The sequence below is a fragment of the Poromitra crassiceps genome, assembly GCF_964638095.1.
Source record: "Poromitra crassiceps genome assembly, contig: HAP1_SCAFFOLD_870, whole genome shotgun sequence".
Classification (NCBI taxonomy): domain Eukaryota; kingdom Metazoa; phylum Chordata; class Actinopteri; order Beryciformes; family Melamphaidae; genus Poromitra; species Poromitra crassiceps.
In genome coordinates this window covers 1-58,602 of record NW_028151539.1, presented here as the reverse complement: position 1 = coordinate 58,602, position 58,602 = coordinate 1, and the positions used below count along the sequence as shown (strand labels likewise).

The following is a 58,602-nucleotide window of genomic DNA, read 5'->3' as shown; positions in this document are numbered from 1 at the left end:
GGTCCCTCATGTACTCCTGAAGCGCCTGCAGCCTGGCATCAATCTCCGACAGCTCGGCACCTGTGTCTATGGAGCTGTCTGGGATTGAGAAGATAAAATGGCAAGCAACTAATTATTAAATGTTGTATAGCGGCTAGATATTTTGGAAGGTCTTCTTGGAGTTGAGCAGACTTGCGATGGGTTACCTTTGTCTGCCTTCCTCCTGCGTGTGGGAGTACTGCATAGTGCTTTCCTGCTCTACAAATACAGATACAACACTCATTAAACACACATATGAGAGACCAAGCCAAGAGTTACAGTAAACCTGGCAGTGTTGTGCAAGTTCACACTTCACAAGAGCTAGCTCAAAGTTCAGTTCACACAGATTCAAATGAGCTACCCTAGTTCATCATTTGAAATGTTGAACGAAGTTCACAGTCACAAAAAATTAACTGTTGGCGTTCACTTCTTCAGTTTTTTCTTCAGTCGCTGGGCTGTGTGTGTGTCTGTGTGTGTGTAGCCCTTTTCAGACATGCAGTGAACTCTGTACGACATCCAAACATTACTCAGGCGGGGTGTATGTATGAACACAATTGTCCGTTGCGAGTGCGCAGCCACACAAACAGATTGTAACCACCCAAGCCCTTAGTACTATGTCTGTGTCGCTCGCAGAGCGGCTGATGTTGGAATAATACAGCATCATGTCCAGAGCGAGCGGGTTGATGACATTGGGATTACTACTGTTATATTCTTAAATGGCACTTTTACAAACCCTTAATGTTCCCGTGAACTCTCGGAGTTAACAATGCACACTGTCACGTTCATTAGTTCACTGTTCACCATCACCAAAATATGAGCTTGTTCAATGAATGGCGCTCTTTTACAGCGTTCATGCACAACACTAAAACCTGAGTAGTGTTAATACCTTGCCACTCACCGCACTAGGGCCATTATATGTCTGTTTTCTTCCTCTGAAAACACAATTCGGGATCAAAGATTAAAATAACCAGCCGAGGTAAAACAAAAATCATCTGCTTCCTCCATGATCACAATAACTTCATTGGAGCGCAGTATTTCACCTGCACAGGGTTTTGGCCATTTCATCCATGTCCACTAGTGAGCTTTCAGAGGACTGCCGGCTCCTCCGCTCCACGGATAAACTCCGCCCCCTGCTGCCAGACCTGACCGTCTGAGGATAGGCCTCTCTCGAGCGTGACCGCCCCCTCTCTGGGACGGGTGATGTCAGCATATCCCTCCGGACCCTCCTCTGTCTGACAGGGGAGACACCGTGTTCAAACTTCAACATCAAATACTGCTGTGCTATTTGGAAAAGGGTAAAAATAAAAGGGAACAAACTTTTTGAGATCTGCTTCTTTCAGTCTGCGCTGTCTGTCCTGGATGTAGGCGGTCGGGTCAAAGCGTGGCCCCCGTGATCCTGAAAAAGTGTGTGTGAGAATATTGAGGTCAAAATATACATTACTTAAGTGCATGACTCAGCTTTACCAACACACCCCATGCAATATGGTTGATAAGTGACAATTTCTGCAAAATAAATGTTCATCTGCAACACATTATTTAAGATTTGAAATGACTGAAAAAAGCAACATCATTATTTAATGGAAGTAAATAGGAAAAATTGGCAGGACTCTGGAAAACTGAAAATCAAAAAATGATGTGCTTCGCAACATCAGGAATAGGCAGCATCAAAGCAACATCAGGAATAGGCAGCATCAAAGCAACATCAGGAATAGGCAGCATCAAAGCAACATCAGGAATAGGCAGTATCAAAGCCAGCACCTGTGGGAGAGGGTGACGGCTGAGGGATGCGAGCGCGACGCCCCGAGGAGTCTGCTCTTCTTCCTCTTTCCTCCGACCTTTGCACTCTATCTTCTATCCTCTCTCTCGACCCGGAGCGAGCCCTGACCGTCCCGTGACCAGACCTCCTCTCGCGGGACAGCGAGCGATAGACCTCCCCGTCGCACCGAGATCCAATACGTCCAGACATAACCGGAGTCAGTCTGCTGCGGACACACAAACTGTGTGCTAAGTAGGCAAATGTTCAGAAAGTGGAGAGATTGAACATTTTGTAAATTAATGAAAGAGAGAGAAAGAAGTTAAAAGATATACATGCTTAGATTGTCTAACCCTCTCCGTAGTAATGCCAGTTCACTGGTGAGACTCTTGACACGAATCCGGAGAGCACACTCTGACGCCCTGAGCTCATCCAGCTAGGAATGAAAGATGGACAACAGAAAGACATCAGAAATCAATTTCAGTTTCACTTCACTGTGACTAACTGGACCAGGGGTGCCCAATACGTCGATCGCAAAGGTAGTGTGGTAGATCGCATGGCATTGAAGGGAGGGGGGATTTTTTTTTTTTTACATAGTGCCGTAGTGAGGATGGATGATAGGCTAATAGGCCCATTTGCCACTTGATTGACGTACAGGTAGCCAGTCAGATATCATCTATACTGCGCATGCAAAAGTTAGCAGCCTATCATCCATCCTCACTATGGCATTTGCCACTTGATTGACGTACAGGTGCGCCAGTCAGATCTCGCTGTGGCAGCCAAGTTTGTATATATACAGTATATAAATAAATATGTTTGGTAGATCACTTTGACTTGGTCATTTTAAAAGTAGCTCCCAAGCTGAAAAAGTGTGGGCACCCCTGAACTGGACTATGAAGCAGGGAGGCTCGACCTCCTCCAGTAGGTGGCGCTGCTCCTGGCCTCTCTTGCTTGCAGACCGTTGGCTTTTGGCCCTCTCCTTGGCAAGCTGCTCCTCCAGGGTCCTCACCACGTCCCTCGCCCTCCACTCCTCTCTTCCTGCTGTGGAACCACTTCCACCGATCTGCAGTTGCTCCAGAGCTTTGGCCATGGCCTCCTTCTCCTCTTTCACCAGAACCAGCCTTGAAAACAATAAGGGATATCAGCAAAGCCCCATATTTCCTCATAATTGCAAAGCTAAATGAACAACACAGCACATGGTGATAAAGATCAACGAAACCAACTCTGCTCTTAGCCGCTGTATCTCTACTTCTGCTGGTTTGTGACTTCCAGAGGTGACAGCGTTGAGCTCGGTCCTCAGGGCTCTGATTTCCCTCTGCAGAGCAGCTGGGTCAGGCTTCCCTTGGTAGGGCAGGGGCAAGGGGTAGTGTATCCTACAGATACAAAATATTGTCAGTAATTCAACCCAGTTACTCACGCACACACACACACACAAAATACAATGCCACAAACCACATGCATTATAATATACAGAAAAGCAATTTCTGTGGCTAAAAAAGGGCATCACCTAAGTCTGTTCCAAGTATGCTCAACATGTGATCCTATGCCAGCTGTGTAGCAGCTTGAGAAGGGACACAAACCTGTCAAACTCCACAGTGTAAATGAGTATGAGATATCTTTTGGCACTGAGAGCAGGCGACTGCTGCTGCCCACGAGGACGACTGACAAGCCCTGCTTTTCTGTTACGTAGGAGCTCCAGGTCAGCGTAGGTCAGGAGGTCAAGGGTAACAGAATCGCTCATCTGCAGAAAGAGCTCATGTCATATATACATCATCGGTATACTGTGGGCCAATTACATCAACAGGTTTCCCAATGTTTTTAGCAAGATTCCATCAGCAAATACCCGTTCTCTAAAGTCTAACTACAATTTCCAAGCAGCAAATCGATTTCAGGACAAACAAAAATCAGATAAACCACTAGTTATGCCCAAACTCTTATCATTTCTCAGAACCGCCGCCCAAGTTTTATTTTACATGCCTTTCTTTATGCCCGACCCAAAATAAAATCAAGTTTTCCATAACCCTTGAAAACCCTAAGATGCTGGCCTCCTGAATTTACTTTGTTCCATTCCCATCCCAACACACAAAGCATTCAAAATCAACATACATATTGAATATAGTGTTGTAACAATGTTGAGCCCCCATTATGGCAGAGAAAGACTGAGCAAATATATTGTGCATTGAACATTATGATGATTCAAGTGGTCTTAATTCTGGAGGCCATCATCTTAAACCACCTTTTAGTCCATTCAATTGAACTTTTCAGCATAGACTTACCTTTCTGGCAGCAGATTCCAACATGCTACAAAAAATGGGAAATTGCTTGAAGTTTCCAGTTTTGCGGGTGAGGTCCTCAATGTCTACAAAAGAAAGGAACAGTTTGAGTGGGTCTATTTGTGCCTGTGATGACAGTCTATGTTAATCATATGCCACTTACATGCCGGATCAAATTCTCCCCTCCACTGATCAGCTGTCATTGCGTCTGAGATCTCGACAATCAGCAAACATTTCTCCACTTCTATCTTCACAGTGAACTCCACACCTCGAAATACAATATCCTCCAGCACCACTGCGCCCACCTCCATCGCTCTGGGCCTATGTTGGGGTATCAAAGATTACTATAAATTACAAGCAATTCAAGTCAGTAACCCCCTCAATTGTTAAAGTAAAACAGTCAAGTAGTGCTCGTGGAAATGTACAACCTTTTGTCTTTTCTTTGACAGTGATCACTATTGGGTAGAAGATATGCTATGTGGAAAGTAACCCTCTCTGCTGGATTGCCATTTTAGTATTTAATAAAAACGTACTTTCCCCCCCAAGAGGGTATAGAAAATCATTTCCGCTATATCATCGGATTCCCTAAGCATTTTAACATGGCTCCCTGATGCATGATTACATTGTAGGTAGAGGTAGCATGTCCTCTCATTTCACAACCTTTGCTGTGGCACAACTATTTATTCTCTCTCTATATCATGGAGCCTCTAGTGGCCAGTGTCAAGTAAGTCACCAGTAAAACAGTTGTAGGCTAATCGCCATTTTAATAATTATATTAAAATAATCCGTGATACATGTCATTCTTGCTTTCTCTCTTTGCAAAAGAGAAAAGTCAAACTCTAATGATCAGTACAATTGGGTTTTCCTGCAATCTGTTCCCACCAAAATACGCCGTAGGGGGGCGGTAGTGAGCAGATCGAGACAATTTCAAAAGGTGTCATTCTATTGAAATAACTTGTGGTTGGTGGATCATATCTATGCCGAATTTACCAGTAGACCCTAACGATTCAGAAAATCATGTTTTACGAGGTATGTAACTACATTAAGTTCTGTCGCTAAACGAGGCACCATTGAACTGCTAGATTTGGCTTTTGACTTCGTCTCCCGTGCAAAAGCAGAGACAACGGCACAAATGCGTACTTCAACGTTAACTGTGCATGGCATGCACAGATGACATAGTTAATATATGCGCTCTGCTATTAATAAAACCACCTAGATAACGTTAGAGTTAACATGATCTGAGTTAGCTGGCGTTAGCGTTAAGTTATTTGTCAAACGTTAGTTAACGTTAGCATGCACACCAGATCGTTACTAGGTTAGCTAGTTAGCGTCACACTTGATAGCAGCTAGCTCTGTATGAACAACATAACGTTGACGCTATTCCATGTGAATAAACGCGTAAGCAAAAGCAGACACTTTACCCTTCGTTGCGGTGATGAGCTTGAATTGTTGCGACGCGTTAGCGAATATCTATGGCTCGACACGCATTCTTTAAAGTGGAATACAACGAGAAAAGCGCCTGATTTCTGGTCTGCCTTTTCTCGGTTCAAAACAGTTTGTAGCCACCGCCACTGGTGGCGAGCAGAGAGCGGTACGACAACCGGGAACGTTGTAACTCTTCTTCGTCTGTTTCTTCTTCTTCTTCTTCTAGTATTGTTTTATGGCGGTTGGCAAACAACTTTTTGTGCATTACCGCCACCTACTGGAGTTTGATGTCTTCTTTATAGTGGAATCTATTTACAGTGTTCATCATGTATCATCACCCATAGTGCTCCCATTCACGATATATATGTCCATTCTACGACTCAGTCGGCGGGAACTCATCCCTCAGCGCCTTCTCGATTTCTTCGTCTGTTTCTTTTTCTTCTTCTTTTTCTTCTTTTTCTTCTTCTTCTTCTTCTTCTTCTTCTTCTTCTTCTTCTTCTTCTTCTTCTTCTTATTTTATGAACATGAACTGGCACTTTACATTTGGTTGTCAATTGAATTTTATTGCTCTTATTGGTTTGATTGTTTTATGCTTTTTTATTTATATCTTGACTTTTGCACTTTTAACCTCTGTCCCTGTCGCTGTTTTAGACACCTGAATCTCCCCATGGGGATAAATAAAGGTTTCAATCAATCAATCAATTTATGGCGTATTGCTGCCCTCCACAGTACATGATGACGTGGGCTGAAACTTTCAGGGGTTGTAAAGAGCACCAGTGCGGGTGACCTGATGGAGGTGATTGCCCTGATGACGGTAATGATTCACTGATTCAGTGATTATGTGATGATGTCATCATCAGTGATCTCATCCTTCCTGGCTTAGGCTAGTGTCCTCTAGAGAGAGCGTGGCGTCAGCGGAGGACCAAGATGCGTGACTCATTAGCCAATGAACAGCCAGGAAGGGGTCTCGCACTACTTTTGAATGCAAAAATAAAGCTGATAATGTACAGTTTGATTCTAAAAAAAAAAATCAAAGTACAACACAATCCATTTTGCTGCAACTCGACAGTGCTGCTTAATCCAGGACCTTACTTCCTGGAACTTGAGAGTAAAAAACTGGTCCATTGGAGTGAATGGAGATGTCGCGACTCTTCTATATACACGGCTCTGGCTGAGGCTAATAAGTTCAGTGATGATGTCATCAGTGATGATGTCATGTTCCAGACCAGGGGGGGCCTTACTCACAGGGGGGTCCCCACGGGTCCTCTAGTACTAAGAATGAGAAGTGTCCGTGTGTGTGTGTGTGAGTGAGTGAGCAGAATCTTGGCCGGCCACGGCTATGCCTCTTTACGTACGATTGGGCTGAAACTTTCAGGGGGTGTAAAGAGCACCCGTGCGGGTGACCTGATCAAGCCCGGATTTTTTAATTAGGTGATTGTCCTAATTACCTAATGATGTGATGTCATCCTTCCTGGCTGAGGCTATAACATCAGTGATGATGTCATCAGTGATGATGTCATGTTCCAGACCAGGGGGACCTAACTCCCAGGGGGGTCCCCACGGGTCCACTAGTATAATAAGAATCTATACTAAGAATGAGAAGTGTCCGTGTGTGCGTGTGTGTGAGCAGAATCTTGGCCGGCCATGGCTATGCCGTTTTACATACGATCGGGCTGCATCCGTGATGATGTCATCAGTGATGTCATCCTTCCTGGGTGAGGCTATTACAGCAGCCTCGCTGCAGGGCGGGCGAGCCTAGGAATCAAGCGTGTAGCCCGCGAGATTGCTAGTAATAATAATAATATTACCAATACTAGAGAGTGGCTATCCATCTTATTCTGCATTCCAGACAACTCAGAGGTCAGAATTTCCCAGTTGGTATGCTGCCTTCAAATGGAACTCATGAACTCGTAGTTACACGTTTGGAAGTCGTGTAGCCTACACGTCACATCGTGAACTCAGAGCTTTCAGTAAACTTCACTTACCAAGTCGTGATCGCGAATACCACTTGAGGGGGGCGGGGCGTTCATATGGACTAATGTCGTAAACACGGCAAACACGACCCCATTTGAAGGCAGTACGTTCAGATTTTCGACCTCCAAGCGTAGCATTCCCCCCCCAAACGTTCCAGGTGCACAACAACACTGTTGTGATTTGGGTGACGTCAGACAACTGATTCTCTGTGAAGTCCAACTCTGAGTTTGAGTGGCGTTCCAGTGTAAAATTTCTAGTAGGACGTCAGAAAATCCCGACCTCCGAGTTGTCTGGAACGCAGCAGAATTAAATCTGCATTTGTGTCATATACTACTCTCCCCTTCAAGCACATACACCTGATATAAACCATACATGTTGCATTTATAGCCTACTGTAGTCCAAATCCATGGGCCTGATAAATAGCAGGATATATATACACCAATGTATGTATGTATGTATTTAATTTACTTGGTATGATATATCCTATATATGATATGATATGATATGATATATGATGATTAATTGAATTACCTTAGTATATTTTGTCATTTGCCACTGACTTTTTCTTTTCTTTTTCTTTACATCTTTCTACAGTATATTTTATATCACAATTTTTGCACATTTCTGTCTTGGCCCTTCAGTAAACATCTCCACATCTCAGTGTGCTCAACTTGTGATTGTGTGTTCATTGTGTGTGTGTGTGTGTGTGTGTGTGTGTGTTTATGTGTGTATAGCTCTGTACAAAACAGGCCTTGGCTGTAAATGTTTGATGAGTGTGTGCAGTGCACCTGTTGTGTAAGATCAGAGTTGAACCCCTCCTCTACATGTATTCGCTCAGTCCCGTGGTAAACGGCTGTTTCCATGGAGACGTTCCACCCATAAGGCAAAAGTTGTTGTTGAGTGACTGAGTCTGAAGTCTGAGGTCCTGTCTGTCTGTGTATGGAGACGCAGAAAAACACCACCAGCACAGGAATGCAACGCGGAGGCATGTATGCTGAAGAATGACTGAGCTCTAACATGCACCACTGCTGCTCTTCCCATGCAGAGCTCCACATGGAAGAAACACAGAAGCCTTGGGACTTCATCTCCCCTCTCCATGCCCCCCAAGAAACCACAGCAGTGGCTGCAAGTGGTCGGACATGCAGGTTTGTTCATCTAGCCTTTCTCACCTTGTGTTTGGCTTGTCAGCGGGTTCCTATCTGTATTTAAAAACTTCCTCACTAGAAACTAAGGGAAGTGTGGCAGCACAGTGGCTCAGTGGTTAGCACTGGCACCTCACAGCAAGAAGGTTGTGGGTTCCGGTCATTTCTGTGTAGAGTTTGCATGTTCTCCCCGTGTTTGCGTGGCGTTCCTCCAGGTGCTCCGGTTTCCTCCCACAGTGCAAAGACATGCTGTGTTTGTGTAGTATGCAGTGTTGGGGGTAACTCATTACAAAAGTAACATATTACATGTAATATATTACTTTTAGCAGTAACTCAGTAATATAACTTATTACTTATAGGTTTTCAGTAATATTATACCAGTTACTTTGTCAAGTAACCTAAGTTACAAATTGAGTTATTATTATTTTTTAAATCAAAGCACATATTTAAAAAGATACAATCATTTCCTAATCAAACTGTGTGTTTTTATGCAAATAACCACTATAGTCGACAATAACAAAGCAAAATAATATCATTTCGAATTTTGGATTGTTTACACTGACTTCAAAGCGGTTGAAATTATTTTTCAGGATGGTTCCGGGGCGGCGATGTCATTCTGCTGCTGCTGTTGTTTTGGTAAAAGTAATGCAAAAGTAGTGTAATAAGTAACGAGTTGCTCTACACAGACAGTAATATTGTAAAGTAACTTATTACTTTCAAATTAAAGTAACTAGTAATATGTAGTATATTACATTTTGAAAGTAACTTGCCCAACACTGGTAGTATGTATGTGTAGACCAGTAGCTTCTTTTTAGTTGGTCATTCATGTAAATCAGACTGAGAAGTTGCTTCTGTCTGCGTGCAATCCAAGATGGCTGCACGCACATCTTTTTGTCTGTCCTGTGAGATGTCGTTCTTTTGTTTGTAAAGTGAAAACGTACTATTGTTGCATGTATAGAGCCGAACTCTCTTGGATATAGAGCGGAACTCTATTTTAGTCTTTGTGTTGTATTATTTTTGCTTATCTGATTGTCTTGTTTGTAAATGTATGATGTTTAATGTTCTATGTGGACTCCAGTAAGAGTAGCTTATGCTTTGCATAAGCTAATGGGGATCCTAATAAATCAAATCAAATCAAATCAAGTATGATATGATGTATGTAACCTATGTTGTGTGTGTGATGTAGTACATGACTGTGATGATGCTATGTAAAGCCCTTTGAGACATGCTTGTGATAAGGGTCTATATATATATTTAGAACACGGCTCTCTTGAATACTCGATTCTGATTGGTCAATCAACAAGATTCACCGGTCATTATTTCTCGACAACCGACCGCTGCTCTGCCACACCTGGATTAATCAGTTGATAAGAGCATTTTGTCTGCAGACACTACTAATTAGGCCAACCAGTTGCAGCTGTGGTGTCTTGTGTGCCAATTACGAATGAAACCGCTTTGTCGTTGAAAACGCTATTAAAAAATCTATTTGAATAATTATTTTTGTCAGATTATTGAATGATTTAGTTGTAGGCCGTGTTCTAAGCGGGATAATGTATATTGAGGCGGTGATTACTGGGAAATAATGACCTTCAGGTGAATCATTAAGCCCTCCGCTGCGCGTCGGGCTCAATCATCACCTGTCGGTCATTATTTCCCCCGTAATCACCGCCTCAATATACATTATCCCTTACATATATATATATTTATATATATATATATATATATATATATATATATATATATATATATATATATATACATATATACATATACTGTATATATATATATACTGTATATATATATATATATATATATATATATATATATATATATATATATATATATATATATATATATATATATATATATATATACTGTATACTGTATATATATATACATAAAGACATGTCTGGACTTTACTCTGAACTCTTGAGGGGTTTTACAGGGAGCTTCCAGGTTGGGGAGTACGGCATGCTGCTGAAGAGGTTTTGTGACGGCGAGCAGCAGTGCTTCCAGAAGCTGATGGACGACACTTTGAAGCCCTTTGTGCCAGCTTACCATGGTGTGGTGCAGCGGGATGAGCATGACTACAATATGATGGACAACCTGCTGACCCATTTCAACACACCTGCCATCATGGACTGCAAAATGGGCAGCCGGTGAGCTTTGTTTTTGCATTTATTTCCATGCAAGTTTGAAAGAGTGAACATATAATGCAGCAGCAAATCCTCCAAAAGCCCTTAGTTTTTGACATGCATGCTTTTTAAACTCTAAGTCTCTCCTTTACAGAACGGGATGTTGAGAATAAAATATGTTTTACTTTACTGCAAGAGGGAAAATCTGTGGATAGGCTAAATGTACAAAACCAATGGTATCTCAGTTTGGGCTCAAATTTTGGAATTTGAGAGGATAGATTTGTAATTGCAATTTAGAGACATAACATTGCAAAAGTGGAGTTGCAGTAGGTGGAGATAGAAATATGTTCCTAGAGAATGTAACGTTAAGCTTTATTTCCGAATACATCATTTAAACTCATATTTACTCCCCCATATGAAAAGAGAGTGTCTATCTGTGACCCATATAAAAAGCTCCAAATACGATCTGAGTGACAGAGGCTCATAGGGCGCTGTCCCTTTGCAGGACGTACCTCGAGGAGGAGCTGCTGATGGAACGGCCACAGCCCCGGAAGGACATGTACGAGAAGATGGTGGCTGTGGACCCGGAGGCCCCAACGGCTCAGGAGCAAGCCCAGCAAGCGGTTCTCAAAACCAGATACATGCAGTGGAGGGAGACCCTGAGCTCCACAACAACAATGGGTTTCCGCATCGAGGGAGTCAGGGTGAGCTCCAACACTCTGGTCAAGATCAGACAAAGACGGTCTTGTCCAGTCATTGATTCATCTTGATATATAGGATGCATCTGCTAAGAGCGGAGTGCTCTGGAAATAATAAATAAATAAATGAATGCCATCAAATTTAGTATTCTAGTTCTGTATTCTCTCATTTCCTCTTCAGAAGGCAAATGGAGTTTGTCAAACAAACTTCAAACGGACCAAAAGCAGAGAGCAAGTAATGGAAGCTCTTCAAGACTTTGTTGATTCCAATGCACAAACTGTGGTGAGTCCAGCCTTCATTGTCTTTAATTCACCTCCAGAGCGGCCATTCCTGTCCTCTTCTAAATCCTCTGTGTCCCTTCAGAGAGCTTATCTGAGGCGGCTCAAACAGCTGCGGCTGGTGTTGGAGACATCAGACTTCTTCAGAACGCACGAGGTCAGATGTGTTTTACAATTTTCTTGAACCAGAACCGCCGTGTATCAGATGTATTAAATGTAATGTTAGAAAGTAAAAGGGAAAATCCAACCTAAAACAGTTCAACAGCTATCTCGTGATTTACCTTGCATTTCTGGGCTCATGTTCTTGTTTGGTGTTTTTCTTATTTCTGTGGATAACTGGCCAAACATAGCTGAGATGCTGTCACAGTATGTTGAGGTATTTCTGGCCAAACTAGCTGAGATGCTGTCACAGTATGTTGAGGTATTTCCAGTGCAGTTTTAAAACATCAACAGTAAAGTCAGGTTTTGTTGTCAGTGCCTCAATATCAAAGAGCGAGCTCTTCTTTCTATAGCCCCATTTTGCACCGACGTTCAACAATCCTACAGGGAGAAATCCATCGTAGAAGAGATAAGACACGACACAAGACCAATTTCTCCACTGAATAAACCAGCATGCAATGCAGATACAAAACATGTATTATTCCTCGACTTCTGCTTCATTATTGCTTTCTCTACGTACAGTAGAGTATATTTTTGAGCCAGTAATCTACTTTTTACTTCGCTACATTTGCCATTCATACCTTTGTTACAACTAGTCTGCTTTAATGCAGGGATTTAGTGTAGGGTAGCGCATGTGGAGCACCTCTACTGCAGATGCCAAGTTGCCAGCTGCCTGGAAGAACCTGTCCTTTGTTTGTTTGGCCACCTTGCTCTACTACTTAGTACACTTTTTGCACTGGTCCAGACACCCTAAAAATATAAAAATGGAAAGTAACTTGTACTTGAGTAATTTATTAACCAGGTACTTCAAGTTCAGGCACATTCACTATGGGTTGTTGAAAGGCATTCTGGGAAATGTATGAACTCACTAACTGAAGTACAGAAGTAGACAAGGCAGGTTTAGGGTGGAGGTTTCCTTTAACCCATTGATACCTGATGCAGCATTTGTGTGTGTATCCCTTTAAGACCGCGAACCGTGTTAACGCGGTTCGCGGTCTTAAAGGGATACGCACACAAATGAGGGATATACACGCAAATGCTGCATCAGGTATCAATGGGTTAAGACTGCCTGGTACTAACACACGTGTGTCTTTGCAGGTAGTGGGCAGCTCCTTACTGTTTGTGCATGATGGATCAGGCAAAACGGGGGTCTGGATGATTGATTTTGGGAAGACGGTGGCTCTACCTGCGCACCTCACCGTGGACCATCGCACTCCCTGGGTGGAGGGGAACCGGGAAGACGGCTACCTGTGGGGTCTGGACAACCTCATCGACGCCCTGACCGACCTCCTGCCTCTCACCTGACCACCACTCTGACACTGTGAAAATTCACTCTCTGACTTCAAAACCCTCAATCCCTCCTCATGAGTGAATGGCTGTGACTGCAGGTGGATTGGCTCCTGAAACAGTTATATGAAGTTGAAAGCTTGGAGGAGGTGAACTCTGTATGTGTATGTGGGTGTCAGTGGAAAAAATGAAAGGCCTGTTTGATTAAGAAAGGACAATAAGGACATGTTTAACTGATGAATACTTTTAGCAATATAAGCACTGAATCACAACACACCCTGATGGCTCATCAATTAATACTGTCATCCCTGACTTACCCCACGCTACACTGACACTGCAGCTATACCCTTACCCTTCAACATCGTGTCCAGCACAAGCCCAGCTCCATCAGTCTCTACAGCAACATGCTAAAGTCAATTCTGACCCTGCTGGCTTGAAATGGCAGAACAACTCACAGTGTACCAGCAATTATAAGCTAAGCAGATGCCCTGCTGGCTTGACATGATCAGCAGTTTCGAGATTACATTGTATCAGCGAAATGGTGCTAAGACTATGATGCAAATGCAAAAATAAACACTGGTTGCCTATATTGTTTTCTTTTTTTTTCCTTAAAAAAAAAAAAAAAAAAAATCACCATTCAGTAAGGTCTAGTAATCCATTGCATTTAAATTCATTATGCTTTGGATAAATATTTAGGTATTTTGAAGTGCTGTTATGGTATGAGAGCAATTCTCTACCATAATGGTTTGGTAATATGGCTAATCTATCAGAGTTAGAAATTAAATTGCACCTTTTACAAAACAGTTCATTGCAGTGTCCTCACCAGGCTGCCTGCAAACTTTCTAATGTATGCACTAATTGACTAGGGCATCACTCTCAAGTAATGTAGCACAACTGTGGAGTCGACAAAGTTGATGATTTTTTTAAAGATGATTTTTGGGTCATCTTGCCTTTATTTTATAGGTGAAAGTAGAGAGAGAGGGGAAGAAGGTAAGGGAGAAAGAGAGGGGAGGACTGGCAGCAATGGACCAGGAGCTGGATTCAAACCCAGGTTGCTGCGGGAAGGACTGAGCCTTATATAGTACGAGCCACTCGCCCTTGACTTCTCTACATATTTTAGTAGCTTTGTTGGACTGCTGATCTTGTTTTCACAATGAAATGTAGTCTCTGGGCTTTTGATTCCTGTAATACATGTATGATGATGATAAAAGTTGACATTGAAAAGTTAACATTAAATATAACACCCTGCGAAGTTGCCAGCGTGTAGCAGCCTTCTTCAAAACAATTTAAATCAATGGGGACCTGTCCAAAACAAAAACAGCCAACCAATTGCACTGTGAATAAAGACCTATATTACAACAACAACAACAACAACAACAACAACAACAACAACAACAACAAAATACTAGGTAGTAATAATAATAGGACAATAGGACTTACAGTATATAGCGCTTTCCTAAATACTCAAAGATGCTTATCCACACCATTGTTGCAAATCAATCAGATGTAGTTAGACTTGCACTAAATTAGGATTATGTCTTTTTGAGAACTCTAAAGAACAGGTCCCAATTGACTTAAATTGTTTTGGAGAAAGCGAGCTGTGCTGGTAACCTCCCTCCTGTGTTATATGGACAAAGTTCACGTGTGTTTCAACTGGCATGAGGGTGAGCAGATGATAACGGGTAAGAATTTAAATTTTTTAGTGAACTGTTTCTTTAAGCTTTGATTAGAGGCTGGATTGGGAAGGATGACACTGTTAAAATGAAGAGGTTACTGCACCAATCAAGGTGTGCTGTGCTGAGAGCCAGGGGAGGGCTGGATAGGCAGATTCAAGGTGTGCTGTGCTGAGAGCCAGAGAGGGCTGGATAGGCAGATTATGATGTCAACAAGATGAAGGAGCAAACATCAGATACAGCCTCTAACTTTGTACAGAAAAAGAAGACACAACATCTCGCTGGTCAAAATTGCTCAGCAGATTCATGGCACAAGCGCACCGGACCAGCAGCGGACACAACTGGACCAGGTTTTCTTTTATTGCTCTTTAATTTGCTTACATCTGATCTCTATGTTATAGTTCAGATAAGGCTATTGACTAAAATATCATAAAATTTGCAATGTTTATATATATATATATATATACCGTATATATATAATATATATATATATATATATATATATATATATATATATATATACATCCCAAGTAATATTCTTGTGGTGTTTAAAGTAATCATTTTGCATAATATGATAATATGAATAATTTGAATAGGAGTCACAACAAGATATCCTTCTAGTACTATCTAATGAAGACTGTTGCCTCTATTTTGTTTACAGGCTGTCTTCACTGTCATGATTTTGAGAGAGTCAAGTATTTAAACGTGCAGTTGTGTAGAACCACTGTTTGCTTATGTGTAAAACAGAATGCCTTTCATGTAGTGAAGTGTACCTGTATGTACCTTGTGCGGTGGATGATGCCGGGCGGTGTGTCTGTGCTGCTGCAGTCATGTCTAAGAGGAAGGGGGGCGGCTGCTGCTCCAGGTCGCCCGTGAACGAAGACAACGCCCGCTTCTGCCTGCTGGCTGGGCTCATCCTGCTCTACATGCTGTGCGGAGCAGCTATCTTCTCAGCCATGGAGCACCCATTTGAGCTCCGAGCCCGCCGCCTCTGGAAGCAGCAGCTGGACAACTTCACCAAGAAGCACAGGGTCAACTTGCGTGCCCTGCACACCCTGCTACGCCAGTATGAGAAGGCAAACGGAGCAGGGATCAGAGTGGATGTTCTGAGGCCCCGCTGGGACTTCTCTGGAGCATTCTGCTTTGTGGGCACAGTGGTCTCCACTATTGGTAAGCCTAAAAAAGTTCTCAAATGTCACTTATGGATACAAACTCCAGAGCATTGTTTTAAAATAGATGTCAGCTAGTGCAGTGGTTCTCAAACTTGTTTGGCTTCAGTATGCCCTTTCCCTGATTTCTGAATCCAAATACCCCCTTTAAATGTTGTAGTCGGGCTACAACATTTTGCTTAGAAAACGGCAAGAGAAAACTATAGCATATAACATATAGCAATGAATGAACGATAACCCATCTTTTGAAGAATATAAGATTACAAAATAAGAAATGGACTTAAAGAGTTGCAATTAGTGCCTCCTGAGCAGATTTATTTTAACTTAATTTAATTCTCTGTGAACCTGATGAAGCTGCACGCGAAACGCGTTGTTCACAAATAAACATCAGTAAGTCATTTTCAGTGTTGCGGTGGTTCCTTTAATTTTTCATTTCAGATTTATTTTAACGTTTTATTTATTTTCATGATTTATTCTTACATTTTTCCATTCCAATTTGGGAACCATTGCTCTAGATCAGTGGTTCTCAAACTTGTTTTCCTTGGATAAGAGACCACCTGGTGCTGGAAGTGATGTTGGAGGACCAGTAGGAGGTGATGTTCCCTGTGGTCTCATGAATAATATCCCCATCCCCAATACCCCAGAGCAGAGACAGGTAGGCCACTCTTTCCTGTGAGTGAGTACTGTCCTTCAGATGAGATGTTAAACGGAGGTCCTGACTCTGTGGTAAATAAATATCCCATTGACACTTATCACAAGAGTAGGGTGTAACCGCAGTGCCCTGGCCACCTAATCATCCCTTGTTACCTAATTGGCTATTTTCAGTTCTACTCTCAACCATGATCTGATGTGTGGTGAGCGTTCTAGCGCAAACTGGCTGCTGTGCATCACCCAGATGGGTGCTACACATGTGAAGTGCTTTGAGTTCTTAGAAAACTGCTATATAAATGTTATCAATTATTAATATTGTTATTATTACTCTTGAATCAGTGACTATACTAGAAATTACAGCTCAGGTGTGTGTCTCATACAGACCCTTCATTTTTGAACATCCAGACTTGACCTTCTATTTTGCACTTCTCTTCACCAGGCTTCGGCATGACAACCCCAGCCACCATCGCTGGAAAAATCTTCTTAATCTTCTATGGTCTCATTGGCTGCGCCGCCACCATCCTCTTCTTCAACCTCTTCCTGGAGAGGATCATCACCATGCTGGCTTACATCATGCGCTGGTGTCAGGCACGCCGGCTGAGGTGCGCCAGGCTGGGGGAGGCGTCGGTCCGGCAGGATCCCCGTGACGAGGGCGACAGCCTGGAAGGGTGGAAGCCCTCCGTCTATTACGTTATGCTGATCCTGGGAGTAGCGTCTGTGGTGATCGCATGCAGCGCCTCCACCCTCTACTGCTCCATGGAAGGCTGGAGCTACGTGGACTCGCTCTACTTCTGCTTCGTGGCCTTCAGCACCATCGGCTTCGGGGATCTGGTGAGCACCCAGAAACAGCAGTACGATGCTCAGGGCGCCTACCGTTTTGCCAATTCCCTCTTCATCCTCATGGGAGTATGCTGCATCTATTCACTGTTCAACGTCATCTCCATTATCATCAAGCAAACTCTCAACTGGATCCTGGGTAAGCTGGCCTGCCCTCACAGGCCCTGCTCCTGCTGTGCAACAGGCTGCTGGTGTCTGTGCTGCCCCTGCCTCCATCACAAACACCCCCACCGGAGGCTTCCGCCCACGCAGCTCGGCCGGCAGCACTTCAAATGCAACAAGGTGCAGCCACTCTCATCCCACTGCCCCGCCGGGAGACACCGCTACAGGGACCGGTCGGTGGAGACGGTGTGTGACAGCGAGACTGATGGGGTGTACATGGGCCGACGTCTGTCAGGAGAGATGATCTGTGTCAATGAATTCATGGTGTCCAATAAGGTATCTCTGGCTCTCCTGCAGAAGCAACTGTGTGAAACTGCTCATCAGCAGCAGAGCTACGGCCACCAAAATGGATTCTCTGGGGGTGTGGGCGCCTTGGGCATCATGAACAATCGCCTGCAGGAAACCAGTGTGGACAGGTAGCGCCACAGAGACTCATACAGCACACTGGTGAGACACTGATATTGTTCTGTACACTACTTTAGATTCTCTATATTGGAGCTCCAAAGCAACTTGTCCTCTGATTGCTGATATTATCAATCATTGGTCAGTCAATCATTTGTCTCCTAATTAGGCTATGACAAAATCAAATTACGAGAAAGGAATGACCTCCTTGCGAGTGCACTTTTGCTCAACGCCTCTTTCCTATAGCAATTACAGAGGAAGTCCATGCATATAGTACCAGACAACATGGATTCAACATGGACATTGAAATAATTGCTCATATTACCTCCGCCAAGGAGGTTATGTATTCGGTGCCATTTGTTCGTCAGCAAGATTACGGAAAAACCACAGGCCCAATTTTCATGAAACTTGGTAGCATGAAAGGGTCAAGGAAGAAGAACCCATGAACTTTTGGAGCAGATCTGGATCCGACTCACAAACATGCAATAATAGCACAATAATAGCACACTTGGCGGAGGTCTGTACTCTGTGTTCTTCTAGTTTGTTCTGTGGGGAGAGGGAGTGGAGGGACACATCTACCGTACTCTGTGTTCTTCTAGTTTGTTCTGTGGGGAGACGGAGTGGAGAGACACATATCATTTATAGAACATTGAACAAGAACATTGTGAAGAGGGTTTGATATCCTGAAGTGATTGGCACATATGTAGGCAATCAGATAGAGAAAGCAGTGAAGGACCACTTAGAGAGAATAGCTGATTTAAGAGTGTGGCAGATGTCCCCCAAGCCCCTCAATGATATGGCTGTATGTGAGTGGGGTGGTCGTCAGTGTTAGCGAACATACACACATAACATCTCATAGTCCTCTTAGACAACTCGCTGAATATGTATACTATTTGAACGGTATTTCATAATTGAACAGCGCTTCTTAGACACTATGAGGTCTGCGAACAAGACATCTTCATTTGTTGATTGCTTGCAAGGTGCACTATTCGTTTAATCAATGTTGAAATTCATAGTAATCATGAAATCATTGAGACAAAGGAGTTTGAATAGAGCCCATCTAATCATGCGGCCCATGGATGAGGTCCTTATGTTAATAAGTGCTGCAGAGATAGTCATACTCAGCAGTCTGGAGAACACCATGCAGGCTCTCATGTCAGTCCGGCTGTCTGGAGCAAATCTTATCCTATGCAAAGATAATCCTTTTTAATTAATTCAGTGTCATTCTGACCCTCTCTGTGTGTGCATCGAACTACCATCAATGTTTGGAGAGTCTATGCAGAATCAGCAGTTTTAATTGAGACTTCTTCTAGTGGGCATGCATGGATTTTTTTTGCTGTTGTGAGTTGTGAGTGCATAACTCCGCCAAACTTTCTACAAAGTTTTGTGGCGTTACGTGAATCCGTTTTGGAAGTTGGGTACCTTTTTGTGATTGGCCACCAGTGGACATGGAAAGTTAATCAGTTGTACAGTAAGTTGGCCCATACAACATGATGCTTTTACTAAGTTATGCGAGTACAGTATTCAAAAGGCGGCAGTTAGTCAAATAATCTTTAATTAGGCTGGAAACAATCATGACTCTTAACATGTAATGTCTATACACAGAATGTAAGGAAATTATTACTACAGTATGTTAAATCATACAGCAATGCATTAAGATGTGGATAAACTTTATGTCCCTTTCATTCCATTTTATTTCTTCTGGTCACACAACTTGTGCAATATACTTTGAAAAAGATAAGGCAGCACTGTACATACCTACCAACTCCTGTGGAAAAAAAACATTTCACATAGACTTCAGAATATGTTGAGATATGTTTCAAATATATGAAAACTGGCAACAAACGTGTATGTAGGTAACACGAAGGGCAGAACAAATTTAGGATATAACTTGTAACATTATATACATATATATATATATATATATATATATATATATATATATATATATATATATTATGTGTGTGTGTGTGTGTGTGTGTGTGTGTGTGTGTGTGTGTGTGTGTGTGTGTGTGTGTGTGTGTGTGTGTGTATATATATATATATATATATACACAGATCCTTTCCAAAAAATTTGAGTGTGAATATCATGGAAAATTAGTTATTTTTCCATAATTCCTTTCAAAAAGTGAAACTTTCATAGATTATAGATTAATTACACACAAAGTGAAATCTTTCTAGCCTTTATTTGTTTCATTTTTCATAATTTTGGCCTACAGCTCCAGAAAACCCCCAAAACAGTATTTCAAGAAATTAGAATAGTGTGAAGAAAATCAGCAGTTAACTCTCAGTTGTGACCAATGGTTGTGACTGACTCCAGCCTCAGTCCACTCCCTCTGAATCTCCGCCAAATTTTTTAATCGTCTTCAATCCGCTGAAGAAGCCCACGGTCATCCATGGTATTTCCATGATATTCTAATTTTTTGGAAAGGATCTGTATATATATATATATGGCGTAATCCAAGCCCTGAGATGCCAAGTTGACATGAAAATACTGAAATCTTCAATGTTGCAGTCAAAGGAAGATAGTTTAAGGTGGAAATGGTATCCTGTTTATTTATGTGTACTCACTGTACACTTATTTCAGTGTACTTGCCCGTGGAGTTGTGCTTTGTTAACAAACTCACATCAGCTAGGGAAGATGAAATGCATCATTTAGTTGAAAATGCAAGACACAGGTTTCAGACCCTAGCACCACCAAATAAGCCCAGCCCTGTTTTGCAAGTACCAAAACATTCCCTCAGAAGCCAACTTAACAAATAAAAAGGCACTTTGTTTCTGTATATATATATATATATATATATATATATACACACACATACATACATATGTACACACACACACACACACACACACACACACACACACACACACACACACACTGTATATATATATATATATACAGTATATACAGTATACTGTATATCATTCAGGTCCACTCCACTCTCCAAAATATATTTTCAATTAATGTCACCTACAAGTACATTTTAAACATATTTCTAAACATATTAAAGTATGTGTGAATAGTAGGCTATATATATACAGTATATCCTATAATAAGAATGAGAAGTGTCCGTGTGTGCGTGAGTGAGCAGAATCTTGGCCGGCCACAGCTATGCCGTTTTTTGTACGATTGGGCTGAAACTTTCAGGGGGTGCAAAGAGCACCCATGTGGCTGACCTGAGAGCCAGATTTTTTAATTCGGAGATTGCCCTAATTTGATGTCATCAGTGATGATGTCATCAGTGATGTCATCCTTCCTGGCTAAGGCCACTATAAGTTCAGTGATGATGTCATCAGTGATGATGTCATCCGTGATGATATCATCAGTGATGTCATAGAGTAGGCGAGGCCGCTCAGCGGCTGAGCTGCGTATGCGACGTGCAGTGGGCGAGCTGCAGGGCAAGAGAGGCCGCGAGCCCGTGCAGCGGGCGAGGCTGCGAGCGCGGGCGAGCCTAGGAATCGAACGCACGTAGCGCGAGATTGCTAATATAGATAGATAGATAGATATAGATTTTTTAATTAGGTAATTGCCCTAATTACCTAATGATGATGTGATGTCATCAGTAATGTCATCAGTGATGATGTCATCATCCTTCCTGGTTGTTATAAGTTCAGTGATGATGTCATCAGTGATGATGTCATCCGTGATGATGTAATCGGTGAGTCAGTTGCACTCCCTTATGGAATAAAAGAAAAGCTAGGTGCAAGCTAACAAGCTAGCTTGTGGCTCGCAGAATACAATGTTGCAGCTGTTTTCAGCCAATAAGGAAGAAGTGAAATTTCCCTCCTTGGTGAGGAAAGGACGGTAACAGATTACAAATCTAACTTTCATTGTTAAATTCTAATCTTAAAACATTAACATGAAATACAACCTTACATAGTAACATTCCTTTTATATCATATCTTTATACAACAGAATACCTATGAAAATGTACAATTTCACATTAGGTTGATCAATGGTTAATTTTACAGTATATCAATTACAATTATCTATATCTTGTTAATTGAATTTGAGGCAGAGGGTTGTTGCTGGGTCAATATTTCTGAGCAAGTTATACAAAATGTCCTTGTATAAATATAAAACATATCAGGCTTTATTACTTATTTTTGCATTGTATTTGCTACGTCAAGATGTTGCTTACTAGCATGATGCGAGAACATCTACATGACAGTCTCTTTATTGTCTCCCTTTTTGTCAAACTCCCCACATGAAGAAAACTTTTAGCATTGACATTAATTATAATCTGTCCATGGATCCTAGCTGGGATTCTCTGGATGCTCCCAAATCCTGGAAGTATAGGTAAAAGGGGAAGTAATAGGGAAAACAGTGTAAGTATTGCCTAATATGGAGACAACATGCCTTTGAATGTATATGATGGTACATGTATAAAATGGTATTATGTATGTATGTATGTATGTATGTATGTATGTATGTATGTATGCATCTTTACTTACATTGGGTAGTGTGGGCTTGTGCATCTCTCTTTGTTGATAGTAAGCAGAAATTATGCAGTTTCTCCTGTAACACAGACATAACATAATGTCATTTTCCTATACGGATGCACACGGATGTGTAACGGGTCCCAGGCTTGGTACTGTTGGCAGATTATAGATAATCCTGGATACAGTAGAAAAAGACGGAGACAGGATACAATGTGACTGTTCTGTCAAAGCAAATGGATTAGGATTTATTTCTTATCTCTGCTTTATCTTGTGTGTTTTTTCTGTTGTTTATCAAAATAACTCAAAATAAATTCAGTTTTGTATAACAACAAAAATAAAACATTTTCTGTTCCATATTATATGCACGTCTGTCTTTTTCTCATCTACCTAGGCCTACATGTCTTCTCTTTATATACACCATAGTCTTAAACAAAATTAAGGCTGTTTGAAGGGACGATCTACAACCCCACTGCCTTGTAAATATCTATCACAAATTACGTGAGGCAGCAGATATAAGTGGAACAGTGTGCAGCTTAGTTCTTACAGATTTCTCTAAAGCGTTCGACAGAGTTGACCACACGCTAGTAGTTACTGACCTGTGGGAGTTAGGAGTTCGCCCAGAGCTACTCCCATGGGTCTGCAACTTTCTGACAGAAAGACGGCAGCATGTGAGGTATCAAACTAGCCTTTCTGAATGGGCCACTCTTTCCTGTGGCCTACCACAAGGGACAATTTTGGGTCCACTATTCTTCCTTGCTAAAATAAATGGTGCCACATTATCAGCAAGAGCCGAATGGTGGAAGTTTGTGGATGAGTTAAATCTATTAGAGGTTAGAAAGATAAAGGAACCCAGTATCATACAAAATGATCTGGATGAGCTATCAGCCTGGACAGAGGCAAACAGGATGAAACTGAACCCCCTTAAGTGCAAAGTACTCAATGTCTGCTTTGCAAAGAAGCCACCCCCCCCTGCCCGACTTGAGTATTGGTGGTGCTGTGTTAGAGAGCGTGCCATGCCACTCAGCTCCTTGGGTTGTGGGTGCAGGCAGACTTAAGATGGGACATGCAGGTGAATGCAACTACAAAAAAAGCAAATCAAAGCATGTTCATCCTAAAGAGACTGCAAAAGTTTGGCATCCCAACAGATTATCTGAAGACAATGTACATCCGCCCAGTACTGGAGTATGCGGCGATCGTGTAGCACTTCAGCATAACCAGCAAACAGAACCAGGCCCTAGAAAGAGTCCAAAAAAGGGCACTCATGATCATCCTGGGTTCTGACTACAGATCCTACTCTGAGGCCTGCCAGACCCTCAACATCCAACCTCTGCAGAAGAGACGAGAGGAGCTGTGCCTGAACTTTGCACTCAAACTCCAAAGTTTCTCTAGCTGGCTCCCACCAACGTGCGCTGAGAGAGAAGGAGCAAGGACAAGACCAGGAGCACGGTTGAGAGACATCAAGTGTACAACAGAGCGCTACAAAAAGAGTCCTATACCCTCCATGGTCAGATTGCTGAATGGACACAAATAAGAGCAATTCTGTGTTACTGTGTTTCTGGCTTTACTGTGCTTTTTAGATATTTTTAGATATTGAACGAATTTAATATTCAATATGTATTGTGCACTGCAATTCAGTTTGCTCATTTTAAACTGCCAGAGTGCATTTTAATGACACATGTATTTAAATGTGTAAATAAAGGACATATAAAATTAAGCTTTATAAAAGAATGTATTTGACAATAGTTTACTATATTTATAGACTATTTTATCTTAACAGTAACAGAAAGACTGTTTAGCACCTGAGATAAACCAACACATTTCATAGCAACACAAACTAACATGACACAAATTAAATAACCTGTAACTCTTACACATGTGACCAGTGAAAACCTGGTAAGTGTTGTCAAGTGCCGTGGCACTGCCGACCACAACTGCGAACAATTGCTATGAGGCTAACACCTGAGTTCAAGCTAACCAGAGCTAGTTGCTAATAACACTGGAAACTAACTTTTTCATGCACCTGTTAGCTTGTACACATTGCTGTTCTCAGTAAGATCATTTACCAAAAAGAAAGGAATAAAGCAAATGGCATTGGCAAAAGCGCCATTACACAACACAAGGCAATCACTAGTTTAAGGTGCAGCTTAGATTAGTTACCAACATGCTTACAAATACCTTCATACTTCTCACAAAAACGACTTTTTAACTTTCTGTACTGTGTTGGGTGACAACAAACCTGGATTCAGACACACATACGGGCATTTTGCTGCATTTAGGGACAGGAGCAAATCCGAGGGTGCAAAGCTCCAGGCTTTCAACATTGAAACAGTTAGAAAATGTGGGTGTCATGGCACACATTCTGTGGCCTTCAAATTCATATTTTAGCACCACCTTGTGGCAGTTTGTTGTAAAACAGTGATAACTGTATAGTGTTTTCTTAGTGGTCAGTTCAGACCATGTGACTCATAGGTTAGAGGTCAACCAGGAAAAGACTGTAGTCTGCCAGTTTCTCCATGCCATGTGGTCAGACAGAAAGCTCCTCTCCACTTCCCCTTTACGTTTTGTGCCTTGGAGAGCCTTTGCTTGTAAGTTTGTTACTTTGTCTGTGTTCTGTGCAAATGTGCATATAAATAATTTGGAATTCATGTTTGGATTAAAAACGAACTATTATGTGATAATTTAATTAGCTAATGTTAAAAAATGCTAAGCTAGGCTAAATGTAGCTTCTTGTCATATCATGCTAACCTGAAGGTAGCTTATGTCATAGCATGTTAGTTGGTATGTTAGCTTCTTGTTGTAGCATGCTAGGCTAACGTAGCTTATTGCTATACTGGAGCATGTGCATGAAGGTTGTTTGTAGGCTAAGCAATGTACATTATTTTGTGCTGTATTTTAAGAACAGTCTGTAAACAAAGCATTGTATCTTTATTTATTTCAGTTTTACAAAAAAGACAAGAAACGAGAAGAGAAAAAGAACTCAGTAAAACATCTCAACTTTACACCCGTGTTCGACTTTCTCTGCATCTTGTGTGTTAGCTATCTGTCAGTTTGGGCGTATATGGAACACGCTCAAGGGACGGAATAGTAAAAAAGCAACCTCACAGCGGGCACTACAGTTCAAGGAAAAGTTCACCTCAGGCATTCCTCACCCATCATCACGCTTCATACGCCCAGACGGCAACAGCAATACATGATGGCAGGGAAGGAGCCTAAGGTTGGAGATTTAACGGAGCAAATCGAAGAATTGGAGACGAGATCCATAGCCTCCATTTCAACACAAGGATCAAGACGCTCCACAGCAAGCGTAGCCGCAGCTAAGGCTCGTGCCAAGCTTGAGGCCGCCCGAGCCAGAGCTGAATTTGTCAAGAAGGAATCTGAAGTTTTGATTGAAAAGGCTCAATTGAAAGTTACAGAGGCCCGTATGGAAGCAAACATAGCAGCTCTAAGGAATGAAAGTGAGGTAGCTGCAGCCATTGCAGAGACTAAAGTGCTGGAGGAAGCAGCTGTAAGTGAGCGTGGAGTGAAAAGCTCACTAGCTTCCGAACGAATTCGTAACTACATCCAGTGTCAGTCCAAGCTGGGGTCGCTAACTCCTGAGGGGGTCGAGCCATTTCAACCACCACCTATAGAGCCCATCATCCACGAACTCAGATCTGAAACACCATTGAGGCAGCATCGCTATACAACTCAAAGTGTTAGAGCTCCTTATGAAAAGCCTGATAATGAGGATACAATACAGCAGCCTCAGAGGTCACCGCCAGTGTTTCATCACGACCGCCCAGCGCCGCCATTCACCTCCTCACCTGTTAAGACACCACAGTCAGCGTTCAACAAAGATACCAACATGAGTGATGTCGCTAGGTACTTAGCGCGCCGTGAGCTCGTTAACTCAGGACTCACCAAGTTTGATGACCGTCCCGAGAGCTATTGGGCATGGAAGTCGTCTTTCATAAATGCAATAGAGGGATTGGACGTATCAGCTAGTGAACAGCTGGACCTTCTATCAAAATGGTTGGGAGAACATTCTGCACAACATGTGAGGAGGATTCGGGCCGTGCACGTAGGTAATCCTATTGCAGGCCTAAGGAAAGCTTGGGAGCGTCTGGAAGACTGCTATGGTTCCCCGGAGGTCATTGAGCGGTCTCTCTTTGATAGGATAGACAACTTCCCAAGGATCAGTAGCAAAGATGCCATAAAACTTCGTGAGCTAGGAGATCTCCTGCAGGAAGTGGAGTCCGCTAAATATGAAGGTTACTTACCTGGACTTACCTATCTCGACACCGCACGTGGTGTAGCACCCATAGTTGACAAGTTACCTTACGGTCTTCAAGAGAAGTGGATGGCTCACGGCTCACAGTACAAAGCTGTATATCAGGTTGCCTTTCCTCCATTCTCAGTGACTTCACCTGCAGAGAGGCACGGATACGTAATGATCCAAGCTTTGCAGTATCATCAGGAAACCCAAGTTCATCTAAACCGGAGCAGCCAGCCAAGAGGCAATGGAAAAGCTCAGTCTACACCCACAAGACAGAGGTCTTATCAGACACTGTGAGTCAGAGAGGCAGTTCAAGTACTAACTTTGATGATGTTGTCAAGCTCTGCCCACTTCATAAGAAGCCTCATCCTCTCAAGTACTGCAGGGGGTTTAGGAGCAAGCCTCTAGAGGAGCGTAAGGCCTTCTTAAAAGAAAATGGCATATGCTTCAGATGCTGTGCTGCAACCACTCATCTAGCTAGGAACTGCAAGGCAGCCATCAAATGTAAAGAATGCAACAGTGATGCTCATATTGCAGCCCTTCACCCAGGACCACCCCCTTTAATTTCAACTGAGTATGGCGGGGAGGAAGGAGCTGAAGCACTTCAACCTGCTGTCACTTCAAAATGTACCGAAGTCTGTGGAGATGGTGGAAGTGCCAGGTCCTGCGCTAAGATCTGCTTGGCGAAGGTCTACCAAGAGGGCCGCCGAGAGGAGGCAATCAAGCTCTATGTAATCCTAGATGAACAGAGCAACCGATCGCTTGCTAGAACCGAGTTCTTCGACCTGCTGAATGTCAAGGGAGCAAACACGGCATACACCCTACGCACCTGTGCGGGTGTGACAGAAACCACAGGGAGAAGGGCCACAGGTTTCATTGTGGAGTCCTTCGATGGAGTGACAAAGGTGAAACTGCCAACTCTGATCGAATGCAACAATATGCCAGACGACAGGGCCGAAATTCCAACTCCTGAGGCAGCACAGTGGCATGCTCACCTAAGGCCCATAGCTCATCACATTCCTCCACTGGATCCGGAAGCCAAGATTATTCTACTCTTGGGTCGTGACATCCTACAGGTCCACAAAGTGCGAGAACAACGGAACGGACCCAACAACACCCCTTACGCACAGAGACTCGACCTAGGTTGGGTCGTGGTAGGAGATGTCTGCCTAGGATCAGTGCACAAGCTTGCAGCTGTAAGTACGTACCGCACCCATCTACTTGACAATGGACGTCCTTCCCTTCATCCTCCATGTCCCAATCGGTTCTGCATCAAGGAGAAGTTCAGCGTCAAACCTCCGCCTGAAGTTTCTCTATCATGTGACACACTCATCCTCGACGACTGTGCCATAGGGAGCACCATCTTTGAAAGGTCAGAGAATGACGACAAAGTTGGACCATCTATTGAAGACAGGCTCTTCCTGGAAATCATGGATAGAGAGATGTTCAAGAATGACAGCAACAGTTGGGTGGCACCTCTCCCGTTTAGAACACCACGCCAGCGTCTTCCCAACAATAGAGACCAAGCATTAACACGCCTAAATTCCCTTCTACGCACACTTGAGAAGAAGCCTGAGATGAAGACTCACTTTGTCACCTTCATGGAGAACATCTTCAATCGTGACCATGCTGAGGTAGCCCCTCCCCTGAAAGAAGGTCAGGAGTGTTGGTACCTGCCTATCTTCGGGGTGTACCATCCACAGAAGCCCTGTCAGATCAGAGCCGTCTTCGACTCCAGTGCGCAAAAACAAGGCATCTCTCTGAATGACGTTCTTCTTTCTGGTCCAGACTTAAACAACAGTCTACTTGGGGTTCTACTGCGTTTCAGACGGGAACCAGTGGCTGTGGTTGGAGACATTGAACAGATGTTCCACAGTTTCATAGTAAGAGAGGACCATAGAGATTTCCTTCGTTTTCTTTGGTTCAAGGATAATGACACCAGCAAAGAGATCATCGAATATCGCATGAGGGTGCACGTGTTCGGAAACAGTCCGTCTCCTGCTGTGGCCATTTATGGTCTTCGACGCGCAGCTGCCTATAGTGAAGAGGAGTACGGCTCAGATGCCAAGCGCTTTGTTGAGAGAGAGTTTTACGTCGATGACGGACTTCTGTCAATGCCCACAGCTGCTGGAGCCATCGACCTGGTATCACGAACACAGGAGATGCTCGCCCTCTCAAATCTGAGACTCCACAAGTTTGCCTCTAGCAGCAAGGAAGTAATGGAAGCATTTCCCGCCGAAGATCGTGCGAAAGGACTCAAAGACCTCGACCTGGATGTGGATCCTACTCCTATCCAACGCAGCCTCGGGCTGAGCTGGGACCTGAAGAGGGACATATTTACCTTCCGTGTAGCTGACACGAAGAAGCCTTTTACACGTAGAGGGGTACTCGCTACTGTCAACAGTCTCTTCGACCCACTCGGGTTCGTCGCACCCATCACCATCCAGGGAAAATTCCTGCTCCGGGATTTATCAAGTGAGGCTCTTGACTGGGATTCCCCCCTTCCTGAAGAAAAGGAACACGAATGGAGCACATGGAGAAAATCACTGCATGATCTCAAGCAGTTGGAGATTCCCAGACCATATGCTGCCGCCACCCTGTCTACAGCCCTGAGAAAGGAACTTCACATTTTCTCTGATGCTTCCGTCCAGGCGATTGCAGCAGTGGCATACCTTCGTGTCATCGACAGCGAAGGAGCATGTCACATCGGATTCGTCCTTGGTAAGGCAAAGCTAGCACCACGAGTTGCTCATACGATTCCTAGACTGGAACTGGGAGCTGCTGTTCTAGCTGCAGAGATAACAGACATGGTCACAAGCGAACTAGACTTCACGCCAGATGCCGTGGAGTTCTACACGGATAGCAGAGTTGTTCTGGGATATATCTGTAACCAGACAAGACGTTTCTACGTGTACGTCAGCAACAGAGTGCAGCGTATCAGAAAGGTCTCAAGCCCAACACAATGGCATTACATCTCTACAAAGCATAACCCTGCAGACCATGCCACTCGCTCTGTACCAGCAGCTCTGTTGAACACCACCACCTGGCTCACAGGACCCGCCTTCCTGTCACAAACCAGAAAAGAACCATCTCTAGAAGAGGAGAGGTTTAACCTCATCGATCCAGATACAGATGCAGAAGTTCGTTCTCTCGCTACCACTCTATCTACTGAGAGCTCCTGTCTGGGATCCCAGCGCTTTGAACGATTCTCTTCATGGAGGTCACTAGTGAGAGCCACAGCTTCCCTCATACACATCGTCCAGTCTCGTAAGACCACAGATGGTCAGGACGGAACCTGCAGATCGTGGCACCACTGCGCAAAGCCTCGCACAGTGGAGGAACTGCTGCAAGCAGAAGCAGTCATAATCAAGACTGTGCAGAGAGAAGCCTACAAAGAAGAGCTTGCCTGCATCGCCAAGGGAAAAGACATTCCAAGGAACAGTGCTCTGAAAAAACTGAACCCTTATCTGGATGACGAAGGCCTTCTAAGGATAGGAGGTCGGCTTAAGCATGCCGCTCTGGACTACAAAGAGAAGTTCCCTGTGATCATTCCAGGCTGCAGCCATGCCGCAAAACTACTTGTGGAACATTACCACGATCGAGTCAAGCACCAGGGTCGTGTGTTCACTGAAGCCGCTGTTCGCACCGCAGGATATTGGATTGTTGGAGTTAGGAAGCGTATCAACAGCATTCTTCACAAGTGCGTGATATGCAACAAGCTTCGTGGGAAGGCAACTGAGCAGAAGATGGCGGACCTACCCATCGATCGCCTGAGCACTGAACCACCATTCACGTATGTCGGGCTAGACGTGTTTGGCCCTTGGACGGTCGTTGCACGACGTACACGAGGAGGGCAGGCGCAAAGCAAGAGATGGGCCACACTCTTCACTTGTATGAGCACTCGTGCCATACACATCGAGCTGATCGACTGCATGGATTCATCCACTTTCATAAATGCCTTGAGAAGGTTTTTCGCTCTGCGAGGCCCCGTAAAACAGATTCGCTCGGATTGTGGGACCAACTTCATAGGGGCCTGTAAAGAGCTGGAAATCCTGCTGACTGATCCCCATGAACCCAGAGTGAGGAAGTACCTTAGCAGAGAGGGCTGTTCGTGGGTCTTCAATCCGCCGCATGCATCCCACATGGGAGGAGCCTGGGAGCGGATGATAGGTGTCTCCAGACGCATCCTTGATTCCATGCTGCACCAGACTAGCCCCTCTCGCTTGACACATGATGTGCTGTCTACCCTGATGGCAGATGTCACAGGAATCGTCAATTCACGGCCTCTTACTCCCATTTCGACAGACCCAGACTCACCTTTCTTGTTGACTCCAGCCATGCTCCTCACGCAAAAGGTCTGCACTCTCCTTCCACCCCCAGGCGACTTCAAGGAAGCTGACCTCCATAGACAACAATGGAGGCAGGTGCAGCATCTTGCCAACACCTTCTGGAGCAGATGGAGGCGTGAATACCTGACAACGCTTCAGAGCCGATCCAAATGGCAAGAAAACCGGCAAAACCTGAAGGAAGGTGATGTGGTCCTTCTTAAAGATGCTCAAGCCAAGCGCAACGAATGGCCCATGGCTCTTGTGACCAAGGCAATAGCTTCCAGTGATGGACGAGTCAGAAAGGTCGAGCTCAGGGTTGCAAGGCATGGGACAATCAAGACATTCTTCAGACCGATTTCTGAAACAGTTCTTCTTATGCCAACCAAAGACTGATATTTATTTATTTCCTGTGGACATTCCTTGTAATCACAGTTTGTTAGTTAGTGGTATCTAATTAATACCAAGCGGGGAGTGTCATGGCACACATTCTGTGGCCTTCAAATTCATATTTTAGCACCACCTTGTGGCAGTTTGTTGTAAAACAGTGATAACTGTATAGTGTTTTCTTAGTGGTCAGTTCAGACCATGTGACTCATAGGTTAGAGGTCAACCAGGAAAAGACTGTAGTCTGCCAGTTTCTCCATGCCATGTGGTCAGACAGAAAGCTCCTCTCCACTTCCCCTTTACGTTTTGTGCCTTGGAGAGCCTTTGCTTGTAAGTTTGTTACTTTGTCTGTGTTCTGTGCAAATGTGCATATAAATAATTTGGAATTCATGTTTGGATTAAAAACGAACTATTATGTGATAATTTAATTAGCTAATGTTAAAAAATGCTAAGCTAGGCTAAATGTAGCTTCTTGTCATATCATGCTAACCTGAAGGTAGCTTATGTCATAGCATGTTAGTTGGTATGTTAGCTTCTTGTTGTAGCATGCTAGGCTAACGTAGCTTATTGCTATACTGGAGCATGTGCATGAAGGTTGTTTGTAGGCTAAGCAATGTACATTATTTTGTGCTGTATTTTAAGAACAGTCTGTAAACAAAGCATTGTATCTTTATTTATTTCAGTTTTACAAAAAAGACAAGAAACGAGAAGAGAAAAAGAACTCAGTAAAACATCTCAACTTTACACCCGTGTTCGACTTTCTCTGCATCTTGTGTGTTAGCTATCTGTCAGTTTGGGCGTATATGGAACACGCTCAAGGGACGGAATAGTGGGAATTGCCATCTTTTTTTGAAAACACCCGCTCTCAATCATTAGAATTGGTAACAACGCTAAATAAAGCAGTTTGTTAAAACTCACCGCTTTTCCAATGGAGCTCGGCGGACACAAACAAAACAAAGAAACGTAGTGATATCCTTACACTTTGGACACTTGTCTTTATTCTTGTCTTTCTTCAGTATTTTGTGATTTGGTGATATTTCAATCATGAGAAACTCATAGGAAAGATTAATAAATGTTAATGAACCAATGAACAGTTTAAGTGTGGTGTATGACTCCATGATATGATGACGTGACACCAGCTGGTGTTTTGACCCTCAATTAGGCCTAGGGCATTTTTCTGATTTTTACAGATTCTGAAATGGCAGACTGTAAGCTTTCAAATGATGTGTCACACATTGTAATCTGAAAAAAATTGAAGGAGATATGCTTATTTGATTGTTCACAATCTGGGAAGGTCTGGGGAGAAGAAACCTGAGAAAACCCCTCTCAAAGATTGTGAACTTTTCACACCTGGATGAGCCAGGCAGGGGGGAGTTAACAATGGCTCCTCATTTACATTGACCACTCCCAAACCATTAAGCAGTCAGTCTCTGTCACTAAGAATGACAGATGAGAGAGAGAGAGAGTGCACACAACTGTGGGTAATTTATTTTCACTATTATTCCACTATTATTATCCATAAGTAACAGAATAATAGATGGTCATGGGTGTCATACATTTCTGTATTAAAATATCTAAAAGCAAAAATGGGGGTCTGCGGTCTATTTTTAGGTGAAGTTTTGATGTGAAAGTTTGAGAACTATTGACCTTTTCCTTAAAGTTGTAAGCAGAAAACATATACCATTCAGTCAGTGAAAATGTGAAAATAAACTACAAAAATATTATCCTAAAAAGGCATTTATTATAACAAAAGGCATTTAATATAAAACCAATATTCAGTAATACCAGAGATGCTCACAGGTCATTTTTTGCAAGTTAAAGTCAAGTCAAGGAATAGCGTGGTCCTCTGCATAGTTTGCTATGAATGTAACGACTCTTTTGATGTCATCATAGCCGAGGTAATTCTTGTTTGTGCTGGTTGTGTCTTCCTCTGCCGTGGGACCAATCCATTCTCTTTGTAGGATTTGATAAGGGCTTTCAGAAGCTTTGTGCTGATGCTGGAATAAACAAAATAAAACATTAATAATCAGATTTATATTTTTTGAAACAGTCTTTATCCTGACATTATAGCCTAAGCTAGTTTGCAATGTTTGTCCCTTGCTTAGGCTATAAATGTCACGATATATAACAAAGACTGTTTCAAAACTTTCAATCTGTTTCAATAAACTCTTTCAATAAACTAAATCTTGTTTGTTTGCAAGGTTAGAATAACACTAGCGACTATCAGCTTACAAAGAGTATTTAATGCAAGAGTCGGAATTTCAGTCCTGAAAAACAATAGCGCGAACGCCATTTTGGCGCGCAACAAACAAAGACGACCCAACATGGCGGGTCTGCACGTTTGCACACATAGGTTGCCGCCATTTTGACAATGACCAACAATGCCATGAAGATGGCAGCTCTACACGCTTCTCTTGCAACATACTATCTTTGTACTGTAAACATGGGCACGCTCTCACACTATCTCACACAGACAGACAGACAGACACACACACACACACACACACACACACACGAGTTAAGATAGATATGAAACTCACCCAAACGCAAAGCAGAAGGTCTCACGGCAAACAACAGTCGCCTTAACCATGTATTGCGTTCGGTTCTTTTGTCGCTTTTTATTCACTTGCTTTGTGGCTTGAGTCATGTCAGAATCATTCGTCAAAGCGTGATACACAGCCATAATAGCGATATCTCTACATTCTGGCGACATAGCAGAGTAATCCAGCCTCGTGTTGTAAATGACGTTGTCACAAAGTTTCTTACTGCAGGAGATTGGCTGGTGAATAGAGTTCTCTTTACGCCTGGCCTGGCATTTGCAGTCAAAGTTCCGTATTTTCTCGATTTCCTGATCATAATCTGTGTCCACGGTTATGGGATCCACTGATGTTAAAATCGCTTGCACGCTTTCAATGACTGCGCTGTCGGGCATGATCTCCGCCTCGTCTGGGTCTGGATCTGCCACCACGTCTTCAGGAAAATATTCTTCATCGTCCTCATCGTCGCTTTCATCAGCGCCCTGTGTGCCGCCGGTCATGTAATCCAGGACATACGAATTCATCAATTCTTCACTGTCCATTCCACCTGGAATGGTGAATTTGTTGAGGAGAGCAGCAACGGCAGAATCATTTTTCTTCATTTTCGCCTGGTGCTTGTCCATCTTGTCTCAGTCTCAGTCAGCTGTTGAATGTTGATGTTGTGTACAGCTCAGGTGGCTACTGAATATTTATGCTGGTGCGCGTCCTATCGCGCGCCGTGATTGGCGGATAGAAACAAAGGCCGGCCGACACCCAATCGATACTACTTATGCAAATCCAAGACACAGCCTGGCTCACTCCCGTCTCCTTGACAAAACAGGGACTTTTATTTTACAAAATTAACGCATTTAATGACCCCAAAACGTCTTCATTTTATATGGAATGGATAGTTCAAATAATATATTTTGTACTATTGGGAAAAAGAAAAAAAAACATTTTTTCAAGAAAATACTTTTGACGCTCTGCTGTGAAGAACGGCCACGGCCGAATTACGGTCCCTCTCGCCAGCTGGTGTCACGTAGATAATGCGCCCATAGGGATTTCTACAGGAGCCATGACGTTGGTGGTGATCAGGGGAGGTGGTGATCAGGGGAGGGGGTGGGGCGAAACAACTGCTGCAGTGATGATGATCAGCAGCTGAGGATGCCGGCACAAATGTGAGTGATGATGACTGCACAAATGTGAGTAATGACGTAGTGACGTGGGCTCTATATACTACCAGAAGAAAGGGGCAGTTGTGACGTCACTAAATGATGCTGTAGAAGTCGGTCTTACATGATTTAAACATAGTCAAGACAACACTTATTTTCTTATGACTGTAAAAGATTAGTTGGGCATATTGTTTTAACCATTTTCGTATCACAGATGCACAGGCATGCATGCACACACGCACACACACACGCACGCACACACACACACACACACACACACACACACACACACACACACACACTTTCTCTTACTTGCTCTGTATGCCTCCACCTGGAGGTAATCCGGGGATGACAGTGGATGCCAGGACTGTGAGGACAGACAGCAGGTCAGGCTCCTCCCCTCTGGCACACAGCTCTTCATAAATCTCTATTCAAATGTCACCCAAAACAAAAACACACAAGCAAATACATGAGCACATTCAGTAGGGCTGCACGATATGATAAAAAAAATATATCATATTGCGATTATACTGACGGATATGGCGATTGCGGTTGGTATGTGAAACGATTTTAGTGGGAATGGTATTTTTAGTTTTTTTCGTTTTCACTGAAAAAACTGTGGTCTGTGATATACTTCTGTGCCAGCCTCAACTTGGAGCCTTACCGGCGGCAGCTAGACACTCGTACATAGTCGTACGTAGTACACTCGAACTCTCCCCATCTACATTATATTAGAAGTATATTTAGGCCTTAATAAACAAGCATGTTCCCCTACGTCTGGAGAATATGATTCATAAGCCTGGGCATCTCTGCAGCACCACAATGCTTTATTGAATTGCAAATTGTGACACATTTTACTTTCATCAAATAATTGCAGGCTCCTGCGATTTAGTAGCAAATCCAGGATTCAAGATCCAGGATTTCAAGAATGTAAAGAATGAAGATGGAGAATAGGTTTTGATGGTCTACAAGCATTCATATTTGTATGAGAGGTAATTGTTACTGCCCATTGTTACTGGTAATTGTTCTTGCTTTTCATGATCTAATGAACCAGGACAAGTGCAAAGGAGTTTCAGTTCTATGTGTTTGAACCACAAAAAAAAACCCACAAGAAAACCAAAGGGGTATCAGACATTATTTAAATATTAAATCGACAAAAACAAGTTCCTTGACTGTGTAATTGGCATCACAGTGACCGCCACATAAATCTGCACCTGCTACTTTAGACTCCAGCAGGTCCTCCAGCTCGGCCTCCTGGTGTAACGCCTCTGCTGAAAGCTGGGGGGCGCCAGGGAAGCACAGCAGGATGATGCTGATGTTGTCCAGGCTTCCCTGTGGACCAGAGACAGTGAGAGGTGAGAGCTGATGGCTGGCTGACCTCACACATTTGTGACATTTCAGCATTTGAAACGCTATTTTAGTCTGGGTGAACCGTCTCAGAAACAATAAGATCAATTTCCCCTCAAGGATGTGAATGCCAGTGTCCCGTTTCCTAGAGACTGTAAATGAAGTGTGGAAGAAACAGTGACATTTTCAGGCCATTGGCTGACGCCCTGTGATGTAACTGACACGACACACATGGCGGACAAATCGAGTGCAGCTTGATGGATGGCACACATGGGGCCCCGCCCATATTTATCCTCATGTGCTTGTTTGCGTCATCTCTAGAGAGAGAATATAAAATTGGCAATAAAAACCCATTTTCTAACATTCATTTCCTTTAGATGTATGAAGATGGTTGTTTGACTGATGGAATTGTTCTTCAAATTTCACTTAATAACACATGCACAGTTCTTCACACAGAAGATATACATGAGCTAAAACAAAAAGTTGAGGATAACAATAACGCTCAACAGCTTATCTCCATTGTGGTCCTTTTGGAGAAGATGGAAAGGTGAAAGCACTGGGGCAGCAGATGTGTAATGGCTAGAATGGCACACAGATGAACATACATTAAGCTCATATCAATACAAACAACAATAGCTCAACAATGTGTTAATTCACATCAATAATAAGCACCAGTATCAAAATAGACAAGACAATTACTGACTTATGATCATAGATTTCATTTTGAATTCTGTTTAACTTTCTTTTCCCAACTCCCAAATACTATCTCTTCTTTTCAAAATCGTTTTATTGTGCACTATTTACTTTGGTTTTTAATGCACAGTATCTAGAAATAAAGAAATAAAACTAGCTAAAGAGTATGGAATCAATAAAGTGCCATATGTATTTTGCTATTTCTATGAAGTCGGGTGTTATTTTCGTGTCAAGGGCAGGGCTAGAATGCATGTCACACTTTGTTGTTTGGGTGTTATGAAAGTGTGTCAAAAAGGGTCCCCAGGTCCCCCTTATAGAATCCCCCCCCCCCCCCCCCCCCATCATCTGGGCAGGACATAGTCTTGAATCCACTGGGCGGGGCCACTGAGGGCGGGGCAGCATCTTTCCATTTGAGCAAGACTGCACGTCTGGCCAAGAGTGAGGCAAAGGTGACCATGCGGCAGTCTGCAAATGTCATATGAGGATCGTCTTCATCAGAGCTACCAGAGGGTCCGGGTCCCAACTACTATCTCTAAGCTTAAATATAAAGTTTTTCCAACTGCTGATTGTCTCCACGGCTATAAACTGAAGTGTCCTTCCTGAACCACTTGAACCTCACTGGTCTGGAATAATTATTTAGAGACAGCACAGTGAACAATAGTTTGTGTGTACCATTAGTTCAACCTGAGAGACTCCAACATCGAACATCTATCCGAGGCTCTCAATGTGAGAGCGGTCAAGGTGAGTCTTCAAAGTGACACCCAGAATAGTCCTTAATAACCTTTGCTGACAGGTCTGCATTTAATTTGTCAGAGCATTGTACCATGATGACCAGCAGGAAAGTCAGACTGAGGCTGATGCTAAACTCCAGCTACAGTCACCATCACTTTTCTATCTTTAAAAATGTGATATTCTGGCAAAAAAAGGCAGAAAAAATTGTGTTGTTCTTTGGTTCTTTTTGTGATTAGGCTACTGTTTGGGCCTGACCCACTCCTGACATAATGGCTATCCAGCATACATCCTTTCTACCCAATTATCTGCTGATATTCTGGAGATATGCACTACATATACTTTGAACTGTACTTTTATCTTCATGAGAAACCTGTCATGCCGAGGCATCTGTATATAAAAAGAGATCACAAGGACGCCAAGGAAATCCCCTCGGGAGACCCCTGGCAGTCCCAGACCTCATGTTGAGAACCCCTGGTTTAATCATAATGTAATGAATATTGTGGTATGATAGCCTGTGTTACATACTGTCAAGAGGATAGGGATGTGCTTTTCCCCCCTCTTTTTTGTTCACTTTGTCTTGATTTGCTTTGTTTATGTTTGCCAAATCTCAATAGTGTGTACTTACTACTAGTGTGTATTTACTAAACACTGAAAACACAATTAAATAAGTTTAATCAGACACAAAAAAATCACAAGGACAAGCATCCTTCAGATCACTTATATACAAGAGAAAAAACAATGGACCCAATACACTCCCTTGTGGGACCCCATTCTGTCTGACAATCCTCCCAATATTCAAAATGTGTGTCTTATCACTGACCACAGCATTGTTAAGACCATTAGCTTCTAATTTAGATAGCAAGATGCTATGACTGGCTGTACTGACCTTATAGAGACAGAGATCAATGACCTGAGCACAGACGTCCCTCAGGTCGGTGCAGATGCGCAGGCGGCTGTGGATGAAGGCACACAGCTCCTCGTTGGTGATCGTGTCCCACACCCCGTCGCAGGCCAGCACCAGGAACTCATCCGCTGGTGAGCGCTCCACCACGTACACCTCTGGCTCCGGGGAGACCATCTGCTGGCCGGCCGACCGGTGCTCCGCTCCCTTGTAGCTGAAGTCCCCCAGGGCACGGGACACAGCCAGGGAGCCGTTGATCCGCTGGATGGACACCGAGCCGCCTGCGCTCTCGATGCGCTCTCTCTCCAGAGGGCAGTAGGGCTTGTGGTCCTCGGTGGAGAAGCAGACCTGCCCAGACCGGCACAGCATGGCCCTCGAGTCGCCACAGTTGGCAAAGTAGATGTAACACGGCGAGATGAGAGTGGCCACCACGGTGGTGCCGCCCCTCTCCCAGCCTTCCCGGCGTGCCACAGTGTGCAGGTGCTTGTCCGTTTGCAGGAAGCCTTCTATAATGCCTCCTCTCACCCGCTCAGGGTCGTCCTCTGGGCCCATGCCACCTGGGGCCACAAATACATACAGAGTGGAAACACTTAGTGTTATCTAAAGCCAAGAGTCCCATGAATATACTGAATCATAGCAATATATAACAGCCAAGAGTCCTGGCTGAACCCAAGGCCAAGACAAACAGGCTGAGAAACTCAACTCTGCATACTGCAGTTTGGCTCTTTAGTTGGCCGCACAAATATCATAGCATGGCTACCATGACTGCTACCTGTCCTTGCTGCCCTGAAATATTTTAACCCTGTAATTGTTTTGTATGTAGCCTATCTTTTTATATTAGTAATTGTTGTTGTGTGAATTGTAAAGTTCTGCAGTTTTTCAGTGGGGCCCAGCCTTCACCGCAAGCATGAATTAATAAAATAAAATAAAATCAAAAAAATCATGAATAAACTGAAACTGAATCATAGCAATATATAGCAGCACAACTTAACAGAATAAAATAATCAATCATGATGTTGATGACTAATGACAAGAAGCTTTGCTATTTCCCCTATGTCCCCCTGCAACAACACAAAAACTCAAACACAGCTGAGCATCACTGCAATGAATCACTGCTTCCTGTTCTCTTATAAAATGTCTGTTCCAGCATATTGATAATATAGCGAGCCTGAATGACTGTAGTATAAACACATTCATTCATTTCAATTCCATGTGTTTCACCTGTAGCCAGGACCTGACTCAGAAGCTGCTGGGAGCAGTACTGTGCCACGCTGCTGCCGGCGTGCCCGTCGAACACGGCAAAGAAGCTCCAGTCGGCCAGCTCGCCGCCCAGCTGTGGCACACAGTTGTGGAAGTCCTCCATGTTGGCCCTCCAGCCCTGCATGCTGCCCAGGGCGTAGGTGAGGCCCCAGCGGGAGCAGCCCTCCTCCATCAGCTTGTCCAGGACGGGACGGTCCAGGTAGGGGCTGGGCATGACCTCGTCCCCCTCCCCCTCTCCCGGCTGCCCGCCTTCCCCTGCTGCTCCGCGGCCCCCCTTGAAGAAGGAGCTGACCCTCTTCTCCGTCTCTTTCACCAGCTGTCGCACGAACGCCGGCATCTCCACGCTCCCCTTCCTGGCTGTTCTCATGGCTCTTGTGCACCGCAGCCGGTGCGTGGGAAGCTTCTTTGCAGTGCGTGGGAAGCTTCTTTGCGGTGCCTGCCGGATGTGTGTGGCCAAGGATGGAGGGCCGAGCTGGGCCTGTGCGTGTCTGTAGAGCCCTGCTGCCGCTCCAGGGCTCAAAGCATGGCTGCCTAAGCTGATGGATGTCCTCTGTGCTGGCTGCTGCTCACCCCCCTCGTTTTGCTCATCTCCTTCCTCTCTCCTCTCTCTCTCTCTGGAGACCTCACTGCTCTGCACTCCCTCCTCTGCTCATCCTTCCCTCTCTTGTTTTGCCTCCCCTCTGTCGTGCTGCTGTCTATTTCACCTTCTCCCTCCCTTTTTTCATAGCTCTTTTCTTTTACCAGTCCCCCCCTTGCCTTGTTATGTTCCCTGCCTCCTCTCTGATTGGCTGGTTATTTGTGTACACCAATCTTTGCGCAGCATACATTACCGCCATCATGTCTGAGCTGCCCCGCTCCACCACTCCCCCTCGCTCTGCTCTTATCTGCAACTGTGTTTTTCATCCCGCTCCTCCCACATCTTTGCTAATCTCAAGCTTTGATTGGTCTGCATTACTGGGCTTCCACTGTGGATTACAGGCCTGTCAGCCATTTAACACACAGCGCTACACGTGTGGCTGGCTGAGGGAAGAGGAGAGTAACAGACAGCAAGAAGGGGGGTGGGGGGTGGGAAAGGTTAATCTCATCATGCACTCAGGTGCTCCCTGTTAACTGATATTTCACTTTAGTTCATTAAAAATGGTTAGTGCACATTCCTCCATAGGAATTTATGAGTGATCAATCATCACTCACCAACACCGGCAGCCCTGGAAACCTGCAGCGCTGCTTTTTATCTGATCCTTTTTATTGGTAATTTACGTGGCAAAGTAAGGGACTGGATGTGGTTGTTAATTAACGAGTTAAATGTCAGCCTTTTCCATTTTAGTTTTAAATATGTGCTGACATACTGTACATTGTCAGCGGTTCTCAAACTTCTTCATGTCAAGGACCCCTAAACTGACACAAATTAGACCACAGACCTCCATTTGATGTCTTTTTAAGCCCAATGAGTGCACAGGGCCCAGGTGCACCCAATCAGCCTAGCGACCCAAATACCAGGCTCCTCCAAGACAGGTCTAGGACAGTGGGAGGGTCATCACACTTTTAGTTGTTACAATACTTATATTTGGAATTCTAGTGAAAATACATTATTACCCTTTTTTGCTGGGGACCCCCTGGAACACCTTCTCCCTGACCCCACTTGTCTTTCAGAACCACATGATCTGACACAGTCTGGCATCTATGTTGCCATTCTTCACCAGTCCACCAGATGGCCTGAGACTTTTCTCCCTTCTGGTTCCTGTGCTCCTTCCCTAGCCTAGGTAAACCCAGCCCCCACGTGACCTGCTCTCTCAGTTCCCAGTCACTAGTCACTTGTGACTGTAAGCAGGGTGAGCCTGAGAGCAGGTCACTGGGGGCTGGGTTTACCCAGGCTACTCCTTCCCCAGCCTGCTTTCCCCTCCACACATGCTCTGCATCAGGTCTCGTTAGGCCTGCCCTGCTCTCTCCACATCGTTCAGTGCCTCACCAGCTGTCCCTTGTTGAGTTAATTTGCTAGTCCATTATTTAGGTTCTCAGCCACCCACTTTTCTTTGCTAGTTTGTTAGTCCTGTCTAGTCTTGACTAGTCTCAACGCCAGACCCATGAGAGTTCTTATGCTGATACACTACGTTACTGCAGCCTGCAGATCTCTCTCTGGGTCTGGGACACTGCTCGCTCCAAACTGATGATGGAATCCTGACCAGTGATTGGTTGTCCCAGAAACCTGGGGCCACCAATCAGTAACGACTTTAGCAATCAGGCGTGCCAACCCAACCTGACTGTTGACTTGTGAAAACTAGCGGCATCAGGCTGCATAGCCATTGTTAGCTCACGCACACACACACACACACACACACACACACACACACACACACACACACACACACACACACACACGCACACACACACTTACTTTGCATTCTCATTATAGTCCTAGTTCTGATTCTGATACCCGTTAATACAGATTTTGTTACCCTGTAGTTATACTATAACTACAGTCTTGTTACCCCGTAGTTATACTATAACTACAGTCTTGTTACCTCGTAGTTATACTATAACTACAGTCTTGTTACCCCGTAGTTATACTATAACTACAGTCTTGTTACCCCGTAGTTATACTATAACTACAGTCTTGTTACATCGTAGTTATACTATAACTACAGTCTTGTTACCCCGTAGTTATACTATAACTAGTGTTGTTACCCTGTAGTTATACTATAACTAGTGTTGTTACCCCGTAGTTATACTATAACTACAGTCTTGTTACCCCGTAGTTATACTATAAGTACAGATCTTGTTACCCTGTAGTTATACTATAACTACAGTCTTGTTACCCCGTAGTTATAGTATAACTACAGTCTTGTTACCCCGTAGTTATACTATAACTAGTCTTGTTACCCCGTAGTTATACTATAACTACAGTCTTGTTACCCCGTAGTTATACTATAACTACAGTCTTGTTACTCCGTAGTTGTACTATAACTACAGTCTTGTTACCCCGTAGTTATACTATAACTACAGTCTTGTTACCTCGTAGTTATACTATAACTACAGTCTTGTTACCCCGTAGTTATACTATAACTACAGTCTTGTTACCCCGTAGTTATACTATAACTACAGTCTTGTTACCCCGTAGTTATACTATAACTACAGTCTTGTTACCCCGTAGTTATACTATACTATAACTACAGTGTTGCTACCCTGTAGTTACATGGTTATTTGCGGGCTGTATTCTAAAGTGTTCCCAAATCTTTTTCACAGCGGGGCATTCAAAAATAAGGTGGATAGGATGAACCACTCTCTCATTGGTGCTATGACCTGTCAGTCAATCAAATGGTGCCCCCTCAAAACAGCATGGGGGCTGCGAAGTAGTACAGACTAATTTATAGTGCACCAATTCAACGTCATATTTGAGTCTGGGGAGAGACTAAGTCTTGACTAGGGATGCACGATACTGTATATCGCCAATCATTTTTTAACATATTGGCATTGGTCCGATGTTGCAGTGTTAATATCGGTGATCAGTATCAGCCAAATCTTTCACATTGAGAGGAAACAATGCGGTAAATCTATAATTTATGGGGTTTTCCAAATGTTTTGGAAATAAGGAAATGCATTACTTTTTCAAATTCAGTGTTTACATGTGTTTTGCCATATGTACAAAATTTTATGATCATAGAAATGTTTTATTTTATTTTATACAGCTCATATAGTAAATAGTATCAGTAAATATCAATATCAGTTATCGGACATAACAGCAATGTTAATATCGGTTATGGATATCGGCCAGAATGATTTGAATGTTCTCTGTAATTCATTACATCATGATTGCACCACTGTTCTCTGTAATTCATTACATCATTTGAGATTGTTTTCCCATCATGCTAATGTGATTGGACTCCAGGTGTATGGTGAGCTGATAATAATTCATGTTTAATGACTAAAGCTCACTTCTCACTAGTTGAGGAGGAGATCTCTAAGTAATTAAAAAATGTTTTCATTAGATAACGATCTCATTTTCAAGATGTGATGTGTGGCTTGTGTTTGTGATCCAGGTGTATGACCTGAGAATAAGTTGCTGCTTGCAATAGGTTGAAATGTGCTGAAATTATGAAAAGATGTACTAAAATTATGCTTATTTTGATTGTATGCCTTTGTTTCTTTGATATAATTAGCGGAGGGATGTTTCCTGGCTCTCAGCATGGATTTATTTTGCACACATTCGAGATGTGATACATGCAATGTCTTGATCACTAAAACTAGTTTCAAATAATCATTCAAGCAATCTTATAAACTGATTGATTTGTCACAAATACTGAATGTTCTGTACTTTAATTAATGAAAGATGTAGCCTCTTTATTTCACCCTGCTAATGCTGGTTATGTGCTTGTTATCATGCCTACTTTGGTAATAGCATTAAACGCCTGTTTCTCACTCACACTTGGCAGAGAAGGCTTGTGGGCGCATGTAGGCCACCAACTGGCTGAGGTACCATGGGTCTCTCTCTCTGCAAGCCGAGGGGACCGTCTTCACTTAAGTACATGCTAACATCTCAAGTTCCCAATTTGTGTGTGTGTGTGTGTGTGTGTGTGTGTGTGTGTGTGTGTGTGTGTGTGTGTGTGTGTGTGTGTGTGTGTGTGTGTGTGTGTGTGTGTGTGTGTGTGTGTGTGTGTGTGTGTGTGTGTGTGTGAATTCTAACAGGGGGTATCCAATACAGGATAAAATTAGGCCAGCCGGGCCTTATATTGCTGACAGAGCTGGGATGGCCAAAAACAGCCTGGCGTGGCAGCCAGCAGTGGAAGACAGGGAAGCAGCAGGATCACCGCTGATATGGCCACCAAAGGTAAGAAAAGACACGGTGACAGCTCTAGGTAAAGTGAATGGGAACAGATATGGAGGAAATAAGTAGGAAGAGTGAAGCTGGCTGGTAAAGTGAATGGGAACAGACATGGAGGGAATAAGTAGGAAGAGTGAAGCTGGCTGGGACAGTGGTGAGAGGTAGGAGAGGAGGACGTGTCCATTTTCTACAGAGCAGGTGCCTTGATTAGAGATAGGCTGACGAGTCAAATGCTGAGCCTGACTCGCACTCGTCTTTCAGCCGGCAGACAGACGGGAGTGAATGAGAGCAAACTAAATGAGAAGCTGCCGCTGAGAGAATATCGTTGCTCATTTCATTCTGGCTGACTGGACCGATGACTCCACTGAGATTTCATATGGCTTAGTCTTGAATGGCTGAATGGACAGTAGGATTGTGTTTCAGGTGAAGGGCTTATAATAGAGAAGAAGTGTGTGTGTGTGTGTGTGTGTGTGTGTGTGTGTGTGTGTGTGTGTGTGTGTGTGTGTGTGTGTGTGTGTGTGTGTGTGTGTGTGTGTGTGTGTGTGTGTGTGTGTGTGTCTGCGTTTTAACAGTTTGTTCGGGGTCCAAATCCCCCCCGGCCTGCAAGCAAAGGACATTTTCAATTAACTTGATCAGTGTTGTCAGGGCCATTTTTGAGACTTCATTTAGAAAAACGTTGCTGTTACTGTAGGGTTAGAGCCAGGCTTAGGTTAAGCTTAAGAGTTAGGAATAAAAGTAAATCAGTAGAATAATTTTAGAGGAATAACAGCGCAAAGGTGTTTGTCATTCATGCTTCACCATACTGTTGTGAATCTGTCGCTTCAGCGGGCTGTCCAAACACAACTGGTTTGTGTGTGTGTGTGTGTGTGTGTGTGTGTGTGTGTGTGTGTGTGTGTGTGTGTGTGTGTGTGTGTGTGTGTGTGTGTGTGTGTGTGTGTTTGTGTGTGTGTGTGTGTGTGTGTGTGTGTGTGTGTGTGTGTGTGTGTAAGATTCCTGGATAGTAAGTAAGTAAGTAAAGGTTTATTTATATAGCACCTTTCAAGACCAGGGTCACAAAGTGCTGTACAATAGAAATACAACATGATACAGTACAGTATAAGAATTACAACAGTTTTACAACATAATAACAATTTAAAGTGCAACTCAGTACATACTACATAGTGTAATCACACCACAGGCACAGTGTCTAAACAAGGCCAGGTCGAAACCTGGCATACGGCCGGTGCATGGGATCGTCACCCATGTATACCCATACACATTTTAACAATCAACAGAACACATATAAGCCGTCATCTGATTTTCCACCTTTTTTCCCCTGTTTGTGTTTAGGGATGCAGGATAAAGATTTTCTTTTTTTTTTTAATCAATGCTGCAGCTGCACACTTACTGTTTAAACTTGAATTATAATTGTTGATTTTCTTTGTTCTTTGATGTGAATTTATGGCTTTTTGGCACCTATATGTAACCTTTTAAGGTTGAGATAATTGTATTATCATTATATGGTCCAAATATTTCAGTAAAGCACTTGAAACACTTGAAATATTCTTACTTGGGTGGTATCATTCTACTTGAAATGATGGTCAAATGTATTATTTTTAGTAAAATAACATGTCACGTGTGCAATGCAATATTTGTAATGGAATCATTATGGGACACGGCTAAGAGCCAAACTTAGCCATAGTTCCATAATGATTCCATTTGCATTGCACACGTGCTACACTATGCTAGCTAACGCTGTGCCAGGTATTAGCCGTGTCCCATAAAGATTCCATTACAAAACACGTTAACGTTAACGGTAGCCAAACGTTTTTTTGGTTACACAATGCATTGCCAGCTATCTCAAAAACTAATGTGACAGGATAAGGACGTTTGATATGTTGTTAAACGTGTTATTTTACACCGTTTGAAAGAATGAACCCACCTTGAATTCTTTGAACAGGTCTGCCATAAAAAGTTGAATGTAGGCTAAGTAAGCAGCAGAAGCACTATTGTTTTTGTTTTAAATACTTTGTGGCAATACACCAGTGGCTACATGCCACTGGTGTTGCACTGTCTGCACTCACTGCCATACAGAGTTGAATGTAAGAAGTAAGCAGAAGCACATTGTTTTGTTTTAAAGTTGAAGGCTACATGCCATTTGTTCATTGGAAATGGTTGCATACTATAATAAAGGAGATCTCACCACTGTTTACATGCTTTTCCGATCGGCTAACACGCTAGTTATAGCCTACTTAGCTCAGCTGTTAGCTACTTATCTTAGCTCTCTGCCTCGCGGTAAGATGTTCATGTTCCTTACGCATAACATTCATGTATATTTGCTGGAAGGGGAGACGTCTCCCGCTACTGTTGATGTCCAGAGACACTGGGAAATGTGTGTTTGTTTATTTGTTGCATCGCGTGTAACATTAACATGGGCGCGGACCCTCTGCGGCCGTGAGCGACTCTGTCAAGCTGAACAAGATCAGATCAGGGCAGACAGGAAGTCCGAAACCGGACATTCGTCAAATAAAACAAATTTCAAAGTAAACGCCCATCTTGATGAAAGGGTGCCAGGAGTCGTGTATGCAGCGATTGGGACACACATGCTCCCATAGGCCAGTGCAAGCACCGGCCTAAAAAGCAGCAGAAAAAAGGCAAGTTTTTAGGTGCCTTTTAAAACTCTCCACTGAGGTGGAATTCCTGATGGCAGAGGGAAGCCTGTTCCTGATGGCAGAGGGAAGCCTGTTCCAGAGTTTGGGGGCCACAGCAGAGAAGGCAAGCTCACCTTGTTTGTTGTAATCAGATAATTACCATTAGATTTGCACTAGTTAGGTTTCTCATTTGCGACGTCTGTTGTTGCATACAGGACTAGTAACTTCAACAGTGCAGACTGTGTGTGTGTGTGTGTGTGTGTGTGTGTGTGTGTGTGTGTGTGTGTGTGTGTGTGTGTGTGTGTGTGTGTGTGTGTGTGTGTGTGTGTGTGCGCGCGTGTGTGCGTGCGTTGCGTGCGTGCGTGCGTGCTTGTGTGTGTGCGTGCATGTACACACGAGACAAGACTGCACTGCACAATATAAAAGTCATGGCTTTTTATTTATTTGTGGAATGGTGCAACTGCATTATCAATTATTCAATTATCAATACATACAGCTTTTCCAGACCAATTTCAACAAAAGACACGAGCAAATAAAACATGCTCGATCATGTTCAAGATTTCCTTGGTTTTAATATAATAGGAGATTATGTTTAAAGTGCAATTCTGTTTATAGTTTATAGGAGGCTGCTGGAACATTTTACTCCCTACTAAGAAAAAGCAGAAGCACAGCTTCTTGCAAAATGGGAAATTGCGGCAGACAATAGCATGATTTTGTTGTTTTGCCTTTCTGCTTTGGATTTGGAATAGTGTGTGGTTTCACCATTCATTTGAATTGGTATGTAGTATAATATAGTATGTGTTCCTCGAGACTGAATCTGTATCTGCCTCTATAGTGGAAATGTAATTCAATGACTTTACAAATGGAGTCATTCAGGTCATTGGTAACTGTGTTGATGTCTGTGCTGTCAGAGTGCACAGCAGGATACACATGGTGCTGTGAGCTGCTAGTTGAGGCAGGATGATCAGTGTGGTTTGTGTGGTTGGACCATAGACATAAATAATATGGACGTAGCTATCCCATTACATTTCTTCTCCCTAGCGGAGTTCAAACGTTGGCCGTCACTATCTTGATTTTTCGTCAGCAGAGCGGGAGGGAATGGGTGGAGTCCTTCCACACCTCACATGAGATGGGAGTTTCCCAGATCCGCAGCTCCGCCTGCTATTGGTCCAAGCTGCACGATCACTGGACAAGCAAACTGTCAATCACCCCCTTTTCTATCATCTACTTTACTCCAAATGGGCGAGTTATATAAAAATTGACTCCCCTACAGTTGTTATGAAAAGGTGAGATTAGCTATAGAGACCAAAACCGTGTTTTGCCCTTCACTGGAAAGATGTTTAATCCTGTTACAAAGTCGGGCATTTTAACATGGAGGGAATGCCAACTGCTTTTCAATTCACTTCCGCATCATCAGAGGGAAGGGGGTGGGCTTGCCCATTGGGTTGGAAACTGGGGAACTGAACGTACATTTAAAGAGAAAGGTTGTTGACTGTTTTTGCTCTCCGTTATTATGAGAGGGGAAAACTCGACAGCCCATTGACTCGGTCACGACACATAGTATGCCATCTCGCACCAAGGTCTAGGGAGAGACCTCGCCCTGACCCGGAAGCCCTTCTTCAAGACTTCCGCACCTACATAACCCTGTAAGCTCCACCCACTTCAGCCTGACAGCTATGCGGGACCAATCAGGGAGCTTGTGTGCCGTGACATTTAGTAACAAAGATGTAGCCAAAAAAAGGGGAGAATCTCACTGATTATCATGTTGACGTGTCTCATGAGACCGAGGCGGGCGCAGATTTGGAGCGAGGCGCCGCAGTTGCTCTCCATCGACTGCACCCGACTGCACACTCCATGCATGATGGAAAATGCCTCAAGCTGAGCACTCATTGGTTCAACACAGATGTATCACACACCCACAGTGAAATGAAGAAACTTCATTTTATATCTATTCCAACATGTCACTCACGTCATTTTCCATAAATACCACCTGCTGTAATGCCTACATTCAAATTAAAATAAGTAACGTGAAGGTCTGGGTCGTTTGAGCAGTGATAGTGGATGACGCTAATGGACCTTTTAAGTTGTTTATCAATTGCCGTTAAACAAAACTGTAGAAGAAGAAAAAGAGCAGTTTGGCTTGTTGATGCCTCGCCTGACTGCACTCAGCTACTCTCGCCTCCTTTCCAGGCGGGCCAGAAGTCATCTCAAACGAGCCTACTGTCTATTTGACTGATGGCAACGTTTACACTGACACATTCTTTCTCTCATACTCATTGTATTATGTTGTAGTCAAGTCACTATATCTTGAGTCCAAGTCAAGTCTCAAGTCCCCAGTGTTTGCGTCCAAGACCAAGCCCAAGTCCGAGTCACCAAAGAAGAGTCCGAGTCAAGTCCAACTCAAGTCCCCATTACCTGAGTCTGAGTTACTGAACATGAGTGTGAATCCACACGTAGGTGTAACACACGTGCTGCTCTTGCACGTAATTGAATAATGTCATTGGTCAATGTCAATGGTATTAATATAGGTTACAAAAGAAGAAGATCAAAAAAGTCTTCATCAGTTAACAAGTCTGAATCGTCTCCAACTTCTGAGTCCGAATGCATGAATGCTCAAGTCCAAGTCCAAGTCTGAGTCATCAGTGCCAAAGTCCAAGTCCAGTCACAAGTCCTGGAAATGAGTCCAGAACTTGGCCTCGAGTCAGAGTCCTGGACTCGAATACTGCAACACTATACTCCCCACAGACAGTTTCTCATTGCTCACTCGCTCTGTTTCTCTTTGCAGTTGTGGATCTGGTGTACTGGCGTAATGTGGGCAAAACTGGTGTGGTGTTCACTGGTCTGGTGGTGGGCCTGGCCAGTCTCTTCCAGCTCAGTGCCATTACGGTGCTGTCCTACCTCTGCCTGGGTGTTATGAGCGTCACTGCCCCCCTCCGCCTCTGGTACAAGCTATTGGAGCTGCTGCACTGGAACAGTGGCATCCATCCCTTCCAGTGAGTCTTGTCCCTGTCCGTCAGCTCCAGATAGGTTATACATGTCAAGACACTGCTGGTTCAGTGCATTGTGGTACATCTCTTAAAAAATAAATGTGTGCTTTACAGATTGGATTGAAGTCTGGTGTGATTTTGTAGGGTAGACTATATTTAGCATTTCCGCCATTTGGTGTATACAGTAGTCTGAAATCCGTGTGGAAAATATGAATGGGATTTGCAAGAAACAAATGCTAAAAATAAAGTCTGTGCTACACTACACAGATGCTTACTAGCTATACTACGCTTTGTTTCATGAGATAATAGATCAACATCACCTTTGTGAAATTGCATCCTTCAGGCTACTTTAGTCTTTAGTCTAACTAGCAACAACTGCAACTAGAACGACCGCACTGCGGATATATGCCTCCGCAAACAATTGAGCAGTCAACATCCATGTCTGTCCAGACGTTTGAGCCAAATGTGAAGAAATTTCGTCAAGGCGTTACTGAGATATTGCATTAACGAGCTTGAAAATGGCATTCGTGAGGTCACAGTGACCTTGACCTTTGACCACCAAAATGTATTCAGTTCCTCCTTGAGTCCTTTAGCCCCATGTGATTTCCACTGTAACTGCTGTAAATTGTTGTGCTGAAATCTGTTTGCTGTTTGTTTGATGATTTGTTGTTTTTTATGCTTCTACTGGCTGCTTCACAAATTGCCCCTTGAGGATAATAAAGACTATCTTGAACCTTGAACCTTGAAGTGGACGTTTGAGCCAAATGTGAAGAAATTCCGTCAAGGTGTTAGAGATATCGCATTAATGATCTTGAAAATGGCGTTCGTGAGGTCACAGTGAGCTTGACCTTTGACCTTTGCTCACCAAAATCTAATCAGTTCATCCTTGACTCTAAATGGACGTTTGAGCCAAATGTGACGAAATTCCGTATTCGTTATTGTGTTAACGAGCTAGAAAATGGCGTTTGTGAGGTCACAGTGACATTTAACTTTGACCTTTGACCACCAAAATCGAATCAGTTCATCCTTGAGTCCAAGTGGACGTTTGAACCAAAGGTGACGAAATTCAGTCAAGGCGTTCCTGAGATATCACGTTAACGAGGTAGAAAATGGCGTTTGTGAGGTCACAGTGACCTTGAACTTTGACCTTTAGACCATTAAAATGTAATCAGTTAATCCTTGAGTCCAAGTGCATGTTTGAGCCAAATGTGAACAAATTCCGTGAAAGGCGTTACAGAGATATCGCGTTAACGAGCTTGAAAATGGCGTTCGTGAGGTCACAGTGACCTTGACCTTTGACCTTTGACCACCAAAATCGAATCAGCTCATCCTTAACTCCAAGTTTGAGCCAAATTTGATGAAATTCTGTCAAGGCATTCCTGAGATATCGCGTTAATGAACATCGGACGGACGGACGGACAACCCAAAACCATAATGCCTCTGGCTCAGCTATCTCTGGCGGAGGCATAACGAAACTAACCCCAACCCTAATATAACTACAACTAATTTATATATAAACAATAACAATTATAGTACCTGTCCAATGCAATTATATGAAATAAATCATACTTTTAATGTACACAGACAGGACGAGACGTAAACAAAGTTGCTCATCATGACTTCCTTTGTGCGATTGTAGTTTGCTTTCCTCAATCATTAGCATTTTTTGGACTACACACCAAATGGGGAAATAATCAGGTTTGGGGAGTAACAGATTATGTAACAGGATTACATAATCAGATTACAAAAAACAGTAACTGTAATCCCTTACAGTTACAAAAAAAAACTATTAATCAAGATTACAGTTACATTTAGTAAAAATTGGGATTACTAGCAGGATTACACATTCAAGTTTAAAATACATTTTTGCCTCACACAACTTATTATGGCAATTTGTGAAATAATAGTCTGCAGCCAGTTTCACCAGATGACATTGTGTTAGTTTTCCACTTTGTAGTATAATTAATGAGAAACAGGCCACACTATTGTCTGAAACTTGCCTGCTGCAACCGTGTAACCAACACATACTGTAAGGTCTGGAAGAGTAGTCAAATGCAGGCAAATTGTTCAAAAGTAATCCAAAAGTAACACAGAGTAATCAATCAGTTAGGTTATTTTAATATTGTGTGATACTTGGATTACGTTACTGATTACGATTACAATTCAAATTTAATTTAACATGTAATTAGTAATTGTATCGGATTACAATGCACTGTGCTCCTGCACTGATGTTGCACCTCCCACCTCCCTTTGCAGTTAACATGTGCAATACAATGCAATTCATGCATATAAGGTGTGAATATAACCTGTTAATACTCTTATCTGTATCGTCGTGTATATATTTTGTTAAAATTGCCAACTCTGAAAACTGTACTTTTTCCAACTTTGTACTTGTACCTGTCACTTTGCCTTGCTAACTTTGTACTCTGCCACACTGACAATTTCCTCGTACAAACATACTGTACGAAGATTTCATTTGCAAAAACAGGTATCTCTGTTAGTATTTTTTATGGTTTCAAATTAGATATTGATGTATTTATATTGTAATTTATTTATTTTTGGTACATTTTTACTATCAATCACAACTAAAACATATTCATCTGGTAATTTTCACATAAATTACCTCAAAATGTTTTTGTATGTGCAGTCCAGGGAGTATCAAACAGGTGTTTGTCATTTTAAGAATGTTTACCTGTTTTTACAAATGAACTCCTGAAATAATGTGTGCAAAATTAAAATTATGTCTTCCAATATGGTCTTCATGACATTATTTATGTGTGTGTGTGTGTGTGTGTGTGTGTGTGTGTGTGTGTGTGTGTGTGTGTGTGTGTGTGTGTGTGTGTGTGTGTGTGTGTGTGTGTGTGTGTGTGTGTGTGTGTGTGTGTGTGCGTGTGCGTGCGTGTGTCCGTCCTCAGGTCGTACCTGGATGAAGATGGCTCTCTGACAGATAAGGAGACAGTGATGCTGGTGGAAGAGGTGGTGCTGCTGATTGCCTTTGCTGTCACAGAGATCAAACGGCTGCTTTTCATCGACAGTCTGGTCGACTCTACTAAGGTCTGAGCTCTCTCATGTGAGGCAAGCAACGCTAAAGTATCATCAGCAACTGAACCAGAAAACATGGAAGCTAAATGTTGAAATGAATCATGTTTTTGAAAACCAAGGCAGTGAATGAGCTAACTGTTAACTTACAGGGTTCAAGTCAAGTCAAATGTGATTTTCCCTGCTCTTTCTCAGTTTGCTGTGCTCGTGTATCTGTTGACCTATGTGGGCCTGCTAACCAATGGGCTGACTCTGGTGATAGCTGGTGAGCTGCTGCTTATTCCTATCTTCTCTTCTCTCTGCGTTTCTATCATACTTCCTCCTTTCCTCTAAGAAGATGAACACCTGATTATAATGTTTTGTTTCTCCTTTACCCTTTTTTTGCAGCTGTGATCGCTCTTTTCTCACTTCCTCTATTGTACAAAAAGCAGCAGGTGAGATTTGATTCTTTCTTTTTTTCTTGCCATTTTTTTTTCTTGCCAACAAAATTTGGTCAGTGAATGAAAACCTATGTTTATGTAAGGAAAGGATAGAGAAAAGCTAAAGTAATAGTAATGGTGCGTGGGAAAAGGTAAAATAAAATAAAAAAATAACACAAAATAATGTTGTGGTGTTAGAAAGAATCATAGTTATTTAAAAAGATTTCTTATCATATCATTATTGTTCTCAAGGAGTTTATGAAGAACAGCCGAGCTGTTTGGTTGAAATTCAGAATATTTGCATTTGAATAAACAAAACACCATACAACATAAAGAAGCTCATGACATGACATTTTTTTTTTTTTGATAAGAGTAAAAAAAGGTTTTTGAAAAAGGGGGAGGAGTTAGATAAGCAGATGTTTTGAATGCACCGCAGCAGCTGGCAGATGACAAACCCATTTGTCATTTTGTTGACAGGCACGGATAAGGAGGACGGTTAGAGCGGTGAAGGCTTTCATAAAGAAAATCAGAAACATGTGAGTGACATTTATAAACGATCGAAATTGAGTTTTTTTTTTTAGCTTGATGCTCTATAAGTAATCTATTCTTTAAAACTCTGCTTAAAATAATTCAATTTTATTCCAACCAAACAATGAACATTGATGTTTTACATTGTGTGATGTAATGTAACATCTTTTTTGTTTTGCAGGTTTATGAATTTGTATAATAAGGTGAGACCATCTCCTGCCTCTGGCTCTGCACCCACCCCGACTCCTCCTGCACCCGCACCCGCACCTGCACCCAAACCCAAAGTGAAGTCAAAGTAATGGGTGTGATGGTGTAGGCTACTCATTCGCATGTCAACGCCCCCCAGGAACAGGATTTGGAAAAGGTTGGAATGATGCGTCCTCTTTGAGGCCACTGGAGGGGCAGCTCTTTTCGCTTTTCCCACCATGATCTTTGTTCATGTGAGCAAGATTTAATCCAACCTGACAGCTGATACAATGTTGCCATTCAGTCAAGGAGAGGGAGGGGAACTGTATCCAGAGAGGACTTTTATTTATTGAGATGTTTTCTGGGGCCAGCGTTTGATATAAACTGGTTCACACTGGTTCAAAACCCCCCAGAAGCTTGTTTACACCATGTTTTCTTATTATAGAAGCTCTTTATCAGAAGAAGGTCTATTTTAAGTTAGCATAACTAGCTAACGTTGTTGTGTTCCCTGTTACCTACTTGTGTAACATCAGAATTAAGCATTATTGTGGCATGTATTATTTAATGTAAGCTGGAGAGATGATCAAAATTCATGCACCTCACTTGATTAGCTGACATTAAGGTTTTGTTCTTGCGATGCTGCAAAATAAGCTAACCCTGTGAGTGAAACATTAGCAACAAGTGGCTTTCCAACAAGTGACGCCCTGATTAAACACAATTACTCATCTTTAACTTTCTTAATAATGAGCACACTCACTCATTAGCTACTTGTCCTTAATTAATGTTGCTGATTTTAGAAATATGTCACAGCCAGTGACAACTTCTGCTCTCAGACCATGCTTGTTATTTAGAAGCTAATGTTGCTGCCAGCAGCTGCCTCATCTCATATCTTGCTCCTTAGGTGCCACACATAGTAGGCTATGGAGGTGCCACATGTAGCCTAGCATTTCAATCAATGAATCATTACACAATACACAAGACTTTAAATTATAGTAAGCATTTTTACTTTGCAAGCAATAGCCTAACTTTATTATTGTTCCACTATTCTGGCAACATAGTTTCAACTTTACATTTTCTTACCTTGTTGGAGTGGATATTTGCTGGTGACCTCGATCTTCAAAACAAACACCTAATACACATGGAGCGATGGAAGGAGGGACAAAACAAGTGGCAATCCTCTTAGGAAGCGACAGGGTTTATGGGAAATTGGGTCTTAATTTTGAGAAACACAAAATGCTACATGTACCTGTAAGCTTGCCATTTACGCCTAGTGTTCTCAGGGAACCTTTCTGGTTTGAGTCTTACCGCTGACTTAGCTTCACTTTTCTGTTCTTAGGGCAACTTAATCTGCCCCGTTTTGATTGGACAATTGTGTGAAGCAATCATATCAAACACTGCCTTTAGAAGGCATTTTAGTAAATAAAACACCTATTATATAGATTGTATAACTTTTTTTAAAGTAATGTTGTGAGTGAAAAATGATCAACCAATCAATAAGCAATCAATCAATCATTTTTCACTCACAATGTCCTCTTCAAACAATTTTTTTTTTTCTCTATGGAATGAGATCCAGAAATGGGTCCTGGGCCTCCATATTGTGGAGCCATGTCTCAGGTCCATAACACCCGCCAACATCATGAGGAGCAGCATCACGAGGGGCTAGTGAAAAAATACCCATCATAACATTTAGTCTCATATTCAGTTCCACTGGCTTGTTGATCATTGCAGTCTGAACACATTGTAAGAGTATCCAAGAACAAGTTTTTCCTAAATGAACCCTAACCACTGCTTCCCCGCCTAAAGTTAACCTTACTTGATCCTAACTAAATGGCTCTTTTATTTGCCAAACCTGAGCCAAAGATAATTATTCATTTCAAGTTAGCTGCTTATCCAGCATGCCAGGAGGTGTGATGTTTTTTGGTCATGTCAGGTCTCTCTTATTCTCATTGTCTAAGACATCGCTCTTCTTCTCATAGTAACAAGTCTTAAGGAGCCTAGAAATCAGTCGACATTTAACTTCACATTATGATCCCAGGCTTACATTAGGCCTACATGTTATTTTTAGAACCCCTGAAGATATATAGGGCAGCAAAGGAGACTTTCTGACATTTCACTATCAAAAGGAGGCCTTGCCTAAATAGGTTATAGTGTGAGGATACGCAAGACTGTCACACTCTGTTTACTGATGCCTGTGGTAGCATACTGTCAAACAGCTCAGACATGGAGCGACAAAGTTATGCTAACCTAATTTGCAGGCTGCATATTAGCCATATTTCTCTCTATTTCGGGGGCTCTATATTTCTCATAAAGTTAGATTTGTACTTAACGAAAACATTGACTGTGATCACTTTATCACCTAGTTTTATCTAGCATCCTGGGTGTTCAGATTGCAAAAATCCAGGCATATCGAACTAAAATGTACTCAAGGACAGGCATTTGGCCACATGAATAACAAAGAAATAAAAGGAAATGTGAAATGAACATTTACTTGAAGCTGTAAGATTGTCAAGAGTATGAGAACTAGAAATCTAAAATATTGTGCATCATTTATGCTCTCGTGCAACCATTTAAGAGTAATGGGTTCATGCTATTTATATGTCGATGAGAGCAGGCAGCTGAATATTAATCAAAATCCACTTCCACTGATGTGCATAAAAGACATTGGCTCTTAATTTGTAGGATGTTCTGTCTGCAGTCCAGTTATAATTCACCTGAAGACAATGTGCAAGTATAGCCTATATGACATCTGCCACTGTGCCCTTGAGCAAGGCTGTAATTCCCAGTTCCTCCAGCACAGCTGTTAAGTGCTGAATAACACAATACTGTGGTTGTTTTGGGCAGCTCTCAGGTGTGAATGTGTGTGAATGTGAAGCAGGCTAATTCTGAAAAAATAGCATGTGTGACCCAAACTGAATTTCAAGATTCAAGATTCAAGATTCAAGATTTTTATTGTCACTCCATGGTACAAGTATCACGTGTAAAATTCTTGTGCTGTGGACTCCGTTTACAACATAGTACAAATATAACAGGGCATATGAGTGCAAAAACAACAAGAGACACAACAAGCAATAAGGCAGTATAGTGATAAGACAAGTCAGACAGTGGCATATTCACTGCACATAGGTGCACATGTCGTGTGCATACTTTAGACGTGCTTAAACATTTTAAATTCTGCGTATTTGACATACAGGTGCAAATAACATATTCCTTATTAAACATACAATTAAACTCGGCATTTTAAATTTGGCGTATTTGACATACAGGTGCAAATAGCATATTCAAATTTGTTCTGCAGAGACCACGACTTGTGTCAAAATAAAATTTATATTAAAATAATAAATTTACTCACAAATAACAAGTAGCAGAGTTTTGATTTAGCTGCATGCAGGCATTCAGCAATAGATTTCTTCTAGGCTGTTTGTTGGTAGGCCTATTGCAGGTGACAAATGATGAAAGCTATAGCAGTGAGTAATAACTCGATAGGACGATTTGGTCCTCGATATGGAGTCGATTCCAATGGAGAATTATCTTTATTTCTGAGCCACAAATCTGTCTAGCAATGGCACTGGCTTGCTATGTAAACAGAAATTTAAAAATGTCATTACAAAGTGTAAATAATATAATTTGGATGGAGAGCTTTTGAAACTGTCAAATCTTATTTTAAAGTATCAGTTTGAGAGAAGACTATGTGAATTGAAATATCACTGCTCACATGCATTTGAATCACCTCCATGACATCAAACAACTTTTCTTACTTTCATCCATTAGCCTTTTTTCTGTCTTGGTTGTCATTTTATCTTTTGTTTACATTTTGACTTTTCTTTCTATAGGTATTTATTATTTTTCTAATTGTTATGTACTCTGTTGCTCCCCAATAAATAAAAAGTTATTAAAAAAAGAAAAGAAACTGACCTTGCTCAGTGTCC

General features: G+C 42.8%; 4 protein-coding genes and 1 pseudogene across 5 annotated transcripts; 3 read left to right on the top strand and 2 right to left on the bottom strand.

Moving 5' to 3' along the window:
- Positions 1 to 7: 7 nt before the first annotated feature.
- Positions 8 to 5,586, bottom strand: LOC310771605 (centrosomal protein CCDC61-like; the record flags this gene model as incomplete). The annotated part of the gene is made up of 13 exons (XM_083664183.1): positions 5,466 to 5,586; positions 4,208 to 4,365; positions 4,048 to 4,130; positions 3,352 to 3,512; positions 2,995 to 3,144; positions 2,685 to 2,892; positions 2,125 to 2,207; positions 1,777 to 2,000; positions 1,336 to 1,414; positions 1,059 to 1,250; positions 905 to 950; positions 186 to 237; positions 8 to 78 (listed from the first exon to the last, which is right to left on the bottom strand). Coding segments are annotated over exons 2-13 (1,497 nt in total), but the record flags the coding sequence as incomplete, so codon positions are not given.
- On the top strand, positions 5,009 to 13,590 carry LOC310771606 (inositol-trisphosphate 3-kinase C-like). Its single transcript, XM_083664184.1, has 7 exons — positions 5,009 to 5,073; positions 8,489 to 8,588; positions 10,531 to 10,744; positions 11,226 to 11,424; positions 11,600 to 11,701; positions 11,783 to 11,854; positions 12,955 to 13,590. Exons 1-7 carry the CDS (start codon positions 5,062 to 5,064, stop codon positions 13,159 to 13,161), a joined length of 906 nt encoding a protein of 301 aa, XP_083520310.1. The 5' UTR covers positions 5,009 to 5,061; the 3' UTR covers positions 13,162 to 13,590.
- Positions 13,591 to 15,646: 2,056 nt separating this feature from the next.
- On the top strand, positions 15,647 to 18,055 carry LOC310771610 (potassium channel subfamily K member 13 pseudogene; annotated as a pseudogene). Its single transcript has 2 exons — positions 15,647 to 15,986; positions 17,076 to 18,055. The product of its transcript is annotated as a potassium channel subfamily K member 13 pseudogene (transcript).
- A 4,186-nt stretch (positions 18,056 to 22,241) lies between these two features.
- On the bottom strand, positions 22,242 to 40,438 carry LOC310771608 (protein phosphatase 1B-like; the record flags this gene model as incomplete). The annotated part of the gene is made up of 6 exons (XM_083664185.1): positions 22,242 to 22,328; positions 22,496 to 22,559; positions 35,451 to 35,565; positions 36,353 to 36,470; positions 38,797 to 39,368; positions 40,033 to 40,438. The coding sequence occupies 6 exons, from the start codon at positions 40,436 to 40,438 to the stop codon at positions 22,278 to 22,280; spliced, it is 1,326 nt and encodes a 441-aa protein (XP_083520311.1). The 3' UTR covers positions 22,242 to 22,277.
- Positions 40,439 to 44,880: 4,442 nt separating this feature from the next.
- On the top strand, positions 44,881 to 53,977 carry LOC310771609 (reticulon-1-A-like; the record flags this gene model as incomplete). Its single annotated transcript, XM_083664186.1, has 5 exons — positions 44,881 to 44,893; positions 50,303 to 50,510; positions 53,420 to 53,558; positions 53,739 to 53,808; positions 53,931 to 53,977. Coding segments are annotated over 5 exons (477 nt in total), but the record flags the coding sequence as incomplete, so codon positions are not given.
- Positions 53,978 to 58,602: the final 4,625 nt, after the last annotated feature.

What these genes read in the sequence shown, in the direction of transcription:
- LOC310771606 (XM_083664184.1), top strand. An exon ending in GACTGCAAAATGGGCAGCCG is followed by an intron (nt 10,745 to 11,225) that starts GTGAGCTTTGTT and finishes GTCCCTTTGCAG; the next exon opens with GACGTACCTCGAGGAGGAGC. An exon ending in ACTTCTTCAGAACGCACGAG is followed by an intron (nt 11,855 to 12,954) that starts GTCAGATGTGTT and finishes GTGTCTTTGCAG; the next exon opens with GTAGTGGGCAGCTCCTTACT.